The sequence below is a fragment of the Mustelus asterias genome, chromosome 3 (genome assembly GCF_964213995.1).
Source record: "Mustelus asterias chromosome 3, sMusAst1.hap1.1, whole genome shotgun sequence".
NCBI classification, from domain to species: Eukaryota; Metazoa; Chordata; class Chondrichthyes; order Carcharhiniformes; family Triakidae; genus Mustelus; species Mustelus asterias.
The window spans coordinates 130,600,252-130,672,340 of NC_135803.1; the positions used below are offsets into that span (position 1 = coordinate 130,600,252).

The following is a 72,089-nucleotide window of genomic DNA, read 5'->3' on the forward strand; positions in this document are numbered from 1 at the left end:
TACCCATTTCTCACTCATGGTATGATTATGCTCTAACACTCAATCTCCTTGTTGAAATGAGTGTTGCTTTGCCCTCACTTCTCCTCTAGCAACTTGAGATTGTTGTTGATGTTCTCCTATCTCTGAGATTTCTGGAAGTAATAACAAATCAAATGTAGTTCTCAACTTTCTCTTTAAGAGGAGTAATACAGGTGAACTTTGGGATGTCGCATATTTATTGTTTCTATAAAATGCCAAAAAAGCCATTTACACAATGTGATAAGGAATCTTGCTCTCGAAGCATTTAAAGAATGTTTCAAGGGTTGTACAAACCTTTCAGCCAATCCAATGATTGATGGATGATAAGGTATGGATTTTATATGTTGAATAACATTTATTTTGAGATAATCTTCAAACTCTGATGAAGTAAACTATCAACCATTATGACTAACAATTTCGTCTGGTTTACCCAATCTTATAAACATTTCATCAAGTTTTTCAATAGTTTGTTCAGTTGTTGTAGATCTCAAGCTAACAATTTCTGACCATTTTGAGTGTGCCTCAATTATGACTAAGAACATACAACCCTCAAATGGACCAGCAAAATCAATATTCAATCGTTGCCATGGCATTTTAGGCCTCCTAAGGGTGTAAAGGAGACAATGGCGGTGTATTTCTTATTCATGCACAGGATTGACACTGTCCCACTTTTTCTTCAATCTGAGCATTCAGACCCAGCCACGGGAAATAACTGTAAATCACACAATGGGCCTGATTTTACCATTGCATCATGCCCAAAAACTTGGTAAAGTCTGGCGTGAGGCGATTAGTGTGATCCACGCCCACGTCCGCGCAGATGTCCACTTTACCAAGGCCCAAAAATGGCCGCGATCCAAACCGCACCTGAAATGGGCGCAACGGCGATTTAAATGCATTTAAATTGAATTAATGGGCTGCCCACCCAACTTTACCAGCATTTCCCCCTTTACCATCGCCTTCGTGCATCCAGATTCGGCACAAAACAGACATCCTCGGCAAAGGTCTGTTTTGGGCGCTCCAGTTTCTGAAGAGATAAGTTCAGAGCTTCCAACGGCTCTCTGACTCAGATCGGTGGTGGGGGAGTAGGGGAGGAGGGAGGCGGGCCATATCATTCACTGTTGAGAGGGGGAGAGGAGGAGGTGGGTCAGATGTATCTCTGGTGGGGGGAGGGGAGAGGAGGGAGGCCCGATCATTCTCTGGTGGGGGGGGGGATGGAGGGTCAGATGTATCTCTGGTGGTGGGGGGGGGGGGGGCAGAGGGTCACGATCGGACTGGGTAGTGGGGGGGGTGGGTGGATAAGGGGGACAGTTATGTTGTGGGGGTGGGGCGATATCTGTGGGGGCAATCGCTCCCGCTTTTCACTCCCGGGCCCCTTTATCCGCTTTTTGCGGCCGGGAGTGATGTGACAGGGGTGTGTTTTTCAATGTTTTTTTCACCGTGCATATGCAGTTCAAAGCTCCAATCGGAGCTGCAGCATTTCGGGTGCGAAAAGCCCACAGCGCAATTCAGACCCGTGATTTTTTTTTCAGGTTTAGTGCGTATGGGGGCACCTGAGAACAGATTTCCAAGTTGGATCTAAATTGCGCCCAGATTCAGCACTTAGAATGAAAATGGTAAAATCGGATCCAATGTCTTCAATATCGTATCTAAGTTAGGAACAAATTTGTCATAATAATTTACTAATCCTAGAAAGGACCTCAATTGTAATATATTCGTTGGATGTGGTGCTTCTAAAATAGCTTCCATTTTTTAGATGCTTTATGTAGGCCTTTACTTTCAATAATATGACCCAAATATTTGAATAACATCTGGAAAAAGTCACATTTTTCTTTCTTGATGCACAGATCATGTTCTTGAAGACATTCCAATGTTGCTTCTAAATTATTCAAGTGTTCCTGTTCACTGGACCCTGTAATTAGAATATCATCCAGGTAACATTGCATGTCACACTTAAAAGCTGATCCATTGATCTTTGGAGTAGAATAATGGATCCTTGGGCTGGTGTAAATGTTATTCCAAAAGGCAATCTTTTATAATGAAAAAGACCTTTATGAGTAACAATGGTAAGCAATGGCTGAGATTCAGCGGCGACATTCATCTGTGAATCTATTTGTGAAAGATCAATCTTGCTGAACTTCTGTCCACCTGATAACCCAGCAAATAAATCTTCAATTAAAGGAAGCAGATATTGATCAGTATACAGCACTGGATTTACAGTTGTTCTAAAATCACCACAAATACAAACGGAACCATCTGGTTTCATTACTTGTAGTATGGATTCCTGATCGGTAAGAGAATTAGGGGTTATAGGGATCAGGCGGGTAAGTGGAACTGATCCACTTCAGATCAGCCATAATCTTATTGAATGGCGGGGCAGGCTCGAGGGGCTAGATGGCCTACTCCTGCTCCTATTTCTTATGTTCTTATAGGCATAGCCCAGTTGCTCATTGGAACCAGCTCTAACACACCAGTGTTAACAAGTCATACTAATTCTTCTTCAAACTTGGGATGAATTGCATATGGCACGCTCTTGCTTTGAGACTTTTTGGTTGACTATAAGGCTTTATCTCAAGTTTCACTTGAACTCCCTTCATTGAGCCCAGTGTCTCTTTGAATATACTCGTGTATTTATCCAGAAAATGCCTTAGGTCTGTTTTGACATCGAACAGTCTGTTGACAGCACTCCAGTTAAGCTTTATCTTTTCCAACCATGAAGTCCCAAATAGAGCTGGAAAATTGCCATAGACCACATGGAGAATCAACTCCGCTGTTCATAGAATCATAGAAACCCTACAGTACAGAAAGAGGCCATTCGGCACATCGAGTCTGCACCAACCACAATCCCACCCAGGCCCTACCCCCATATCCCTACATATTTTACCCACTAATCCCTCTAACCTACACATCTCAGGACACTAAGGGGCAATTTAAGCATGGCCAATCAACCTAACCTGCACATCTTTGGAATGTGGGAGGAAACTGGAGCATCTGGAGGAAACCCACGCAGACACGAGGAGAATTTGCAAACTCCACACAGACAGTGACCTAAGCTGGGAATCGAACCCAGGTCCCTGGAGTTGTGAAGCAGCAGTGCTAACCACTGTGCTACCGTTCATCCACCTGTTTTTATATTGTTCATATTGTTCATCCACTCAACTTTATATTGTGCCGTTAGAAGGTTACACCATGGTCAATTTCTTCCATGTATCTCCTTAAAATCACATCAGCGGGTATTAAAGGAAGATGTTTCAGCTTTTGTTGGTGTGTAGTGTTGGAAATTAAAGATATAGCAGCACCAGTCCATTTAACTTTGGAATCACCCAGAATCTATGTGACCCACCCTGTATGGATAAGACATTCAGTTGGAGTTCTTGATCATATTTTTGGACATTCTCTTCTTCACAGTTGTATTTCTTTTCTTCCATTTTGTAAATTCTTTTTGCAGAATGCAACTTGTACTTTTTCTTGTAGGGACCCAGATTCTTCTTCTGCATATTCTTCTCAGGCAAAGCTGGTCTAGCCCAAAACTTTTGCAATGTGACCCATTTTGCCACAATTCTTGCATTTGACTATGCTTGCTTCAGCATTCACTCAGTGAATGGCCCATTTCGGCACATCTAGGACATGTGTGTTGCTGCTCTGACTTCTCATGGGCAGTTTCTAACTTGTGAATTTTCATTCCTGCACCAAATTGTGAAGCCTCTTTAGCAACCAGTTCCATCAACACGGCAATTTCAACTGCTGCCTTTAAAGTCGAAGAATGTTACTTGAGCAATCTTCTTTGGGAAACCCCATTTTGGATACGACAAATGAGATGATCTCAAAGAGCATCTTTTAATGGTGCTCCAAACTCACAATGTTGTTCCAGCCTTTATAATGTTGCCACAAACTGAGCAATGCTTTCGCCTTCCACTTGATTCCTTCGGTGGAATCTGAACCGTTCCACGGTGACCAATGGTTTTGGAGATTATTGTTCTTCAAGGATCTTTGTCAAGTCATCATAAGTTTTGGTTCCTGGCTTTGCTAGATGAACCAAGTTCTGGAGCAAATTGAAGGTTTTACTTCCTGTTGTACTGACAAACGCTGGTACGAGTAACTCGTTTGTACAAAAAACTGAAAATGCTCTGCATAGGAACTCCAGCATTCATTTTCTTCATTGAAAGGACCCATGGATCCTAATTAATCTGCCATTTCTCTTGCAGGCACTAGCCACTCAAGACTAGTCAGTATATTTTTTTTTAAATGGCCCCAGCTTACAGCAAAGCATTCCTTCTTTTTAAATATGCCATATACTACCTAGAATCTCACCCTGCTCTGATCAGAAAAAAACCCTCTTTTAAAATCACACAGAGAGCTTCCACTCTTTTTTTTCTTATTTGGCCTTCCTTCACTGGCAGTTCAATCTTTAATCCTGTTGTTGAGTTTCCCCAGCCTTTGAATATTTGAAGTGTGAAGAACAACAATGTTTTTATCTCCTACTTAGGATCTTTTCTCAACGTTCTCGATTAAACAAAATCCTGACTCATCGCCAATTTTATTTTGATAATGCCCTAACTATGTTAGGGGTTGTGGGCTTAAACAAAGATAAAAGATGTCATTTGCACACATAGATTCAAAGTAACACACAACAGGTTTATTCTAAGAGCTCTTGCCTGTACGGAGAAGAAATTGAAACTAAAAGCAGGTGCCTCTGAAACACCCCATATGTCATCACCATCAAATCATGTGATCTCCTTTTAAGGCAATCATGCAACCAGTTAAGTATATAACGTCCACTTTTGACTTTATGATGGAAGGAAAGGTCATTGATAGAGGAGGTGAACAAGGTTGGGTCTGGAGGAGCTCCTTCAGCAATGTCTTGGGGATGAGATAATTGGCCTCCAACAATCAGAACCATTTCCCTTTGTTTCGGTATTGTAGAAAAAAATTGTTTTAGTAATTATTTTACTGTTAGTTTGTAGTTTAGTTATGTATAATGATTATATAATTGAAGTTTTTTTTAACCCAATATGATATTCTACTTAAAGCTGTAGAAGGGTCATTTAGATCTGAAACGTGAACTGTGTTTCTCTCCACAGGTGCTGCCAGACCTGCTGAGTTTATCCAGCATTTTCTGTTTTCGTTTCATAATATTCTGCTTAATTTTAATCAATGCAGAACACTGATACTTAGAACCATCGAAAGTCTATGGAGCAGAAAGAGGCCATCAGTCCATCATGTCTGCACCAGTCAAAAAAAAAAAGAAAAACAGAAACTAGTCGCTCATTTTAATCCCACTTTCCAGGTCTTAATTAGAAGCCACATTCACATTTGACAAGTGAGAAACATTGCATGGCCCTAAGGCAGTGCTGCAAGAATGTCAAAGTTGAGCAGTCTTGGCCTGGGACCATCATACCCGCCGCCCCCCCCCCCCCCCCGGCAATTAAAATGTATCAATGGTACTCATACCTATGACTCAGAGGGGTGTTAGGACATAAAGTTGAATATTTAACACTTGTTTTCTTTACACAATGGACTTTTCTAAGTTAGTGTCGTTTTAATTGGAATGTTTTAAGTGAAGGGACAGTCACTTTCTTTCACAATTTGTATGGTTCGATAAAGCTTAGAGTTAAATTCTGTAATAAATTTCTGTAACTATGTATAGAGGCAAGCTCAGCAGGTCTTCCAGCATCCATCAAGACAGAAACACAATTAACGTTTTGAGTCATGGAACTGAAAGAAGGGCAAATTTGAGTAAAACAATAGCATCTTTAAGAACAAACAACAGATGATCAGGTGTGATAGGGGGAGGGGGTGTTTTGCAGAGGCAATTCATGTATGGGATATTTTTTTTAAAGGGTTTAAGATGGAAGAGAAAGGTCAAAATCTAAAGTTACCAAACTCAACATTGAGTCCCGAGGGCCGCAATGTGCCCAACTGGAAGATGAGATGCTGCTCCTGCAGTTCACGCCAGGCTTCACTGGAGCATTGCAGCAGGCCAAGGACAGACAGACATGTAGGCATGACAGCACGGTACTGAATTAAAATGGCAAGCAACAGGAAAGTTGGGTCATGCTAGCAAACTGAGCGAAGGTGTTCAGCAAAATGGTTGCTCAGTCTGTGTTTAGTCTCCCCAGTGTGGAGGAGACCACAGTGGGAGCAGCCAATATAATAAACCAAATTGAAATTTAGTAGTAAAACACTACTTAACCTGAAAGGCGTATTTGGGGCCTCGAACGGTGAGGAGGGAGGAGGTAAAGGGGCAGGTGTTATACCTTCTGCCATTGCAAGGGATGGTGCTGTAGGAAGGGGATGGGGAGTTGGGCACAATGGACCAGGGTGACACAGAGGGAGCAGTCCCTGTAGAATGCTAATGGGGCGGGGGGATATGTTTAGTAGTGGCATCATGCTGGAGGTGTCAGAAATGGTGGAGGATGATCCTTTGAATGTGGAAGCTTGTGGCGTGAAAAGTGAGGACAAGGGGGACCCTAACCTGGTTCTGGGAGGGAGGGGGAAGGGATGAGGACAGAGATGCGGAAAATGGGTCAAACCCACTTGTGCCCGGTTAACCACAGATGGAAGAGAAACCTTGGTTTAAAAAAAAAACAGGCACATCAAATCCTCAGAACAGATGCAACAGAAGTGGAGAAACTAGGAGAATGGGATGGAGTCTTTACAGGGAGTGGGGTGTGAGGGGTTGTAGTCGAGGTAGCTATGGAAATCAGTGATTCTGTAATAAAAATTGGTGGTCAGTTTATCATCGGAAATGGAGACAGAGAGATAAAGAAAGGGAAGTGAAGTGTTGGAGATGGACCATGTGAAGGTGAGGGGGTGGAAATTGGAAGCAAAATCAATGAATTTATCCGGGTCCAGATGAGAACATGAAGCAGCACCGAAACAGTCATCAGTGTAATGGAAAAAGAGTGTAGATTTCAGAATGAGGCGAGAACAGCAGTCTGAGCAGTACTGTGTATCCCAGAAATACCTGTAATCCTGAGAAGATTCAAAACATGAGGGATGGAACTGGAGTTGGAATCCACGTGGAGTGAACCTTAATTCAGCACCTTTCTTTTATGCCCACATGTCTGTCCTTGGCTTGCTGCAGTGCTCCAGTGAAGCTTGGCACAAGCTGAGAATCAGCATCTCATCTTTCGGTTGGGTACATTTCAGCCCTCAGGGCTCAACAATGAGTTGGACAACTTTAAATTTTGACTTTTTTGCTCCATCTTAAACCCCCTTCCCCTTTCCTTTTTAAAAAAATATCCCATACATGTATTGTCTCAATGCAAAATACCCCTCTCACAACAGGCTTTCTGTCGTTTGTTCCTAAAGTTCTTACTTTTTGTTGCAGTTTCTTTTGCTCCAACATTCGCCTTTCTTTCGGTTCCAATGAAGAGTCCATGACATGAAACCTTATCTGTGTTTCTCTTCTGATCAATGCTGGCAAACCTGCTGCGTTTTCCCAGCTTCCTCGGTTCTTGTTTAAGATTCCAGCACCCACAATATTTTGCTTATTTTTGTAACTATGTAGTTCTTTTGACTAATATGTCTTATTAACATATAATGTATCATAATATATCTTGTATGTGTACCCTATCACTTCAGTTTTAACACATCAGTCTCCCTATGCACTTGTTTTCTATGTATTCCATATAGATTTTAGGTAATTTCTGTAACTTGGTAATTTCTGCAACTCTGTGCTCTTTTAGTATTTTTAATTAACTTGTACCAAGAACTGGCAGATACTACAAAAACATATAATAGCAAAGGCGTTCTCTCAACCAAAACACACTGATAAGCACCTGTTTTACTGAGACTCCTGCAGGATGTACAATTTTGATACCTATACATTAATTAGGAATTGAGACAATGAGTCAAATCATTGAGTACTATTGACATCATACCCTCTCTTATCTCAAACAAACAGACATCAAAACTACCTTAAGGCCCCCATTATCTCAGTAGAAAGTCATAAAATTTAATGAAAGAACAGAAAAAGCTATAACAGGAGGGACAATCCCATGAATAATTAACACATTAGAGGGCCAAGCTGGAGTCAACAGGAAATAACATCAATAGAATACCATTGGCCTCGAGAAACCAATCAGAAACTGATCATGCACCATCTAAACCAATCATAGATTGATTATGCGCTGCCTGAGCCAATCAGAATTCAAAACCGTGATTGACCATGCAAATGATTTGGAAAGCGATAAATAAAACACCATGTTTGAGCTGAATTTTAAACTCAAGATGAGTCAGCTTTCCAAGTGGGAGCAGAAGACCCCAGAATTGATAGAGAAAAACAGAAGGCCACATGTCCCCTCATTCCCTTGGCTGAATCAGGAAGCAAGAATCGCTGAGCCAGTAATGTCGCTATCTAGCCTGCTAAGTATCTCTTTTGTTGCTTAATAAATGTTTCCTGAGTTACATCACTAGATTACCTCCTATTACTTGAATGGTCAAAGTCTCAAATGAACAAATTAATATTGAATGGATACAGATTTGTAAATTTGGAGGTTAAACTTCCCCAAAAAATCTTAGTGTGACTCCAACTGATTCCCATTAACTTGAATTCTGGTAGAGGTGCTTAATGCAACACCTGGATGGGATTTTCCGGCCGCACTCGTCCCAAAACCAGAAAATCCTGCCTGAGGTCAATGAACCTATACAAGGTATCTCTCCCTGCCCCTTGCCAGTGGGCTGGATGAGAAAATTCCCCCCTTGTTGTCAAGGGCAATAACACTCCCATCACCTCTGGACTTCAGTTCTTTTTTGATTCCAGGTTTGAATGAAGGCTGTAGTAATGTGGCCTTGGCAGAATTCAAACTGAGCATCAGTGACTGTGTTGTTGCTGAATAAGTGCTGCTTGATAGCACTGCCATCAATGCCTTTCAACAATTTGCTGATGGTTAAGAGTAGACTAATGGATTAATAATTGACCAGATTCAATTTGTCCTGCTTTCTGTGGACTGGACACACCTGGACAATTTTCCATATTGTTGGATAGATGCCAGTATTGTAATTGTATTGTGATAACTTGGCTAGGGGCATGCTGGTTTTAGGGCAAAAGTCTATATATATATATTATATATATTTTGGGGATGGTGGCACAGTGGCTAGCACTGCTGCCTCACAACGCCAGGGACAGGGGTTTGAGTCACTGTCTGTGCGGAGTCTGCACGTTCTCCCCATGTCTGCGTGGGTTACCTCCCACAGTCTGAAAGACATCCTGGTTATGTTCATTGGCTATGCTAAAATTCTCCCTCAGTGTATCCAAACAGATACAGACTGTGGTGATTAAGGGATTTTCACAGTAACTTCATTGCAGTGTTGATGTAAGCCTACTTGCGACACCAATAAATAAACTTAAAAGGAAGGTTGAACAGGTTATATTCCTTTTTTTCAAGATGGCACCAGAGTGTGGCAACTTCTTACAAGCTGTGCCCAGCATACCCTCTAATTCTAACTTTTACAGTCGTTCTATGCTTTTAAAAGTTTATTCTGACTCTTTTATCTATGTCCTATTAAGTTGATCTTTCTTTACATGACTGTAACACTACATTCTGCACCCTCTCCTTTCCTTCTGTGTACGGTATGCTTTGTCTGGCGAGAAACAATAATTTTCACTATATTAATACATGTGACAATAAATCAAATATTTGGTCTTGAAACGAGAAGTCTGCAGGGGGATGGGGTGACATAAGTTAAGAGTTCGCTATTTAACAGGTCCTGTCCAGCAAGACTAACTGTCGAGGATCCATCGATTGGAGGAAGGAATGGTTTCCGTGGGCTTTTCCTTTCCTTGTCCCTACTCTGGACAGTTCAGTGGGAGCTTGAGCCTTCAACGGAACCGGAACTGACGCTATCCAACATGGCGGTTGTGAACCCGCTCTATTCCCCACCCCGTGACCGGAAGGAACCGGCCGGAAACGGAAATAAATCGGTGCAAAATGGTGTACGTGTCTAATGGTGAGCGAGTGGCGACGCTGTGTTTCGGGTCGAGGGGGGGGGGAAGAGGGGCTGAATGTCTGTGAGTGAGGGTTATAGTAAGTGACTCTGTTGACGCTGACCGGGTGGTTTCGCTCTTTGGGCGGGATTGTCCAGTAGCGCTCGCCCCAAGGCCGGAAAATCCCGTCCGAGGCCAAGCGGACCGTTGCCTAGTTTCCCTCGTACCGCTGCCATTTCCGTGGCGGACGGGACGGGAGAATTCCCCCCTCCCCCAGCCTCAGGGTATTAACCTGCTGTCATTCCGGTGCATCACTTGCTTCCTCACCACCGAGAGACTGACTAACCGGCGGGATGTGGGTAAAATAACGTGTGGAATGGGCGCTGGACAGTGTCTCATACGCAATAAAGCCCGGCCAGTTCAAAGCGGGCGACGCTCCAGCGGCAGAGTGAGGCTGCCGACAGCCAGTTGTTTGGGTTGAATCTGTCGCCAGTCGACACCCACAGCCAGTATCCGTGTGGGGGTTTTATTTTTGTTCAGGGTGAATTGTTGGCCAAGATATAGTATCATGAGATTCTCAGACCCGGGGTCTTTCATTATTTGTTCTGAGAAATAGTGGCCCTCGATTTTGGTCAGGTCTTGGTTGGGTATTGGTTCCTTGGTTAGTGTACACTAAACGTCCATGTCGAAGTTCGCAGAGGTTTTAACTCCTGGCCTGTTAAATATCCAGGCTTGGATGCTGCCAAAGCTTGATAGTCATCACTTGCCTCTATCATGCGCGTGGGGTGTAGACCCCTGCCACGATCTTATGGAAATGATACTTGGTTCTCGGGTCAGTGGTAAAGGAGAAGTCTAGAGATGATCAGGGGGTGAGGGTTCACTTTTTTGTGTGGAGCCCAGATGAGCTTTGGTCTGTGTCTAAAGGGAAACTTAAAAAATCAACTAAAACTTGCCTCGCTGACTTTGTTTCTTATTCCAGCCCCATGAAAATATTTTGCAATTTAATGCCAGATGGGAGGTTAAAATCTAAATGAGTTGTGTCCTTTTCTCTTGGTGCTGTACTTCAAACACAACCATAGATTTTTTCAGGGGTTGTCCACTAACTTCAGTACAAGAGCTGCAAGTACCCTAGAAAACACTTATGCCGATATCCCTGCAGCTTTCACAGCTGCAAACTTGTGATGGAGAATTGGAAGACCCCTCGCTCGAATTCATCCTCTTGGGTCATGTGCAATGCCTGGAGTGGAGCTTGAGTCCACGTTTTCCAGTTCCAGTGGTGGTATTGATAAACTTGTGCCAAATGCAGCCAAGCTGAGATGTCCAGCTACTTGGACTAGTTTCTGTCTCTGAAGAAACATACACTTTCCTGTTGGACTTAATCTGCTATTCTTTTCATCAGCTGATTCCTCTCTTTTAACCACCTTCTCGAGGGCAATTTAGGATGGCCAATGAATGCTGGCCTCGCCAGTGAAGCCCACATCCCATGAATGAATAAAAATAAACTAATTATTTGTTAGGTAAAAGTCAGAAATCAGTGCTTGCTGTTTTGCTTTATATTTTCATTTTCCAATAAGCTCCATATAACTGTTAGATATTTAATTCCCTTATTAATCTTAGTGCACAGGTTTGGCACTCAAATTCACCACCATTTCACTCAGCATGTTTTGTTTTGGACTTTGAACAGGTTGGGAAATATTCAGCTTATTTCCCTGATGCAACTGAAGAATTAATGTTCAGTGACTGAGTAACGGAAAACTGTTTATTACTTGGTGGTCCAGGATCTTTGTCAGTGCATTTCAGCGTCTTGTGCAAATAATGCACCGGTCTGCCTCATGTTAATTTGTACTGTTTGAGTTTTATAAACCGCGATTAGGATTATGAGGTTTATCCATGCTAATCTTCAAAAAGTTTCAATTATCCTATGCATAGAAAACTTGTGGTATCAAGGAATCTTGGATTTAAACTTTACCATTTGTGCTTTATTGATTGAACCATTTACACTTGGGTTATGGGGAGAAAAAATGACAGGAATGTTCTCATTTACATTACTATAAATATTAAACCTGTGTTTCTGCATGTTTTTTAAAGGGAGGTTTTATTGCAATTGTTGGTGAGGCCTCGCCTGGAATACTGTATACAGTTTTGGTCCCCTTGCCTGAAAAAGGATATAATATTTTATACAGTCCAAAGGAGATTCACCAGGCTAATTCCTGGGATCAGATTGTTGTTCCATCAGGAGAGACTAAATAGTTTGGGTCTATATTACGTGGAGTTTAGAAGAGTGAGGGATGACACACAAGATCCTGCGGGGGCTTGACAGGGTAGATGGTGAGATATTTTCACTACTGGGAGAGCCTCCAACAAGGGGACAAGTTAAAGGGCCGGTCATTTAAAACTTGAGGTGCGTAGAAATTTCTTCTCGGGGTGGTGAATCTATGGAATTCTCTGTTTCAAAGGGTGATGGAGACTGGATCGTTAGAAGTATTCAAAGTGGAGGTGGATAAATATTTGATTGAGGAATAGGGCACTATGGGGAAAATGGCACAGAAAAGGAGTTGAGACCAGCATTGATCAGCCATGATTGTATTGAATGGTGGGGCAGGATTGAAGGACCTGGTGGCCTACTCCTATTTCCTGTGTTCAGTGCAGTAGATGTATAAATGTTAAAACCAATATCGAATTAATGCAGTGGTAGGCAGCTTAACCTCTGGTACCACATTCAATTGAATTGTAATTAGATCATGGGTGTCCTTCAATTTTGGATTGTCACTGAGAAGGGTGTTTTTAAATAAATATATATGATACATTCATTTCCCCAAATATTCATACATGGGTAAAATACATCCATTGCTTTAAGCGTCATGGTACCAGTATGCTAAACGTAAATTTAGGTTCACGAGAATGATCCCAGGAATGAAAAGCTTGATGTATGAGGAGCATCTGAGGACTCTGGGTCTGTACTCAATGGAGTTTTGAAGGATGAGGGGGGGGTCTCATTAAAACTTACAGATTACTGAAATGCCTGGATAGAGTGAACGTGGGGAAGAGGTTTCCATTAGTAGGCGAGACTAGGATCTGAGGGCACAGCGTCAGAATAAAAGGACAACCCTTTAGAACTGAGATGAGGAGGAATTTCCTGCCAGAGGCGATGAATCTATGGAATTCATTGCCACAGAAGACTTTGGAGGCCAGATCATTGAGTATATTTAAGACCGAGAGAGAGAGAGGTTCTTGATTGATAAGGGGATCAAAGGTTATGGGGAAAAGATGGGAGAATGGGATTGAGAAACGTCAGCCATGATTGAATGGTGGAGGAGACTCGATGGACTGAATTATGGTCTAAATATGTCTCTGGTGAAAGTAAATTATTGTGATGCTAACACCTGAAATGCATCCAATTTTTTTTTCCTTTTTATGTATTTAATTTTTCTCTCTCATTTGCCTTCAAATCTTTGCCTGGAGCAGGGGCAAGTCCAGCATCCTGCTTCCAATAATTGCCAATATTCTCTGCAGCTATTTACTGGCTGGGATTGACATATGTTTACAAATTTTTCTCATTTGATGATCTAATGCACAATGGATCATCGAATAGAAATGATATTCTTAAAAAATATATAAAATTGATCTTTTAAGCAGTATTTTTCTCTAGAGTTTAATCTTTTAGAGAGGAACTTTCAAAATTGTGGTCAGCAGACCCTCCCTGAATGGAGTACAGAGTCTTTCCTATCCTATTGGAAGATTATTTGTATTAGTTCATGTAGACAGGTTGTCTAGGCAACGGCTAGCTATATTTCTTCAGGATATCATCAGTACTTTACAACAATGTTGAAAGGCTATACAAAAGAAGCTTATGGGTGATTTTGATCATTGGAGCTTTGTAACGGTTAACTGTAAAATGGACAAAGCTTTGCCTGTTCACGTAGTGAAACTACATTCTAGGATTTGAATTGATCATTGTAAACTATGGGGGCTAAGGAGGAACAGAGCGTTTAAATGTTCATTCTATGATGCACTGTTGTGTACTGAGTAAAATACGTAAACAGTATATACTGTAATTTTCTTTTTCAGGGCAAGTTGTGGATAGCAGGAGTCAGGCACCATGGAGTTTATCATCAATAATTCAGTTTTTCTGGGGAATAGTGGAGTTTATTTCCTTTTTGTAAGTTTCAATCTGCATTTATGATCAGTCTTAAATATACATAATCTACTAATGAAAGCACGATTGGTTCTGATGAATAATCAACAATTGTGTTCCACATTTAGCTTTCGGACATTGATCAACCCAGCTGGAGCTGAATATAAAAGAACTGGAAGTCAGTCGTCCTGGGGTAGACCTGACGATGGAAGAGGGTAATTCGATGTTAAATGCATGCGGGGGGTTATTTCGATGAAATTCCTTTTTCATTGTTCTTTTCAAAGGTTCTCGTTCACGTGTTTTCCTCCAATTTCTGTCTCCGTACACCTGCTGTGCGGCAAATGGAAGTCCAGCCAAGTGGTCATTTGTTACATGTCAATCATTTGATGGTGGAGGGGAATCATCACAGCTCAATCCAACCTGTCATTTGAATTAACCATATAGCACAAGGAGGTATTAGAGAGAGGTTTGCCCGTGGTCTCGTAAAACAAAAAAAAACCTTTCATGTGCGTTAACCATAATGCTATGGTAAATAGAACAAATAATCTTGGGCTTTTTAGGATTTAATTTTAAGTTTCAAATAATCTCTATTGCCTATGCCCATAATGATACAAAAAAAAATTAAAGAGCCTCTGTTGTGTTCAGTGTCAAAAACAAATGGATTTACACCTTTGTTTAAAAGACATTTCGTATATCCACATCTGCCACTCAAATGTAAATACTAGCTCTTTTGATGAAAAATAATTTAAAATACTTTTTTACTGACGGTCATTTGTAATGTTCACTCTTTTTCGTCCTGCATACGAATTGGCTCAATTTGTGGATGCTAATCTTGGAATACATCTAAAATGTTAAAATACATAGTGTCAGCTTTGATACATGTACATAAAATTCCTTTGTGTGAAACTAATAATGCAATTCTTAAAACGTGATTTCAAGTTGTGTATAAAGTACCAATATTTGTGCATCCCTCCATTATTGTACAGTACTTCGACGCATTCTTCATAGAATCCCTGCAGTGCAGGAGAAGGCTATTTGGCCCATCGAGCCTGCACCGTCAAAACTCCTACCCATGCCCTAACCCCGTAATCCCACAATTTACCCTACTAGTTCCCCTAGAGGCACTTTAGCATGGCCAATCCACCTCACCTGCACACCTTGGGCAAACTGAAATTCTGTAGAATTACTCTTTTTTCTTTCCATAAATAAAATCCATATTGGACAAATGTTACATTCATACAATTGAATGCACAGGCAGAAAATAGTAAATATGAACGATGTATAGCCACAAAACATTTTGGTCATGTGCTGGGTATGTACCGCGACTGCTTCAATTGTGAAGTTGGGTGGATAAACAAATATATCCAGAGTCCAGTACTAAACATGTGAGAAAGTGTTTGGGAGGAAAAAAAAGAGAACTTCTACTGAACAAGCTATAGATATAATTGAAAGTGTTAAAAGTATTGAGTCATTTAAAATCTTGAATGTGGGAAGATAAAATGACAACTTTAGCACTTTCAAGAATTATACTTATTTCCAAATGTGACTTGTGATTTTTTTTTTCTACTGGCACTGTTATGTGGGCAAAACCTGACTGGCGAAGGAATAATTTCTAAGTGATCGGTTGGCATGTTTTCATTAAATTTTTGAGGAAATTTTTTAAATGTTGCTTTTGTTTGTCTCGAATGATCAATAGCCAGGCAAGAAATAAAATGGGATGCTTATTATTTGACCAATGTCACCTGTAGTGTAGACCTCTTGCTGCTATTGAGAGAATCTTTTAAACTAGTGAGAAGACTGTCCACTTGTTTTTCCTGAATGCAATCACTCTTAATGGGGATGAGTAAATGTGCTTCTGCAGTGGCACTGTCGTAGCATCCAGAGAAACTATGAGCTCTTTAATTGTCAATACTCTGTTACGATCCCAGCTGATACTACCTGGCAAGTCAGATCCCAGAGTGGAACCCAGCCTCGTAGATTCTAATTTTTTTTTTTGAATAGGGAGCTGATGGAACAAGTCACAGAAAGTTGAAGAACCTTTTAACAATGTCTCTTGGTCTGTACCTTGTAGCTCCTTTAACTGGGAGCCTCTCTCTGCCCCCTAACTTCAGTAACACTACCTTGTTCAGATTCCAGTTCTCTCTTCCTTTTGACCACAGTCTCCCTAGGACTTTCTTCCCTTTCATTCGCTGGCTTCTGGGTCTTTTGGTTCTTGGCTTTCTGTCCCTGTACATCGTCCTGCCTGTTCGAGCAGTTTTTGTGGAATGTTTCTTGCCTGAGTTATCTGGTTCCAAACTGAAACTCAAATGTTTCTACTTTTGTGTAGACCTCTTGTTGCTAAGCAACAGCTTAGTATTTTTTAACGCTGTAATTGATTTTGCCTTCATTACAATGCAGGCAAAATGTAAAGTGAAATTAAGCCTACAGACTTGCAAGCACCTTTATTTCACATGAAGCTAAAGTGAAGTTTTAACTGTAGGTTAGCACGCAACTACAGAAACACAAATTAAACTTGTACCTTATACTTAGCACACAATACAAATATAAACTATTTAAATTATCTCTATTTCCTAACAATGTGAACTGGTCAGAATGTTGTGCCCAATCAATGCACATGCTTCCCCTTTTGTCACTGGACAATGGGGAGAAAAGTGGTGCAATTTAAAAGTAAATTCTAGAAAGCTGCAGACCGAGTCCCCCTCACTTGCTGAACAGTCTTAACGTCGATGGAGGTAGTTTCCCTGGGTTGGGAATCTAGAACATGGGTACAGTCTCAGGATAAAAGGCCAATCGTGAAGGGTTGTGATAGAGAGAAATTTCTTGACTCTGGATCATGAATCATTGTAATTGTCTATCCCAGAGGTTTGTGGATGCTCCATAATCGAATGTATTTCATAGAACCCTACAGTGCAGAAAGAGGCCATTCGGCCCAACGGGTCTGCACTGACCACAATCCCACTCAGGCCCTACCCCCATATCCCTACGTATTTTACCTGCTAATCCCTCTAACCTACGCATCTCGGGACACTAAGGGGCAATTTTAGGATGGCCAATTAACCTAACCCGCACATCTTTGGACTGTGGGAGGAAACCGGAGGAAACCCACGCAGACACGAGGAGAATGTGCAAACTCCACACAGACAGTGACCCAAGCCGGGAATCGAACCCAGGTCCCTGGAGCTGTGAAGCAGCAGTGCTAACCACTGTGCTACTATGCTGTCCATCATATTTAAGGATGAGATGGACAGATATTTGGTCCCGGGGAATCAAAGGGTATGGAGAGCAGGTAGGAATGTGGAATTGAGGCAGGAGATCAACCATGATCGTATTTAATGGTGGAGCAGGCAATGTATGGTCATTTCCTATCTCTATATTCTCATATTCAGTCTTGGCTCTTATGAATATTGGGGGGGTTGCTTCTACAGTATTTGCGTTCAGCCTGGATTATTTGCTGCAATAGGAGTTAGCTGTCTATATGAATCCTATTATAGTAATCTTTATTTAAATTCTTTGCATAAGTGGATTTATTTTTTTTTTGCAGCCCGCCAGGAGCTCCACGGAGAAAAATGGGTCGAATAAACCATGGTGGCGGAGGGCCTGCACCACCCCCAATGTCAGGGGGATGAGGAAGGTAAGGTGTCTGTTTCTAAACAACAATGTGTTTACAATTAACATTATGACGTTTGGTATGTGAAGTGATTATTTGCTGACGACTTCAGTTTGAATTCTGGCCAATTGTTTTAAATATGTTTCCCCTTCATTGCAAATCAATAATTTATGACAGGCGTAAGTGTAACTCCACAAAACACTTCTTTTTTTCTCGTAAACAAATAGTTAAGCAAGTCAGCTAATTTTTTTTTTCACTGCAAGGGAATTTGACTTCGTTGGCTGTTCTTCTTTGATGGATCTTTAGATTTTTATTTGTGCATCGCTGATGAGGCCAGAAGTTGTTGCTCATCTTTAATTACCCTTGACGGTTGTGGTGAGCCACCTTCTTGAACCACTCCGGTCCTTGATGTATAGGTACACCGTGTTGTTCGGGAGGGATATCCATGATTTTAACCCAGCTACAGGTGAAGGAAAGGCAATATAGTCAGCATTGTGTGTAACATGGGAGGTAGTGTTCCAATATGTCAACTGCTCTTGTTCTTTTAGGTGGTAGATGTCATGGAAGGTACTAAGGAGCCTTTGGCAAGTTGCTGCAGTAAATCATGGTGATGGTAAAAAAAAATGCTAGCACTAGTGATAAAGGGAGTAAATGTGTTAAGTTTGTGGATGGGTTGTCACTCAATTGGGCTGCTTTGTCCTGGATGGTATTGAACTCGTTGGAGCTGCTCAATGGAGTATACCATCACTCTCTTGATTTGTGCCTTGTAGATGATGGGGAGTCAGGAAGTGAGTTACTTGCCACTGAATTCCCAGCCTTGGGCCTGTTCTTGTAGCCACAGTATTTATATGATTCAGTTTCTAGTCAATGGCAACTCCCAGGATGTTGATGGTGGATAATCCAGCAATGGATTAAATGCCATTGAATGTCAAGCGGACATCGCTTTTTTTTTGTTGATGAAGATGGCCTGACGTTTATGTGGCTCTAATGTTACTTGCCACTTAACCCAGCCTGAATGTTGTCCACCTCTCAGTTTCCTTTACCTGAGGAGCTATGACAAAGAGGTTGAACATTGTGCAAACATCCTGACTGCTGACCTTTATTATGGAAGAACAGTCACCGAATTTCATACTGCAGTGGCCCATTTTTCAATCAATCAAACCTGTGCTCTTTGGCCAACAGTCTCTGGTTTGTCAGCATGATCAGTAATGCACTTATTGTTGCAGACTGCACTAAACATTTCTCCAATTGACTGGAGAATTCCAACTGCAAAACCATACTTTACTATTCTTTCTCCCCACACTATAGTGAGGTTTTTTTTTCTGGAACAAGTACCTAGCCTGACATCAGAGGCTTGTACTTGAGGGGCGGCATTCCACACCAAGCATGGAGTCTCTCCCACTCTTACCACCTGACATTGGTGTGTTGGAAGGATTTTGCAAACTGATATTTAAACTGTCGGCTGAGTTATGAATGCATCTTCCTTGGCCACCAAGTCCAAGGGTGGAACTCAAATCTGGAACTTCTGGCTCAGGCAGGGATGCTACTGACTGCACCACAAGACATCTTATTATTCTATGGCAGTGTTTTATACAAACTTAATTAAAATTGAATTTGATGTGCAATTATTACACTTAGATTTTGGATTGATTACTGGGAGGAAAACATGAGTAACGGGTATATTTTGTGTAACTTCTTTACAGGTAAATGCCTGCTTTCCAAAGCAGGCATTTGGACGTGCGTTCACAAGGAGATGTGGAAGAACATACAAGAAGATGGGAAAATCGGAAAGACCAGGTGTTTCTGATGTGAATGTAATTGTCCACCCAGAAGTGTTGCTCAGTGTTAAATACACTGATTAATGATGTTGCGCTGGGAATACCTGAATTTAAAGGCACTGGCACAATGGAAAGGCAACCGTGCAATATCTTGTGTTTAATAAAATTGACTTTTCAAGCATTCCTCTCAAAACTTATGTTGAATAATCCTATATTGAACTTGGCTTTTGTTCTTCAGGTCTAGGCATTAGTAAATTATTTTAATGTTTTGCTTTGTAGACTAAAAATGCTCAGTTCGAGTGGTGAAGCAGAGAAACACCTGATATCACACCAATACTTTTGTTAGTAATATGTCGAATGTGTGTAACCTGCTTAATGGTCTCCCAAGTCAAGCTATTGAGAAAATCACAAGTAATATCTTTTTTCTTGGGCACACATTAACAAGAAGTAAGTCGTTAAAAACCTTTTTCTTTATATAGAAATGCTACTGAAATTACTCTGAAAATGCAATACATCTTACTAGTACAAAGCACTGAAGTTTCCTGCCAGGATTCCTTGATGCCCAATGAGAATAGTCACCAGCTGTTTTTTTTAAGTAACTTGCGAACATTTATTTGAATCTTCTCATGGCAGAGAAAAGATAAGTGAATCTGCTTCTTAAAGAGCATGGTGAGCTGCACAACTCATAAATTATTAGGTGTATCATTCCATTTGTAGGATTGTGGATAAGACACACCATTCCCAGTTTCACACTCGCCCTACCAGTTTGTCATGCAGAAATTCAGAGGTAACTGTCTCCCTGTAACCCAGTCTAGGAAATCATTACGTACATGCATTTCCTGACAGTCTTCCCACACCTGATGTCACAAGCCTCCAGTTTCCTCACCCGCTATATAATATTTGTCAAGAAAGTAGGATGGACCTTAAGACAGCTTGTGACAAACCAGCCACCTGTTCTAAACAGAAGTACAGTATTGCACACCCTAATAATGGGTACTTGGGTAGGGTTTTGCCAAGGGATATGCCTATTTCTTTAGGCAAAGAAATACGCCATTCAGCTCTGAAATAGGTTCCACTACTCTGATCAGGCCTAGTCCATTTACCTACCCTCCATATCATTTGATACCCTTCCCCCATCAAAAATCTATCACTGTCTTTCAATTAACCTATCGTCCATGGCCTCTTGGGGGTAGGAGTGAAGAAAAATGCTTCCTGATATCATGCCTAACTGGCTCAGTTTATGGTGTGAAGTTAATGGGATGATAAACATAAAATATCGATGTAGTGGTAGACTCTGCATGAACACCTTGTTTATATGGTTGTCATGTCATCATAGAATCTCTATTATAGTATAGAGGTCCATCGAGTCTGCACTGACTCTGTCAGAGTATCTTACCCAAGCCCACTCCTATGCCCTATCCCCATAACCCCACATTTCCCATGGCCAATCCATCAAACCTTGTACATCTTTGAACTGAGAGGGGAAACTGGAGCATCTGGAGGAAACCCATGCAGAGAATGTGCAAACTCCATACAGTCACACTAGGCCGGAATTGAATCTGTGAAGCAGCAGTGCTAGCCACTGCTGCCAAGACAGAGGTCCTTTTTATTTGTTCAGAGTTTTCCTGGATTTCTTACAGTTGTTCAAAATAAGCGTTGAACTCCCATCACGTAAAATTCCCACCAAGAGGCTGGAGGGAGAAGAGGGACAAATGTTTTTATTTGAAAGAAAAATGTTTTTTCATCCACCTCTGAGATTACCCTTGCTTTATTTTAACCCAGTAGCCAGGACTTCAACAATAGCTTCTTTTCCCCTCCTGTACCATTACCTTTGGACCTCGCAAGGGTCTATCCTTGGCCCTTTCCTCTTTCTCATCTACTCATTGTCCTTTATCAAAATTATTGGTAAAGTGAATAAGTTTCCACATATATTGTAATGGTACCCAGTTCTATCTCTCTCAACACCTCAGTTGCCTCTGAGCAGCAGTTTCCTCAAGTTGAACTTTGGGATAACCACATTGATTGTCTTTAAATCCGAATTTCATTTTCCCCCCTCAGCCACTGTCTCAAACCAGTGCTGGTATTATGACCTATTTCCTGAGCTGAGCCTTGACTCCCATATGCTCTTTATTTGAAAGACGGTTGATAGTGTTTTAAAGTAACTTAGACCATTTAAGTAGCCCAACGTGCTTTGCTTTCGCATTTTAGCCAGAGGTGAAATGTGGAGGAGAGAGAACCTTGAATTTTGCCTCAGTGTGTGAACAAAGACCGAATGATAAATTCTCAGGTCAAGAATAACCTATACAGAGATATAACAGCAATTGATCAGACACCATCTACTGTAGTAAAAGAGATATTGAGATACTGCTACAGAAAATGAGCAAAGCAATTTGGCCGACACATTTAAAGTACAATAATGATGTAGAAGAGGAGGAAGCCAAAAGATTAGAAGCATGATAAACACTTCAATTAACAGCCTCAGCAAATGTGCACCTATGTTGTGTGGGTGCAGCCTGAGGTAGCTGAATAATACAAGTTAGAGCACTCTTGAGACAGCTGGAAGTGCATTTGCCTTAATTGTGACTCATGGCAGTTACAAGTCTAATCTTCTTGAATGATACTTTGTGGATAAAACAGGTTGCATTAATTGCTCATCAGTTAAATGTAATACTGTAGAACAGTTGTACAAAATACTGTCAGTCAATGTATATTAAGTTTTTTAATCAGTCAAACCTATATCATGCAGAGGATATTGTTTCATGATAAACAACCCTTTGATTCAACCCTTTCACAAGAAATCCACAAACTATCTATTTCCATCTACGTAACATTGCTTGCCTCTATCCTTGCCTGAACTTATAACTTGCTACAACACTCACCCCTGAATGTGTCATCGATAGACTATTTCAATGCTTTCCTGGACAGTTGAATAAACTCAACCCACCATGAACTTCCGTTCAAGACATGCTCACCCAACATCTGGTCCTCAATTTAAAATGTCCATATGTAATTAATTCCTCATGGATTAAAGAGATCTTTACAGACTAAGAATCATTACTGTGTAACCACCTCCAATCCTACAATACTCCAAGAACTCTTCATTTCTCTGCTTCTGCCTGCTGTGCTTTTATTGTTTGCCCCAGCTTTGTTTGCAGCCACCAAGGAAATCTTCTTTAAAGAGCAGAGGGTGTATGATTTTAAATCCCACCTATTTGACTTACCTTTTGATCTCAGCATCCATTGTACCTCTCTGAAGAGCCCAGAATGTGTTGTTCTACACTTGAGGCACTATATATAGGTGTATGTTTTTGTTGTACTGTATATTAAATGTAAATAAATTGAACTCATTATTTTAGCCTGTATTGGTCTGCTTTAGTGTGATTCTCATTATTCAATAGACAGGACAATACAGGATTCTTTATAGTAATTTACCATGAGGCTTAATTGTCAGTCCATACTTCTATCAAAGGTAAAAAGTAAAGGTTGCAGTGGTAACCTTGTAAATGTACACTTATCAAAACCATTGTCAGGTTGTTTGAACATTAAAACATTGTTTTCAAAAGCTTGAGCTACAAAGTTTATGGCAAATTCTATTTAATTCATTATATCCACTAATTCTGACCAAATGTTGGAGTGTCTTGATCTCCCACTGAGATTATCTGGGACTGGTAAGCCCTTGCATACTTCACTTGCTCTGGAGAGAAGTCAAAAGCATGTATGCCATGGTGTGGGACTATTGCACACTTGGTGAGAACAAACTTCTCCCATTAAGTCCATAAGCCAATTATTGTAAATACAGTTTTTGTTAGAACTAATGTAGTTAAGTCATCTTGCTTTATTACTTTTCACTGACAATCAAAAATAAAACATTTACAACTCAGAAATGTTACTGACAAGAAAAAAGTTGAGACAAAATGTATAATATTTTTAACTATATTTTTGGTAGTGAATGGATGCACGGGTATACAGTGCACAAATAAAAATATACATTTGATTTATCATGTGTCTGCAATTCTGAACATAGATTTGCACCAGTAGAAGACAGCATCAACACACAGCAACAAAAGTCAAAGTTTATTTATTAGTCACAAGTAAGGCTTACATTAACACCAATGAAGTTACTGTGAAATTCCCCTAGTCGGCCTGGCGAAACGTGCCATTTACCAGTCCAGGCAGCGGGCGATCGAGGGGGCCGTCCATCCTGACTGTCTGCCCCTCTACCGCGGCTACGTTTGCTGGAGAGGGAGCATGCGGTGTCCATTGGCGCGGTTGACGCCTTCCGCACCCGTTGGGCACCGCAGGGGTTGGGGTGTGTTATTGACCCTGACAATCGCATTTTAATTTGATGTTTTTAAGTTTCCTTTGTACTTTGATTTTTGTTCGGACTGTTCCCCCCTCCTTTTGGAGAGCTGCCCCTTTTGCTTTGTCCTGACTTAATCTGAGTTTGTTTATTTGGTTTGACCTAAAAAGAGCCCACAGTCCGGTGCCTGTTCCGGTCAATGTACCTAACCAACACGTCTTTCAGAATGTGGGAGAAAACTAGAGCACCCAATGGACACCCATGCAGACATGGGTAGAACATACAAACTCCATACCGACCGTGACCCCAACCTGGAATCGAACCCAGGTCCCTGGCGCTGTGAGGCAGCAGTGCTAACCACTGTGCTGCACAGGCTCTTTAAAGACAGCAACACACACACGGAGAGCAGCACTGCCACAGGATCTCGAGACACACACAGCCGGGAGCAACACACACACAGCGCAGCACTGCCACAGGATCTACAGACACACACACAGGGGCAGCAGGACATCCAGATACACGGGAGAAGCATTGCCACGGGAGAGGGGCCGGTGTCCCGTCCACAGGTCGGTTAAATGACTCAAGTAGAACAAGACAACGGCAAAGAAAAGGAGAAAGAAAAGGAGAAGGAGCAGCGCGGGGTGAAGCGACCGATTGTGCCCGCCGGCATCCCGGAGTCTGTGCTGGAGGTGAGTGGCTCGGAGCAAAGAACAAGAGCCGGCAGGGGAACGGCCTGGAGCGGAGAGAGGCCGTCTTCACATCCCTATAACCCGGGCCCCAGCCTGGAGTCTGCGGCCTGGGCCTGGGGATCGGGGCCTGGGCTACAGCCGGGGATCGGGGCTGGAGGCCGGGGATCGCGGCCGGGGCCGGGGATCGGGGCTGAAGGCCGAGGATTGGGGCTGGAGGCCGGGGCCCGGGATTGGGGCTGAAGGCCGAGGATTGGGGCTGGAGGCCGGGGCCCGGGATTGGGGCTGAAGGCCGGGGATTGGGGCTGAAGGCCGAGGATTGGGGCTGGAGTCCGGGTCCTGGCTCTGATCCGGGGCCTGGCTCTCCTGCAGCTCCTCTCCATTGAGCTGGGCAGCACTGCACACGATTGGTTTGTGAGTGCAGCAATGTAAATTAAATATCTATGTACTGTAATTACAACATGAATAACTAAAATCCAAACAGAATGTGACTCCCAGCAATGGGGATCAAGAGTGAATGTTGAGAAATTTAATTTCCACAAAAAGCTGCTATAATTTATTCGTTATAATTACTTCCACAATGTTACAGCTATATTTTCTCCTAAATGTCTCTGACAAACTGTTTCCTTCAACTCTAGCTGTGACATTCATAGAATCCCTACGATACAGAAGGAGGCCATTCGGCCATTGAGTCTGTACTGACCACAATCCCACCCAGGCCCTATTCCCGTTACCCCACACATTTACCTTGCTAATCCCCCTGACATTAAGGGGCAATTTAGCACGGCCAAGCAATCTAACCCACTCATCTTTCGACTGTGGGTGGAAACTGGAGCACCCGGAGGAAACCCACGCAGATACGGGGAGAAAGTGCAAACTCCACACAGACAGTGACCCAAGGCCGGAATTGAATCTGGGTCTCCGGCGCTATGAGGCAGCAGTGCTAACCACTGTGCCACCCCGTGGTGGTGTGAGAGAAACAATTCTGGAATTTTGATTCAGTCACAATAAAGGAATTGCGGACAATTCATGTTGAGGTCAGGTTGTGTGTGACAGAGATCATGGTGTGCCTATCACATTATTGCCCCTAACTTCTTCAGTGCTAGAAATTACAGTCTGGGAGATGGCACTAAGATAAGGTTGTTCTATTGCTGCAGTGCATGGTACATACTACAGTCAGCAGCAGCAGCGATTGGGGGAGTTGATACTGAATCCAGTGGCAAGGGCCAATCAAATTGACTGCGATATTATGAATGAGATTGAGTTATGTGGCTTCAGCCACTGACTAATATAGATGAGTAACACTTATTTGATCACCCTCCTGACTTAAGCCTGTTAGATGGTGGAAAAGCTTTGAAATCAGGAGGTGAGCCATCATCATATTCCCACAACTTCTGCCTTATTCCTGTCACAGTGTCGTTGATACGGTAAATCCAGCCAGCTAAGCTTTTAGTTAGCGATTACCCCTTTAACTTCTCCAAGACGTTGATAAGGGATTTGTCTGTGATGGTGCCATTTTGAGCTTCTTAGTGATGATTGTTGCTTGTCATTTATAAGTACAGCTTTCATGTTCAGTTTCATTTGCTTCATTATCAGAGTAGCTGAGTACTGGAATTGTCAACAAACAGTTGACTGAGCTTGGGGTTGACGGAAACTTAGAAAAGTATATGTATTGGAGAGGATGTATAGGCAAGTGACATAAATAGTCACCAAATACATATGGGATGAGTTATGATTGAGGATAACACTTACCTACCACTTTCAACATAATGCAAGTTATCCAATTTAAGCTGTAAGGTCTAAAAGGAAGACAGAAAAGAGAGGTATGCTGAATTAATCACTTTCAGTTTGCCTTATTTAAGCCAGGAAAATAGGATCAGATGTTTTAAATTCAATTTAGTGAAAAATGAGTGAAACCGTTGGATAAAACTTTACCCAGTGATTAATACATGTTTGGAATGAAACCAGTAAGGATAGGATGCTAAAAGGTTGAATTTTAAATACTTTTTCTCATCCTTGACTTTTATTGTATATGTTCTGAAAATGGGTTATGAACTGAATCTTTTACTATTTAATTTTGAAGCCAATCCAGAGTAACTTCATTGTGGTTATTCATCCTGGTTCATCCACGCTAAGGATTGGTAGAGCTGCAGATACACTTCCTGTTGGTGTACCTCATGTCATCGCCCGAAGACATAAACAGCCAGGACAGATTAGATATGAAGATCCATGGTTACAAAGGGATGGTCTCAATGTAAGCTTGATCTTGTTTTTTGTTGTGTCCTTTTTTTTAGTGCCTATCAACATTCATGTTGTAGATATGGTGAAAAATTAATGGCCCCAGCTTTCTAGTCAGCAGCATAAACAAACACACTCAATGCTGATATCAAAGAAAGCTGCTCACAATGATGGAGTGAGCTCTGTGATGTGAATTTCCCCGTTTCCCAATGTTAGGTTCCGAGTCAAGGTATCACCTGGCTTGATGTCATCAAGCAGGGTAAGTAGCCAATCATATTGAAGTATTCCCACAGATTAGGAAGCTAGGAAAAACAAAGAACAGTACAGCACAGGAAACAGGCCCTTCGGCCCTCCAAGCCTGTGCCGCTCCTTGGTCCAACTAGACCAATCGTTTGTATCCCTCCATTCCCAGGCTGCTCATGTGACTATCCAGGTAAGTCTTAAACGATGTCAGCGTGTCTGCCTCCACCACCCTACTTGGCAGCGCATTCCAGGCCCCCACCACCCTCTGTGTAAAAAACATCCCTCTAATATCTGAGTTATACTTTGCCCCTCTCACCTTGAGCCTGTGACCCCGCGTGATCGTCATTTCTGATCTGGGAAAAAGCTTCCCACTGTTCACCCTATCTATCCCCTTCATAATCTTGTACACCTCTATTAGATCTCCCCTCATTCTCCGTCTTTCCAGGGAGAACAAGCCCAGTTTACCCAATCTCTCATAGCTAAGACCCTCCATACCAGGCAACATCCTGGTAAACCTTCTCTGCACTCTCTCTAACGCCTCCATGTCCTTCTGGTAGTGCGGCGACCAGAACTGGACGCAGTACTCCAAATGTGGCCTAACCAACGTTCTATATAGCTGCAACATCAGACTCCAGCTTTTATACTCTATACCCCGTCCTATAAAGGCAAGCGTACCATATGCCTTCTTCACCACCTTCTCCACCTGTGTTGCCACCTTCAAGGATTTGTGGATTTGCACACCTAGGTCCCTCTGTGTTTCTATACTCTTGATGGCTCTGCCATTTATTGTATAACTCCTCCCTACATTATTTCTTCCAAAATGGATCACTTCGCATTTATCTGGATTAAATTCCATCTGCCACCTCTCCGCCCAGTTTTCCAGCCTATCTATATCCTGCTGTATTGCCCGACAATGCTCATCGCTGTCCGCAAGTCCAGCCATCTTTGTGTCATCCGCAAACTTGCTCATAACGCCAGTTACACCTTCCAAATCATTTATATATATCACAAATAGCAGAGGTCCCAGTACAGAGCCCTGCGGAACACCACTGGTAAGAGTTTTAACAGCACCAGGTTAAAGTCCAACAGGTTTATTTGGTAGCAAATACCATGATGGTATTTGCTACCAAATAAACCTGTTGGACTTTAACCTGGTGTTGTTAAAACTCTTACTGTGTTCACCCCAGTCCAACGCCGGCATCTCCACATCATGAACACCACTGGTCACAGACCTCCAGCCGGAAAAAGACCCGTCGACCGCTACCCTCTGTCTCCTATGGCCAAGCCAGTTCTCCACCCATCTAGCCACTTCTCCTTTTATCCCATGAGCCTTAACCTTCTTAACCAACCTGCCATGTGGGACTTTATCAAATGCCTTACTGAAATCCATATAGACGGCATCCACGGCCCTTCCTTTGTCACTTCCTCAAAAACCTCCACCACATTTGTACAGCCCGACCTCCCTCTTACAAAACCATGCTGTCTGTCACTAATGAGATTGTTCCGTTCTAAGTGCACATACATCCTGTCTCTAAGAATCCTCTCCAACAACTTCCCTATCACGGACGTCAAGCTCACCGGCCTATAATTTCCCGGATTATCCCTGCTACCCTTCTTAAACAACGGGACCACATTCACTATCCTCCAATCCTCAGGGACCTCACCTGTGTCCAAAGAAGTGACAAAGATTTCCGTCAGAGGCCCAGCAATTTCATCTCTTGTCTCCCTGAGCAGTCTAGGATAGATGCCATCAGGCCCTGGGGCTTTGTCAGTTTTAATGTTCCCTAAAAAACCTAACACTTCCTCCCTTATAATGGAGATTTTCTCTAACGGGTCAACACCCCCTCTGAGACACTCCCGGGTAACACGTCCCTCTCCTTCGTGAATACCGATGCAAAGTATTCATTTAGGATCTCCCCTATTCCCTTGGGTTCTAAACATAATTCCCCTCCTTTGCCCCTGAGAAGTCCGATTTTCTCCCTGACAACTCTTTTGTTCCTAACGTATGAACAGAATGCCTTAGGATTCTCCTTAATCCTGCCTGCCAAGAACATCTCGTGACCTCTTTTTGCCCTTCTAACTCCTCATTTGAGTTCTTTCCTACTCTCTCTGTTTTCCTCCAGAGCTCCATCTGTAAAGTGAAAGTGTAAAGTAAAGTGCACTAATATTCCTTCACTTTTAATTCAATTTTAAAGTGAGGGAAATAGATGACTGAGACATACTTTAGTCTCTAATCTAATATTGTGTAACAATTTTTAAAAATAATTATTTTAAAAATGTGAAGTTTTAATCATAATTTAGAGATGTAACATTCCACAAATATACAATTACTTTTCAAGAGTTGGAGAGGTTTTCGGCAATAATTATGAACTTAGTATGCCATTAAAAACCCAGTCACACCTCATTCAACAAGGTTTAATTTTTCAAAGGTTTTTAAAGTGAGATTAATGAAAGGACAATTCCTGTCAGTTTAATGATTTGTACTTGATTGCAGTCTGGAGGCACATTAACCAGTGCACCCTGTGGAGAAGCTTTGAATCACTTTTTGATTTGCAACCTCTCAACTTCCATGTTTAATTGCACATATGTGGACTCCACAAGTTACTGTCTGTTTCAGAGAAACGTTGACAGGTTTGCTGCATTACGCCACAAGATCTGGGTCTATGTTTCGGATTAATTACTATCGGGCAATCTTTTGTCCAAGAAGGCAAATTTCATCTTCAGTTTCATTGAAGTAATGTGTTTGTTTTATTTAATGATTAACTTGCATTGCTAATCTACAATTGAAAATTGACAAAACTATGAATTTTTTTTAAAGAAACCAGAAAGTAATGAGCAAAGACAGAATGGCCTTAAAATGGTTGATCAAGCCATTTGGTCCAAAAAGATGTCTAATGGTGCAAGGCGAATACCAGCTCCTCCAGATCAGGTACAGTAATGCAGTTTTCTGGAGTAAGATTTCATCACAGCATCAATTTTACACATAGGAAATGATGGGGGAATCTCTTGCTCTTTAACACAAACATGGATAGGACTTACAATCTTCATTGCAACATAATTTTGGTACAATAAAGTTTGATCGACAATCAGAAGATCATATGTTATTGCTAAACTCTTTATTGTTGGACATTTTCCATAGAATTTGCGTTAAATTTTAGTGCATAGAAAGATTTATTTGAAATCTCATACAATTTTAAAAAACAGGTGGCAGAGCAAATGTTTCCTCAATACATAATTAATGAGAGCTTTATGACTAGTGGATGGCACATTATAACAGTTTTTATACTTTTCAGGTGAGGGCATATAACAAACAGATGAGATCTGCAGTCTTGGACACCAATTCTGGGGTCAGATGGACAAACACCTCGCATCAACCTGAGTTTCTTGTAGGAGAAGAGGTATTTGTTTTACTTGATAAGTAAACTTTGTGTTAATGTGATTATTCTTCGCAAGAAAAAATCTGCCACTGATATGAAATACTGCAGACTTCTAGAAATGACCTAGCATTCTATAATCTCAGATGTGGCTGTTTTTGATCAGAAACAAAATCAGAAGGGGAAGTATTTCTTAAAGTCTAACCTTTTGTGTATATGGGGAACAAAATAGCTGGGCATCAATGTGTCAAATAAAAATGCTTGGATATTACATCAACAGTCAAAACTTAATGCAATTCAAACCATGATTATTAAGCTGTCTGATTAGGTTCCCCCTAATTATTCCCCGGACTTTGTCACTAAAGGTCTTGATGACTTTTGATTTTGATTTGATTTATTATTGTCACATGTATTAACATACAGTGAAAAGTATTGTTTCTTGCGCGCTGTACAGACAAAACGTTCATAGAGAAGGAAATGAGAGAGTGCAGAATGTAGTGTTACAGCCATAGCTAGGATGTAGAGAAAGATCAACTTAATGCAAGGCAAGTCCATTCAAAAGTCTGACAGCAGCAGGGAAGAAGCTGTTCTTGAGTACGTGACTTCAGACGTTTGTATCTTTTTCCCAACGGAAGAAGTTGGAAAAGAGAATGTCCGAGGTGCGTGGGGTCCTTAATTATGCTGGCTGCTTTGCCGAGGCAGCAGGAAGTGTAGACAGAGTCAATGGATGGGAGGCTGGTTTGTGTGATGGATTGGGCTACATTCACAACTTTTTGTAGTTCCTTGCGGTCTTGGGCAGAGCAGGAGCCTTACCAAGCTGTGATACAACCAGAACGAATGCTTTCTATGATGCATCTGTAAAAGTTGGTGAGAATCGTAGCTGACATGCCAAATTTCCTTAGTCTTCTGAGAAAGTAGAGGCGTTTGCTGAACTGGCCTCTGATTGTTCATTTATTGGTGGTGATTTTAATTACCATCTTAACCCACTGATAAACTCCCTGTCCCTAGAAACCCTCCTATGCAGCAAGCTAGGGCGTTGGCCTTGGCTTGTGAAGAGGTGGGTTATTTGATGTGTGGAGAACTTTGCATTCCAAGGATAAAGAGTTCATTTCTTTTAGCCTCTCATTTATGTCACACCAGAATTGACTATTTTTTCATGCCAAAGGTGATCCTGCAGTCGGTTGCCTCTTGTACTATAGGTTGTATAGTTTGCAATCTATATAAATGATCTGCAAACAGGGACAAAGTGTAACGTAGCAAAATTTGCAGATGACACTAAAATATGCAGTGAAGAGGATATAAATATTCTACAGATGGATATAGATAGGCCAGGAGAATGTACCAAAATTTGGCAGATGGAGTTTAATGTGGATAAGTGCGAGGTTGTCCATTTTGGCAGAAAAATTAGAAAGGCAAATTATTACCTAAATGGGAAGGTAGAGGGATCTGAGTGTCTGTGATCATGAATCGCAGAAAGTCGGTATGCAGGTGCAGCACGTAATAAAAAAGGCAAATGTAATGTTGACATTTATCGCAAAAGGACTGAAATTTAAAAGTAGTGTTGTTGCAATTGTATAGGGTGTTGGGGAGATCACATCTGGAATATTGTGTCCAGTTTTGGTCTCCTTATTTGAGGAAGGATGTGGTGGCAATGGAGGCAATCCAGAGGTGGTTCACCAGATTGATTCCGGGGATGAAGGGGTTGACGTATGAGGAGAGATTAAACAGTTTGGGATTGAACTCGCTGGTGTTTAGAAAGATGAGAGGGGATCTGATTGAGATATATAACATTTTAAAAGGGATTGATAAAGTAAATGTAGACCAAATATTTCCTCTTATGGGGCAATCTAGAACAAGAGGTCACGGGTATATGTTGAGAGGCAGTAGATTTAAAACTAAGATGAGGAGGAACCAATTCTCACAGAGGGTGGAGAGGTGGATCTGTGATCGGGGAGAGATCAGCCATGATCTGATTGAATGGCAGAGCAGGCTCGAAGGGCTGAATTTGCCGACTTCTGCTCCTAATTCCTATGTTCCTATGTATTGTGATCTCTGACCACGCTCCAGTCTTTTTAGAATTTCTTTCTCAAGGGGGCCCCACCCTCAGCTCAGGTCCTGGAGATTTAATGCATCTTTACTTAAAAAATCACAATTTCATCTCGTACTTCAAGGCCGAATTTGATGCTTTTTATTCTCTGATGTGAGCCCCTCTATTCTGTGGGAGACCTGCAAGGCCTTTGCTAGAGAGTTGGTCATCTCATTCTTGGCTAGTAAGAGGCGCAGATTGATGGAGCAGCAACATCAATTGGAGGTTCAGCTACCAATTCAGTTAATCATTAGGCAATACTGATATTGTTTTTTCAAAGGTGGAAGGACTACAGCCTATCCCAACCACTGCAGCACCTGACTCACTAGTCTTCTAATCCATAATGGTGTTAATAATCTCTCTTTGGTTCTTGTCCTCGTTACTATTTTTACACCAAATTTGCAACAGAGAATCAGGCCACTTGCACCAAATTAGTCTGTGCCAGTGTTGTTAGAATTTGATCTGTCTAGTTTTTGAGTTAGTTTAGTAATGGTTGGAGCAACTACTTGGTGTCATAGAAGCTGAAATCATACAATCCAAAGTTAAGTTAATGAATAGTATTATCATCTCATTCTCTTCCAACAGGCATTATATGTAAATCCATCAGACTGCTACAATGTACACTGGCCAATTCGCAGAGGCCAGTTTAATCTCCACGCAGGACCTGGAGGCTCTCTCACTGCAGTGCTGGCTGATCTGGAAACTATATGGACATTCGCTATTCAGAAGTTCCTAGAAATTCCCTGTAAAGATTTAAAGGTTAATAACAAATTTCTTGGTGAAAACAGTAAAACTTTGAAATGGATAAAAGCAAATTACTGCGGATGCTGGAATTTGAAACCAAAAGAGAGAACGCTGGAAAATCTCAGCAGGTCTGGCAGCATCTGTAAGGAGAGAAAAGAGTTGACGTTTCGAGTCCAGATGACAAAGGGTCGTCTGGACTTGAAACATCAACTCTTTTCTCTCCTTACAGATGCTGCCAGACCTGCTGAGATTTTCCAAAACTTTGAAATGCTTTAGGTGTTATTCTTTAATGAAATAATTCACTTATTGGTTGTTTTGCTATAAATCATGTATAGTGCAAATATTTTGTGATACAACTGCATTTTAACTTTAAGAAATCAAGTAGATTGTAAGCCATTAACTTTTGTTTCATAATTCTCCAATTGAGTTATGCAACTAATTCCTGATGAGCCTTTACCAAAAATTCGTAAGAAGTTCAGTGAAACAACAGTTGAAATTCTTTAGAGTAAAATGTATACTTTTTTATTGTGACCTGTATTTTTACTGATGTGGAGATGCCAGTGTTAGACTGGGGTGGGCACAGTAAGAAGTCTCACAGCACCAGGTTAAAGTCCAACAGGTTTATTTGGGATCACGAGCTTTTAGAGTGGTGCTCCTTCCTCAGCGCTCCGAAATCTCGTGATTCCAAATAAACCTGTTGGACTTTAACCTGGTGTTGTGAGACTTCTTACTGTACTTTTACTAATTGTGTGCCATTTCTACTTTTAACCAGTAGACTCTCAGCAAACCCAAGGAACTAATACACTGAGAGGGTGGGACAGACACTAATGCAATTTCCAGGACTAAAATTAACACTGCATGAGAGAAATTTGATTCAGATTAAAAATAAATGCTGAGGGTGGGGAGGAGGTGAAATTAGCCTGTGCAGCAGCACAAAACAAGGTCACAACAAATCAACAACTGATTTTGCAGTTTATTCTCATTGACTTGCTAAATATGAGCAAGATTTTTAATTTGAACTCTAGTAAAAGCAACAGTGAGATTAGGAACTAGGTCTCCAAAAAGAGTTTAAACTATTATTCTGTGAACATGTGGTAAACAGATTAGGCCTGGTGAAGAATTGTTTGTCACTTAGATACAAATCCATTATGACCTTCCACCAAACACTAGTTTCACACCTTTGAACACTAATTCTTCCTCTTTCTCCTCCCTCTTTTAAAAAAAAATCTCATCCCTTTAATCTAACCTCATCTGTCTTTACAGTATTTATTTCCTCCTGATTTCCATCAGCCATTTTGTAGGTGTCATTGCAAGCCAGGACATTGTCTACAAAAAACAGGACGAATCCTGCCAAGCCAATTACTGCCCCATCAGTCTACACTCGACCATCAGCAGAATGATGGGAGGGATCATCAATTCAACCATCGAATGGCACTTCCTCATCAATAGCTTGCTCGATGACGCTGAGTTTGAGTTCTGCCAGGGTTGCTCAGCTCCTGACCTCATTACAGCCTTTGTCCAAAATTTGGACAAAAGAAATGAACTCCGGAGGTGAGATGAGAAGGACTGCCCTTGACATCAAGGTAACATTTGACTCAAGTGTGGTATCAAGGAGCCCAAACAAAACTGAGGTCAATGGAAATTGGGAGGCAGAATGTTGCGCCCAGTCAACATTTTTTGCATATAATAGATAACAAACACTTTTTTTTTGTATTGAACCTTTAAAAATATTTTTCTCATTGTGAGATTTATTTAATTGATTTGTTTTGACTACACCAGTATTACAGGTGTATTCTGCTAATCCCAGATATCTACAACAGACAACATGTTAAAGAACTGATAAACCTCCTTTTGAACAATATAGGATTTTCAGGTAAGCGTATAGAGTATATTTATTATTGCAGGGGACCTGGCTGCAAGGCTGTAATTTTAATGTGACCTGTAACAAAATATTCAGCAAAAGAGTGCTTTAAATCATTTTTATAAAAAGAAAGGGTAAAGTTATACAGCATAACATAAGAAATAGGTGCAGAGAAGACCATACAGCCCATGGAGCTGCTCCATCATTCATTATGATCATGGCTGATTTTGGGCTTCAACTCCTTTTCACACCAGTTCCCATATCTCTTGATTCTCTGAGAAACCATATCAGAACCATAAATATATGGCACGTTCACAACTCTCTGGGATAACAATACCTCCTCAGAATCTCAAATTTTAATTTTACTTTCCCTTACACATGCTGATGAATTTGCCGTGCATTTCCTGTTTTATTTCACAATTATGGTGTGGAATTCTCCCCCAAAAATTTGAAATGCCGAATTCGAGTCAAAACTGGAGTAAATCCTGCTGGCAATGCCCTCGGGGTACCCCCTCCCCTTACCTCCGACTTCCTTGGGGGACCTCCATGGCCCCCCCCCTTCACTCCTGTGGGGTCAGGCCGCCAGCTTCCCGTTCGTGGGAACTGTTGTAAATCCCGCTGGATACACGTGGAGGCCATGGCGCCCAGCGGGAAACCTGCTAACGCCCTCTGCTTGTGTCTCCCGGCAGCGCAGCGGGCTGGGAGAATCGCCCCCATAATTTTTTATCTAGAATAATTTTCCTATTAAAATTAATAGAGGTACAGTGTCTCAAAGCCGACAACCTTGCCCAGAGGCCTTGCCAGATTTTGGATCCTGTCAGACTTTGGGTTGGGCAGTTCAGACAATGACAGGTCAGGTGGAATCAAGGGTCACTTGCAGTGCAGGAATAGACCGGCGCGTAAGTGGCGAAGCAGGTAACTAGTTGAATGTCACGCCAATGCAGTGCATAGGTAAATTGTCCAGATAAGATTTATTTTTACTCAATTAAAATTGATGGATGGCACATTCTAAAAATGTCTGATTTTTGGACAGCCAGATTTGAGACACTGTACCTACAGTGTTAATAACTGCTCCTTTTTAAATGAGGTAACTAATGTTTGGTTAATCAAGAATATATAAGAAACTGTTTGCTGAATCATGTATATTTCTTCAATTTTAAATCCTTTTGATTATGTTCATCTTTGCCTTTATTCTTTCTATAATGTTTTCCAGGTGTTGTTGTCCATCAGGAATCAATCTGTGCTACATTTGGAAGTGGCTTAAGCAGTGCTTGTGTTATAGATGTCGGAGAACAGAAGACCAGTGTATGTTGTGTAGAGGATGGAGTGTCGCAGCGAAATACCAGGTCAGGCCGACGCTTCACTTTCAAAGGTGGATTAAAGATTTTTGATTCATAGGTCCAAACTCAATTAACAAAGTAACCAGTGGGGTATCCAAACTTGCTGTGCATTTTATCTGAGGAAGTGTTTGAACATGAGCGTTGATTTTTAATCAGTCACAGATTACAGAAAGGAAATATCTGCAATCCCGATATTTAAGGTCTCAATCATTTGGTGTACAACTCAACATATTAGTCTGATATGCTAACAGTTTAATGTATGCCACTTTCAATATGAAATACAGCTCCATATTCTTAAATAGTTTTGCAATCTGACTTGCCTTTTTGGTCATGAATTGTCCTAATGTTTTCCTGATATTAACAGCACTGCCACAACTTGCAGCTTTAAGTCACAGTGATGACAGTTGATAAAGAGTAGATGCTCCAGTGCTGCTGTAATGTCAAAAGAAAGTCTTGTTTTGAAATCTGCTACAGGTGGCACAGCAGCAAAAGTATTGGATAGTTGCTGAGGACTTACTTGTATTCCAGTGGTGACTGACATTTTCAGTTGGACTTCATTCAAAAGGTCATATTTACCAGTTTGGTCTGACACATTTGAGGATAAATATTATATGCCTTTTCACTCTTTGTGCAAGGAGTTTCCATGACTGGATTATTCTGACCATGTAACAAAGGTTGATGGTGCAGATTTGGGATGGGGCAACAAAGTGGGGTTGAAGTGCACACTGGCACCTCTGTACATGTGCACTAATATCCATGGAGATGTGCGTTCTTGGCTGTTCTTCAACTTGTTTTAATTTTTAAAAACTTATTTGGCTTTATTGAGCTAGGCACTAATGCAGGAATTCTTAAAGGGCGGCACGGTAGCACAGTGGTTAGCACTGCTGCTTCACAGCTTCAGGAACCTGGGTTCGATTCCCGGCTTGGGTCACTGTCTGTGTGGAGTTTGCACATTCTCCTCGTGTCTGCGTGGGTTTCCTCCGAGTGCTCCGGTTTCCTCCCACAGTCCAAAGGTGTGCGGGTTAGGTTGATTGGCCATGCCCAAATTGCCGTTAGTGTCCTGGGATGCGTAGGTTAGAGGGATTAGCGGGTAAATATGTAGGGATATGGGGGTAGGGCCTGGGTGGGATTGTGGTCGGTGCAGACTCGATGGGCTGAATGGCCTCTTTCTGTGCTGTAGGGTTTCTAAGATTCTAAGAATATTTTTGTAATTTGTTTTTTATTTGTTCATGGGATGTGAGCATCACTAACAAGCATTTGGTGTCTGTCCCTAATTACCCTTACGATGGTGGTGGTGAGCTGCCTTCTTGAACTGCTGCAGCCTATGTGGTATGGGCTGTTAGGGAGGGAGTTCCAGGATTTTGACTCAGTGACAGTGAAGAAGGAGTGATATGTTTCCAAGCCAAGATGCTGTTTGACTTGGAGAGGACTTGAATGTGGCGGCATTCCCGGGCATCTAATATCCTTGTCTTTCTGCGGTAGAAGTTCCAGGTTTGAACAATGCTGTTGAAGGGGCCTTGGTGAGTTGATGTGTTGCATCTTGTAGAGGGTACACTGATGCCAATGTGTGCCAGCGGTGGGAGAATGAATACTTTAGGTGGTGGAAGGGCACTGATCAAGCGGGCTTCAGGGAGAGTTTTCTTCAAAATCAGTTTGATTAGATTTCTACATTTTTAATATTGTGTCACTTATAAACATGGATACCGGACGGTATTGTTGACTGATTTCTCTATGTCTGGCAGGTTGCGTTTGGCATATGGAGGATCTGATGTGACCAGATGTTTCTTCTGGCTTATGCAGCGGTCTGGCTTCCCTTATAGAACTTGCCAACTATTCAATCGAATGGACTGTCTTCTTCTTCAGCAGCTTAAAGAGACATTTTGCCATCTAGACCAGGTCAGACTTGGCTCCAATAAAAGTTCAAATAGGTAAAAAGTAAGTTTTAAAAGTTTACCTCGGTCATCCGGAGACCCACGAAAATCTCCCTTTGTGTCCAATATTCTGCTCTCAGATAAATGCAGGGCTGGACGAAAAGACTGCTTTCATTCCAACGTATGGGTATGCCATTGGAATAATGTTATATAAATGACACCTTGTCAAGCATGGCTTGAGTCTTCGTAGAATAACAACAACTTGCATTTATATGGCCCTTTTAACTTGGTATGATGATCCATATGTTATCAAGCAACATATGGCGTGGAGCCCCAAAAGGAGATGCAAGAGAGATAGAGAAGTGGAGAGGTTTAGGGATGAAATTCCTTAATTTGGGGTCTTGGCTGCACAGCTCCTGATGGTAGAGTGATTAAAATCAGGGATGCTCACGAGACCAGAATTGGAAGAGCACAGAGATCCCAGTGATTGTAGAACTGGAGGAAATTACGGAGATCGGAAGAGGTGAATCCATGGAGGAATTTGAAACTGAGGATGAGAATTTTAAATCAGGTTTTTGAGGGCCAGTATAGGTTAGCGAAAGCAGGAGTTGTGGGTAAACAGAACTAGGTGAGTTTACAGAGAATAGTACTGCTGTGCTGTACTTTTCTTTGTTCTTACCAGCCATGTTCAATGGAATAGTCAAGAATAACCTTTTAAAATACTTAATTTCACCTTGCATGTTTTTCCAAACCCCATATTAAAAAACATTTTTTATTAATCAGGATACAAGATTGTGAACCGGATTAAAGTGGGAGTTTCTCAGGTCCAATTTCACCCATTATGGCATCTTGCCCCCCCACACCCAACTCTCAGCCTCCCAAAATTTTAAGGGAGATGATTTGATGACAACATTTGAATGCTGATGTTAAATTGGAAGTTTTATAAAGGTGTGGAGTAAAACTTTGCTCTTGTCCCATTTCACTAAACAGGATATCTCTGGCATTCAAGATCATGAATTCAAAGTCCGCCAACCAGATTCTCCCGCATTATTATTCCAGTTGCGACAAGGAGATGAAAAGCTGCAGGTGACCGAAACGTGTATTTTAAAGATACTTCCTTTGAGTAACTTTATCATTTGTTATGAAAGAAGAATTGCAGTCTGTCTCCTAAAGAAGAATTTCAAGTTCAGTCTGAGCTCATTTGGTCAAAATTGAGGACTCAATTTCTTTGTCCGAAAGACGTGCTGGTTAGGTGCATTGGCCATGCTAAATTCTCCCTCCATGTACCCGAACAGGCGCCGGAGTGTGGCAACTAGGGGATTTTCACAATAACTCCATTGCAGTGTTAATGTAAGCCTACTTGTGACACTAAAAAAATAAACTTTAAAAACTTCTTTGATGGGCGCTTGGGGATTTTGGCTTGTAACCTTCCATTCAGCTGCTAATTCAGAACCAGATAAGACAAACAATTTTGAGCTATGAATGCCAGTTAATAAATGTAATATTCACACACAATAGGCACCAATGGCACTGTTTTATCCAGCTATGTTTGGAATTGTGGGACAGAAGATAACCTCATTGCAACACAGGTCTCATGGTGATTCAGAAGACCCACATGATGAACATTACTTAGTGGCAACACAGAGTAAACAGGAGCAGGTGAGGATTATTAATTTAGTAATACTTAACAGAAAAGTTTGTTTAAATTGACAGATATGCAGTAAAATATAGGAGGGACAAGTAGATCCTTTTTTATTGCAAAATAATATATTAGTTTGCTAAAGAACCTGCAGAGACAATAATGGTTTTGTACTTGTAAAACCTTTGAACTAGTTACACATTTTATACCAAGCCATTTAATGTGTTACTACTGCTACTGCCTTAGGCTGCCAAAGCTATTGCCGAGAAGAAAGCTTTAGCTAAGTATGCTGGATTTGAAGGAGAATCAGGTGCTCAGAATACCGACAGTGCAGAGAAGAGTCATTCTCATGAATTAGAACTTGGAACCTCTCAGCATGATTGCCTGTTGGGCGGAAATGATTCTGAGGATCTCCCAGCAGCTCTGTTGGCCAGAAAAACAACTGTATCACAATTTGAAGGAAAGGCTTTGGGGCTCGATAAATCAATACTGCATAGTATTGATTGCTGTGGTAAGAATAACTATGAAAGTTTTATAAAAATAAACAATAGACATTAAGTTGAAAACTGATTTCAATCCTTGTAACATTTACAGGACGGTATGCTTTAAAGCAAAAAGTAAATAGCATTTTGGGTCATCAAACACAAGGATAATGATTACTGTGCCGTTTTGGACATCTCATAGGAAAAACATTAAAGCTATAGAGATTTTCCAGCATTCACTAGATAATTCCTGAAATGGGCAACTAGAATTAAACTTGAGATGTTTTGAATGTTTTCAATGCAGCAGAGAAGCGAGGAGGAGATTTAAGAAGAGTTTTGCTTCAACATTATGAAGGATTTTTTTGAGTGGTTGGGGAAATATCATTTCCTCTGGCTCGGATGTCAATGACGAGGGATCATCAGTTTAAAATGATCACAGAATGAGGGCAGATGTTACAAAAAATTCTTAATGTGGGGCATTGGTGGCCTACAGAATACTTTGTCACAGATAATGGTTAAGCAAAGACCCTAGCACTTCTGAGGGAAAAGTTGTATAAATATTTGAATAACAATTACTGGATGAGCAGAAATTTCTTCCAATTAAATATTATAACATTGAAGCATTGTTTCTGGTCCCCGCTCTATGCGCCATTCCCGAACTAATAACTCCATCCCTCTCGCTGGCAACAGCCTGAGATTATGCCCGTCTATTTGCAACCTTGATTCGGGGGTGAAATTCTGGCCTCATTATTGTGCCCATCACTATGACCAATTCCGCTCATTTCCATCTCTATAGCATCACCTAACTGCACCTCCCTCAACCCTCCATCTCGGCTCAGGTGCTGCTGCAACCCTCCGGTCTAGTTTACCTCTAAACTCAGCTATGCCAAAGCACTCCTGGCTGATCTCCTAATTCTATCCTCCATAAACTTGAAGTAATCCAAAATGCTACTGCTTATATCTTGACTCGCATCAAGTCCTGTTCACCACGACCCCTGTGCTCACGAATCTACATTGACTACTGATCAAACAACATGTTGATTTTTATAATTCTCATCGTCTTTTCAAAACCTCGCTCATCCCTTTGTAATATCCCCCAACCCTACAATGCTGCAAGATATCTGTGCTCCTCTAATTCTGGTCCCTTGTGCAAATTGCTCCACCATTGGCCATGCTTTCAGTTGCCTAGGCCCCCATTAATCAAATGGCCTCCTCCTGTGCTGGGTGGTTCTATGATTCTAAACTTCAACAAAGAGCTATTTGAGTCATTTATATGTGATTTATAAGCATACGGTTAGAAATATGTTTAAGTTGACTTATAGCAATTAAGTGACACATTGTACTTGTAAATGCTATCTCATGGAGCAATCAAGCTCAGGTTTCTGTCTGACGTCCCAAACTTATAGAGTTATTTTTGTGAAATTACAATAATCAAATAATTAAACTTGCCATGAATCTGATTGTTGAACTAAGTTTGATTATGTAACTCTTAATGGATTCATTCACTAAAATTGTTTTGAACAAAAGCTCCTTATACAATTCGAGAAATAAACATTCTCTTGGTATTGGACATCACATAAGAAAAAAATGTACATTTTCAGGCTCTGATGAAACAAAAAAGAAAATGTACAGTTCCATTTTGGTGGTTGGAGGAGGCCTAATGTTCCACGGGGCTCAAGAATTTTTACAACACAGAATTCTCAACAAGATGCCACCATCATTCCGCAGAATAGTAGAGAATGTTGAAGTTATCACAAGACCCAAGGTGAGAAAAATATATATAATGTTGTACCAAAGTGTTACATAGTATAGTTATTAAAAGGTCTGTTTAAATCTCCGTCTGATCAAGATTGCTGACAGATTAGAAGGCCATCAAAGACGCATGGTTTTACATAGTTTTTATTTATTCTTTCATGAGATGTGTGTCACTGGCAAGGTCAACATTTCCATAGAATCGCAATAGTACAGAAGGAGCCCATGCGGCCCATCGAGTCTAACCCCACGCATTTACCCTGCTAATCTCCCTGACATTAGGGTCAATTTAGCATGGCCAATCAACCTAACCCGCACATCTTTGGACTATGGGAGGAAACTGGAGCACCCGGAGGAAACCCACGCATACACGGGAAGAATATGCAAACTCCACACAGACAGTGACCTGACACCGGAATTGAGCCCAGGCCCTGGCGCTGTGAGGCAGCAGTGCTAACCACTGTGCCAGGTTTTATAAGGTTGTTACCCATCCTAATTACCCTTGAGCTGAGTGGCTTGCCACACCACTTCAGATGTTAGTTCAGAGTTGACCACAGTGCTATGGATCTGGAGTCTCATGTAAGCCAGACTAGGTCAGGTCAGCAAGTTTCCTTTCCTAAAAGACATTAGTGAAACAGATGGGTTTTTATGACAATCAACAATGGTTTCATGGTCAACATTATGAAAGATGAGGGGGTAAAATTGGAGGAAAAGAAAATTGCTGCAATCCAGCTGACTTTTCAGCCCCTTCACTTAATTGCAACCCAATGATGTTACAAGACAGCAGCAATATTTTCTTCTGTTTTTCTTGTGAAACATTATGTGCCGAGTATTTATTTCTTAGTAATTTTCTCCACACCTGGGATTTATTTTGTAGTGGCAATGTAAAATAGTGTAGTAAAGGATAATGGCTTGTGTTTTTTGATTTATTTTTAATATTGATTGTTTTAGTTTTGAAGATTTTTTTGAGCTTTGCAAGTCTTGAGTGGATCTCACTAGTGGAAGTGTATTCTGTGCTTTCTGCCAAGAAGAAGAAGAAGCGGCCACCATATCATTCTCTGGGCAAAATATGTTAGTCTTTAGGAATTAAGTTGCATATCCCAAATAGAATTGTTGGAAAATCTCTATTTCTGTTCACTCTTATTTTTATTCTAATTTGACATTCAACCAAGCTTTAAAATTACGCAACAGTGTTTCGAGAAAATGCAAAGCAATTACAGCACAGTTTTAACTTGCCTTTCACCAATCTGATGAATCTCTGCTGGAGAGATTCTTAGTCTGATTCTGTTTGACTTGATATCTTTTTATAATTAGGACATGGATCCACGCTTGATAGCATGGAAGGGTGGTGCTGTTCTGGCTTGTCTGGATACGACACAGGAACTGTGGATACACCAGCGTGAGTGGCAGCGGTTTGGGGTGCGCATGCTACGGGAGAGGGCACCATTCGTATGGTGAAAAGTCCACCACAAAGACTCTTGCAAAATAAACGTGACTGATTTGTCTCAGAGCTTGGGCATGTATCAATATTGACATTTTTAATAAGCTGTTTGTCCCTTTTTTATTTTGAGAACATTATACAATTGTAAAATTATTACGGAAATTATTAAAAGGTCTACTGCTATATGTGTACAGTATTTTGGAAAAAAACTAAGAGGAATTCATGTCTGCTGCAAAACCATTTTCCAGATGATGCTGTTACTGTGCAAATATTTTGTATCACATAAAAGAGAGATGCTGTCTAAGCTATTCGTCTTTCACTCAGGGCAGAATTGCAAGAATATCAAATTTCAAAAGGTACAACAGATTTATACTGCATGAGAAAAGGGTGCTTTAGTGATGGGCAAGTGGACTCTGGTCAAGGCGATGCCTTTGATAATGCACCAAGGAATGGTTATCCCCCCAAGCTTTGGTTTAGTTGAAAGAGGCACGATGCCAGGACATGTTCCTTTTGTTTGCAGCGCACTGGGTCCTCTGTATGAATATATGTAGCTTCTAGCAAGCTATATTTGTATATTTTGTATTCATTATAAATAAAGTTTTTCTGAACTAATTTGTCCTAGATTTTAAGCATATCTGCCAAATTATTTACAAATTATCTTTTAAATTTAAAATTAATGTGTGGAAGATATGAAATGCTGATTCCTTGTTTCGGACACCATTTAAAAGAATTTCAATCAAAACGTTTTTATATTTCCTTGACACTCAAGGGATATCTTGCAATGAAGTATCTTAGCAGCTGCATGATGTTTTTGCTTCTCCCAGTCCACTTCAAGTTACAAATAAAACATTATTCTCACCTTCATTTTGAAGACAACTAGCTGGAAATGTACTTGTCAACATGCAGCAGCATTATAGAAAGCTTTGTGCTGGTGTGAGAGAAATAAAGTCCACAGAACTACATACATAGGTAGGCTATTCATCTAGCTGAGCCTGCTTCGCCATTCAGTCATGGCTGATCACCCACTTCAGTGTGTATATCCCCCACACTATCCATATATCACTTTATCATTGGTAGTTGGAAATCTGTCAATCTCCACTTTAAATATACTCAATGACAGCTTCCACAGTCCTCTGGGGTAGAGAATTCCAAAGATTCACAACCCTTTGTGTAAAAACATTTCTCCTCATCTCGGTCCGAAGTGGCTTCCCCCTCATTTTGAAACTGTGTCCCCTGGTTCTACACTCTCCAACCAGGGTAAACATTGTGGACGGAACTTTACGGCCTCACTCATCTCGAAACCGTAAATCCCGCCCAAGGTCAATGGGCCTTTCCATTGTCTGCCCCTCGCCTGCACTGATTCCTGTGGCAGGCGGGCTGGTAAAATTCCAGCCTGTACCTCCATCCACCCTGTCTATTCCTTTACTTATTTGGTAGGTTTTAATGAGATCACCTCTCACTCTTTGAAACTAGAGAATACAGGCCCAGTTTCCCCAATGTTTCTTCGTAGGATAGTCCTGCCATCCTGGGAACGTTCGTTGCACTCCCTCTCTGGCAACAATATTCTTACTGCACACAGTATTCAAGGTGGACACTAGCCAATGTTGTATATAATTGAAGCAAGACTTTACTACTCTTGCACACAAATCCTGTTGCAATTAAAGGTTAACATAAGTTTAAGTTTATTTTTATCAGAAGTAGGCTTAACACTCCAATGAAGTTACAAGAAAATCCCCCAATTGCCACACTCCGGTGCTTGTTCGGGTACACTGAGGGAGAATTTAGCATAGACAATGCACCTTACCAGCATGTCTTTCGGACTGTGGGATGAAACCGGAGCACCCAGAGGAAACGCATGCAAACAGGGGGAGAATGTGCAGACTCCACACAGACAGTGACCCAAGCCGGGATTCGCACCCGGGTCGCTGGCGCTGTGAGGCAGCAGTGCTAACCACTGCACCTCTTCCTGATTGCTCACAGCACTTGCATATTAGCTTTCAGTAACTTATTGTTGAGTACACTCAGGTCCCTTTGTGCACCTACACTTTCTAATCTCTTATTATTGATGAAATGCACTGCACTTCTGTTCCTCCGACCAAATTTTTCCACATTTTTCATCTACCATGTTGCCCACTCACTAAGTCTGCCCAAATCCTCCCGCAGCCCCAGCCTGACATGACTAACACCAACCACCCAGCTATCTCCTGACCCCATCCAACTCTCCCCTAACCCCCAAATCCCCCCAAACACAACCTGACTATCCCTATCACCTGACTCCCCCGACTAATGTGACTGACCTCATCAACTAACTCCCCTTAGACCCCCCCCCCAAGCTCTCCTGAACTGACGACTTCCCGACCTACTTTGCCACCTCACTACCATGTCACCCTACCTGCCTACCACCCTACCTACCTGCCATCCTACCCATTTATCCACCTACCTCACCCACCCTACCCACTTACACAATATATGTTCACACGTTCACTAAATGTTATCTCACAACTCAAAATAATTAATGATTTTGCATCAGGATTTACCAGAGAGAGAACAAGAACTAGGATTGCAATGGGATCTTGATCAATTGGGCCAGTGGGCCGATGAATGGCAGATAGAGTTTAATTTAGATAAATATGAGGTGATGCATTTTGGGAGATCGAATCGGGGCAGCCCTACTTAGTTAATGGTAGGACATTGAGGAGAGTACAGGTTCATAGCTCCTTGAAAGTGGAGTTACAGGTGGTGAAGAAGGCATTCAGCATGCTTGGTTTCATTGGTCAGAACATTGAAAACAGGAGTTGGGATGTCTTGTTGAAGTTGTACAAGACATTAGTAAGACCACACCTGGAATCCTGTGTACAGTTTTGGTCACCCTATTATAGAAAGGATATTATTAAACTAGAAAGAGTGCAGAAAAGATTTACTAGGATGCTACCGGGACTTGATAATTTGAGTTATAAGGAGAGGCTGGATAGACTGGGACATTTTTCCCTCGAGCTTAGGAGGGTTAAGGGTGACCTTATAGAGATCTATGAAATAATGATTTTTAAAAATAAAATAATTAATACCTTAATAGTTAAGGTCGATATTCAACATCTTTTCTCAAAGATAGGGGAGTCTAAAACTAGAGGGCATAGGTTTAAGGTGAGAGGGGAGAGATACAAAATGGTCCGGAGGGGCAATTTTTTCACACAGAGAGTGGTGAGTATCGAATGATCTGCCAGAGGCAGTAGGAGAGGAGGCTACAATTTTGTCTTTTAAAAAGCATTTAGATAGTTACATGGGTAAGATGGATATAGAGAGATATGGGCCAAATGCGGGCAATTGGGATTAGCTTAGTGGTAAAAACTGGGCAGCATGGACAAGTTGGGTCAAAGTAGAGACAGCATTGAACCATGAGTTGAGTAATAATACAAGTGCACTTGCTTATGCTACTTTTTACATTGTGTGTTAATGAGATATGCAACAAACCTAACTTTTGGTATTGGTTATCAATTAAACCATCACAGAATATTTCAGGCCTCGATGTTTAAGTGATTATTCTACGATTAAGTTGAAGAGAGATGAACTCTGATAATTGGCAAGAAAGGATTATTTAATTTACTCTCAGTAATTTGTGCACATCCTAATGGGAGATTCGTAGTGTAAGTCCTAATATAATCCTTGCTTGTTGATATTGGCCAGTTCAGCACGCTGGTTATATGAACAGACTTGGTTATAAACCACTGAGAATTCCTTGACCATGAGTTCTGGGTTAGTATGGTGCATATGATATTCTTGGTGGGATATTAATTCTAGTTTTTTTACAAGGGACATCTTAAAATACCAGTTTACAACGACACTTAGCACACTGTAATGCTGGTTGTACTTTTTTTCCATTCCTTTCCTCACTAATTTTGTTTAGGATTATTATAACCTCTTATACCACTAGAGGGGGCCATTGTATGGTTAGTTAGAAACGTCACTACTGTAACTTTGGCACCATCCCTTTTAGTTATGCAATATTCTAGCAATAGTCCTGAAGACTATCCCAGCACAGCTACAACACTGGCATCTACCCGGCAATGTGGAAAATTGGCCAGGTGTGTCCTGTACACAAGACACAGAACAAATTAAACCCGGCCAATTACCATCTTCAGCTGCTTCATCAATGATCTTCCTTCCATCATAAGGTCAGAAATGGGGATGTTCACAGATGACTGCACAATGTTCAGCACCATTTGCAACTCTTCAAATACAGAAGTAGTCCATTTCCAAATGTAGCAGAGCCTGGATAATATCCAGGCTTGGGCTGACAAGTGGATAGTAGCATTCTTGCCACACAAGTGCCAGGCAATGACCATCTCCAACAATAGGACCTAACCATCGCTCCTTGACATTCAATGGCATTACCATCACTGAATCCTCCACTATCAACTTCCTGAGGGTTACCATTGACCAGAATGTTTGTGGATTTCTCCTTACAATTCCTTGTGATGTCCTGCAGATGCGATGAATGACCTCCAACCACCACAACCGTCTTCCTTGGTGCCAGGTAGGACTTGTTCCTGATTGACATGAAGCGGAGATGCCGGCGTTGGACTGGGGTAAACACAGTAAGAGTTTTAACAACACCAGGTTAAAGTCCAACAGGTTTATTTGGTAGCAAATACCATTAGCTTTCGGAGCGCTGCTGTTTGAGAGCAGATTTCCACTTCATCTGACAAAATAAACCTGTTGGACTTTAACCTGTTGTTCCTGATTGCCATTGACTCCAGTTTTGCTAGGATTCCTTGAAGACATGCTTGGTCTAATGTTGCCTTGGTCTCAAGAGTAGTGACTCTCACCTCAGCTCTGACATTCAACTCTTTTGTCTCTGTTTGAATCAAGGCTGTAATGAAGTCAGGAATTGAGTGACCCTGGCGAAACCCAAACTGGGCGTCACTGAGCAGGTTATTGCTGAGAAAGTGCCGCTTGATAGTACTGTGGATAGTATACCATGAAGCATTCCTGTTTTTGGTTAATTAAACTATTAGTGCTAAAAATTAATTGTTTTGGAATGGGGATTATGACATACTAACACACGATGCATGAGGTGAGAATTTTTAATTCTTTTTTTTTATTCAACAGGTCAGGGCAATAAACAATACTTGGAAATGCTAATATTTGACCAGGCATATTGCAATTGATGCAAATGAGGGAAGATAAAACATTTGCCCCAATTGATCTATTGCAGAGAAACCACAATTGTATTTTAACTACAGTAATACATATGGCAGATCCTGTATTTCACTCTATCAGGAATGTTTTGCATATTGGTTTGTTTGCACTAGTAAATTGTCAACTTATTTGTTCTGCCCACGCTTCAAGGGAAAGAAACACACAGAAGAGGCAGATTCATCCTTTGTAAACAATCAGCTGTTCATGTGGACTTGTGCTTCCAGTTTCCTATATTGATCAGAACCTATTTAAATACAAATTTTAGAATGTTCTGAGTTATTTCACATGCTTTGGTGAGGAATTTGCATTCAGTACAGTGTCTAATTCTGTTCTTGAGAAGTCTCAAAGCATTTTATAATTAATTAGTTAATTTCTAAGTGCAGTCACCATTGTTATGTTGGCAACCATGGCAACGACTTCTCAACAAGGTCCCACAAACTACAAATGAATGGAAGGCTAGACAGTTTCCCTATCCCAGGCTCATAAGATCATAAGAAATAGGAGCAGGAGTCAGGCCATTCAACCCAATGAGCCTGCTCCACTATTCGGTAAAATAGGATTGATATGATTGAGGCCTTAACTCCATTTTCTTGCCTGTCCTCATATAACCCTTGATGTAACATGGGAGACCAATGGAATTTTTACCCACCTGCTGTATCATTCCATCAGGTGAAGTTGTCATTAAACCAGTGAGGCCACTGAAAACAATTTTGAAAAGAACCTTTTGGAGGGGACTGATGGTGCAAAAGTCCAGGTCTCTGCTCATGCTGGTTAGGTGCATTGACCATGTTAAATTCTCCCTCAATGTACCCGAACAGACGCCGGAGTGTGGCGACCAGGGGATTTTCACAGTAACTTCATTGCAGTGTTAATATAAGTTTACTTGTGACTAATAAATAAACTTTTAACTTTTAATAAATAAATAACAAACTTTACTGTCAAGATATTTGAGGCAAATGAAGATTTAGGAATTAAGTAAAATAAAGGTTTAAAAATGTTTGGGTAAAATAAAGTTTGAAGAATGGGATGAAAGAGGAATTGATAAGAGTGCATAGGTTTGAAGGGTTTTTGATATGTGAATGAGCTTAACAGCAGGAAAACAAGTGTTTGCCTAAGTGACTGGGGGGTGAACAATGAAATATTTAAGTAGGTGTTAGAACCGTGGAAGAGGTGAGTTCAATGTGGAGAGGTAAGAATACAATTTATACCTATACGCTAAAAGCGTAGTCGAAGGAGTTATTTAGATAGAATAACATCAAAGGGAAAAAGCAGTATTTCCGTACAGCAAGAGGCAAAGAAGAGAGTAAAACAGCTGACAAGTGGTCAAGAATTATCCTAGGAGCACCACATTTCTGCATATTGCTTCTGCGTACATTGTTAATCAGTACATAAAGTATGCTAGCACTTAGCAATTAAGTTTCATTTATGGTTTAGAAAGCACAAAAGACAAGTTGTACAACACTACAAAATGGGTTGCTGTGGGAAAGTGGTAGTTATTTCTCACTTATGCACAGATTAATAAAACAAAATCACATAAGTTCTCCTTCAAGTTACATGAGTGGGGTTGGAACGTACAGGAACTTTGCAATAGACTGATTTAATTTGATACATTTTTGATCTTATCTCAGATTTTGTAGGTTATGGTTTAGTCTGCGACCCAAATTACATGAGTAATGCATGAGGTTGGAACATACTGAAACTCATAATAAACTGACTAACAGGTTATGCTTTAGCATTCTACCCACTCAGGGAAATAACTTTGCCATGAACATGTTTGTATGTGTAATGTTCTTAGATTTCAGTCCCAGTGCCAGGAAACTGAGCTAAAAGGTAAGAGCTTCTTAAAAGCAAGTTATTAAGAATGGTTTCTTACATTACTATGCCTATGGTAGCAAAATACAACAAACTAAAAAGTATTTTAAAAAATCTAACACCAAATGTATGTAGAAATATTTCATAAGTGCCAACTTGTTGCTATGTAACAACGGTCACCTGAGTGTAAAATTGCATTTGAACTGATTCTTTTGGATATCGCTTGCTAGCATAGAACTTGAGGGCTGCTTAAAAGAGAGAAATGCTGTTGAAGCTTCTCAGCTCGCACTCATCAGGACAGATAACAAGAATACCAAATTTCAAAGGGAACAACAATTCATGCTACATGAGAAGAGGGTGCTGATTGGTCGGCAAGTGGATTCTGATTTGTAGAGGCATTGCCTTGGAGAATGTACTAGGGAACAGTTACCTGCCAAACTTTGTTTAAATCTGTTTAAATTCAGTTTGAATCTGATTCTGGGGTAGATAGTGGTGCAGTGGTAATATCACTGGGCTGGTAATCCAGAGGCCCAGGCTCATGCTCTGGGGATATGGGTTCAAATCCTACCACAGTAGCTGGTGGAACTTAAATTCAATTAAATAAATCTGGAATATAAAGCTCATCTCAGATCATAAAACAATCGCCGATTCCCTTATAAACATATCTGATTCACTAATATACTTTAGGGACGGAAATCTGGCATCCTTTCCTGGTCTGGCCAACATGTGACGCCAGATCCACAGCAACATGATTCACTCTTAACCATCCTCTGAAATGGTCTTACAGGCCACTCAGTTCAAGGGTAAAATGGAGCAGGGAAGCAAATGCTGGACTTGCCAACGATGCCCATATCCCATGAAGAATAAATGAAAAGAAAAAATGGTGAAGACAGTGCCAGAGGGAATGAAGCAGGGAATGGCTGCCCCCAACCACCCCCAAGCTTTTGTTTAGTTGAAAAAGGTGCAACGCATGGGCATGTTCTTTATTTCTGCAAGGGACAGGGCCCACTGTGTGAATATCTGTAGCTTCTAGCAAAGAGAGCCCAACTGATAATCTTAAATTGGTTGTTAGTGTAACATTAGGCACTGTGTTCTGAATTTTGCAAGCACAGGCTGGTTGGGTGTAATCAGCACTTTCCCTGTAATGAACAACCGAAGAGTGCTGTTTGATAAATCGCAATCATCAATGGATCATATGACCTATATACCTGGCCTCTCAACAGCACTGAAATTCATTTACCACATGACTCACTTGTGGTTGACAGAATATCCTTTTGGCTTGACAGCAGCATCCTGTGAGTGGAAAATTCATAGTAACAGCTAGTTTCAAATGTTGAGACTCCTGACCCTTCCAGAGTAATCTGAGTGGACAGCGCACTTTTCAGGACGGATATGGGCATCGTTGGCAAGTCCAGCATTTGGCCTTAGGCCTGTTCATAAGTTTGTGTGGCGTACTGGGAACAGTGATCCAATTGGGGTAGACATTATCCCACAGGATAACTTGGATGCATTAAGCATCATTTCGGGATCAAGCTTGCATAGTGTGCAAATGGCTCAGGCCCTATTTATGAGGATGCTAAAAGGCCCAATCTTACAGTGCATGGAACGGTGCAATTTCCAAAGCATATATTGGCCAGTGAAGGTTGGCTTGCAGTTGAAAACTGCAGAGAATCCACTGGCAGATTTCTCAACTAGCATGTCAAGTAAAGGGAGCTAATTTCACTGCTCTATTTCAAATCTGAATCTGAGCACAGGATGGAGCTCATTGAGGTGTGTAAATAAATTCTTACATGCAGCTGCAAATTCAAATATAGCAAACGTATCATCTATGTATTTTGGAAATTTGTCAGGGGGGTATTAGGAGGCTAGGGATCATTCAATCAAAAATGTATTCCTGGTGGAAACCAACAAAAGGTTTTAGCGAGAGCTGGGCCTAGAGGGGATCCCGTGGTAACACCATCTATTTGGGCATACATGTTGTTGTTAAAACTGAATTCAACTGCACAAGGTGCTGAATTCATAAGCAATCCAGAGTAAAAATAATTAACCGGTGAGAGTCAACTTCAACGGTGCAAGTAAAGAGCTGGGCTGCTTAGACTGGGAAGAAAAGTTGGTGGGAAAAAACTGTAGCTGAACATTGGGTTACCTTCAAAACAGAAATGGTCCGGACACTGTCAAGGTATATTCCTTTAAAAGCAAAAGGTAGGACAAATAAACCTAGACTCCCTGGAAGAAAAAGGAATTTGAAATTAAGAAAAGGAAGAGAAAAAGTGTGCTTGTGACAGGTGTCAAGTGGAAAACACATTTGAGAATCTAGAAGCACTCCAAAGGTAAAGAGGGGAGGTAAAAAAGCACATTAGAGAAGCGAATGGATATTTTTCAGGCTGGAGGAAGGTTTGTAGTGGTGTTCCCCAAGTGTCTGTACTGGGACCATTTCTTTTCCTGATATATCTTAATGATCTAGATCATGGTGTGCAGGGGACAATTTCAAAGTTTGAGGAGGACGCAAAAGTCGGAAGTACTGTAAACTGTGAAGACAGTGCAGAAAAGGACATCGACAAGTTGATGAAGTGGGCAGATAGAAGGCAGATGAAATTCAATTTGGAGAAACGTGAGGTGATCCATTTTTGTAGGAAGATCATGGAGGGACAAAATCAAAGTGAATGAATAGATTTAATAAAAGTGGAGATAGATCTAACACCCCGCATTAGAGTAAAAAGAACACATGCTTGTTAAATGTTTATACCCAGTGAACTTCACACCCACCAAGGACTTGAGATCATCAGCAAGATTGTTTACTTAATAGAAGAACAGATAAGTCTCTAGCTAGGAGGAGATAACAGTCCTGCTTTTGGGTGAAAAGTTTTTAAAGTTTATTTATTAGTGTCACAAGTAGGCTTACATTAACACTGCAATGAAGTTACTGTGAAAATCCCATAATCACCACACTCTGGCACCTGTTCAGGTGTCCTGAGGGAGAATTTAGCATGGCCAATACATCTAACCAGCACGCCTTTCAGACTGTGGGAGGAAACCCAAGCACCCGGAGGAAACCCATGCAGACACAGGGGGAAGTGTAGACTCCACACAGATAATGACCCACGCCGAGAATCTAACCCGGGTCCCTGTTGCTATGAGGCAGCAGTGCTAACCACTGTGCCACCTAGGTTGACCAATAAGCCATGCTGTAGACAAGATCAGAATTTTAAATAATATCCTCCATATTGACTGTCAGGCCCTTCCCTCCACTCTACCACCGTAACCCATGCATTTATCATGGCCAATCCACCTAACCTGCACATCTTGGGACACTAAAGGGTAATTTAGCATGGCCAATCCACTCAACCTGCATATCATTAGACTGTGGGTGGAAACCGGAGCACCTGTTGGAAACCCACACAGACATAGGGATGTTAATGCTTCTATTCCCCTGTAAATCTACTAATACAGAAACACAATTTTAACTATTTATACTTACCTAATGAACCTGTAGGGATGTCTTTATCCACTTATGCTGGCCAGGCATGGAGAGAGATTTCATCAAGCTTAAAGCTTGAGGTTCCTTTCTTCTGTTCTGTGGTTCTTCTCTTCTGATTCTGCTTTTTATAAAACTCCAATATTTATTCCTTCGAGACTGGTTAAAGCACATGCAGTTCCACATGTATGCGCTAACCATAGGCATATCATCCAAATTGGTTTATTGTAGCCATTTGCCACAGGTAAACAAAGATCATTTCTTCTCGCAGCCACACACTGTCAGCCTGGAGATTAAAATCTCTTATCCTGAAGGTAGCTGTATTTCTCATCAGGCCAAAATAGTGTCCTTTTCTTCACTCGGCCATTTTTGTATTACGACAACGGCTTGCTGGCTACAGGGAGAACGTGCAACCTCCACATAGATACTCACCAAAGGCCAAAATCGAACCTGGGTCCCTGGCGCTGTGAGGCAGCAGTGCTAACCATCTGTTGAACAAAGCTCCAGGACATATATTCACTCTGACAACCTGCGTGATTCATTAAGGATAAAGGTGCCATCCTTGGTGTGCTGATAGCCTGCAAAACACTGTGTTTTCCATGCTACTTCATCGTCTTCCTCTGTACAAATCTGCAGTTAAAACAGGTTCAGTTCTTTGAGACTCCCTTCACTTAGTGGAACCCTAAGTTCCAGACACGTCTCTTGCCCTCTTTGAGCCCAGTCCAATGCCTCAGTGAGCTTAAGTAAGTTTCAGCTCAGCATGGTGGCAGACTCCATCTGTTTCCCCACACCCAGTAGTTCCCCAGATGTGTCTGTTTATACTCTTTTGGAGGTTGAGCTAATGATGATCTTGTCTTTAGCAATGTAATTGGCTTAACAATGTAATGTAGTTGCCTAAGAATCATAGAATTCGTACAGTGCAGAAGGAGGCCATTTGGCCCATCGAGCCTGCACCAACACCAAGCCCACCCAGGCCCTATCCCCATAACCCCACGTATTTACCCTGCTAATCCCCCTGACACTAAGGGGCAATTTGGCGTGGCCAATCCAGCTAATCCACACATCATTGGACTGAGGGAGGAAACCGGAGCATCCAGAGGAAACCCATGCAGACACGGGGAGAATGTGCAAACTCCACACAGACAGTGACTCGAGGGCAGAATTGAACCCAGGTCCCTGATGCTGTGAGGCAGCAGGGCTAACCATTGGATCACCCTAAGCATGCAATTACTGATACATTGGCAGATACCCCTCCCTTTCTTTTACGTTAAAGCTATAGAAAAATATTCAAGAACACATTTTTAAAACAAACAGAAGCAATGTCATGGGGGACAATTTTCCCAAAAAACCTAAGTGCCCAACGGGCAGGAAAACGGGTGATTTTCCCACCCATTTGTTGGGTGTATTTAGTCAGGTGAATTTCCCATACTCTGTACATCACACAGTTCACCAGGAAATTCACACTGGTAAGGGTGGGGGGGTCTAATCTCGCCCAAGAGGCTGGCATGAGCACACTGAGTGGACCACCGCACATGGAACTAATCTGTTAGTAGGGTGATCAGCACATGTGCACTGGTCCCCCCCATCGTCGGCTTCCCAATGTCTTCCCCTCCCCCTTCCCCACTTCCCCCACGGGCCAACCTCAATCACCACACCACCCCACTGGGCCAGCCCCAACCCTCCCCCCCAGGCCAGCCCTCAACCCCCCCTCCCCATGGCTAGGCCAGATTGCCCCCCCTCCCAATCCCACCGACCCCTAATGGAGAGTACGCAGTGGTTCCCCCCGACCACCATCAATTGCCGCCCCCCCCGCCCCCCCACCCACCTTGAAGGCCCCGCTCCCTCAGGCCTTGCACCCTTGGCATTGCCCGGTGCCCAGTAGGAAGTGCCAGGGTGCCTGTTGATGGGGACCAGCTTGAATCCCCGCAATGGGAACCTCTTCCAAAGGCGGTGGGTGGGGGGCGGTGGAAACATTACTGAGCTCGGAATATACCATCCCAGGCTCATTAATGGCATTGAAAGAACAATTCAAATAGTGTAATCAACCTCACACTGTTTTCTGGTGCGAGGCTGATTACACTATTAAAAATGGCCCAGGAAAGTCACGATCAGCTGGATGCCAGTTGCGAATCCTGCTGCAGCCTCCCCGCTGACAGTTCCTGGCCTGCTGCATTACTGCGTTACATGTGCTTTAACATTATAGATCCCACATTCCATTTACCACATTTATAGATAAACATAATTGCAAAGCAAAAAAAGTAACTTTTCATAATAACATAAGATGCCCCTCTTTCAATACATTTAGCAATTTCTTGGGACAGCCTGATTTGTGTCAACCCATTGTGCCTTAGAGATCTCCCTTCTCTCTAACATTTATTTTACGTGAGCCAGATTTATTCTTTGACTTTTTTTAGCGACACTTTTCAATGAGTGGACATCATTCCACAGGAATTGGTTATCAACAAAGCATTCCATGGGCAGATTTTGATCACTTTTCCTTTTGTTTAGTATGTCTGTCGGTATATCGGATAAGTAGATCCTCACATCTATTACTTCTTTTAATGCCAGTGCTTCAGCAGCTAAGGTGCTTTTCAAAACCCTTTAAATTTTCTTGGCTTCCCAAGACATTTATCATTCTTTCCCACCAAGAATATGATAAACCCCGCTGTGCTAGAACATCCATCTGGCATGCGAAAATGACCAACCTCATATCAACTGGTTCACTCAAGGCTGGAAACTTGAGTATGCATTTCTCTAAATTTAATTTCTTTAATGTCTTGTTTGCTCTCAGAACTCCCTCTACTGTAGCATGCTTCATCACAGCACTCAGCTCCAACACATCATAAGACCATAAGATATAGGAGCAGAATTAGGCCATTCAGCCCATTATGTCTGCTCTACCATTCAATTATGGCTAATAAGTTTCTCAACCCCATTCTCCTGCCTTTTCCCCATAACCTTTGATCCCCTTACCAATCAAGAACCTATGTATCTCTGTCTTAAATATACTCAATGACCTGGCCTCCACAGCTTTCTGTGGCAATGAATTCCATAGATTCACCACCCTCAACTATGAGTAGCATCAGGTCTAGTCTGAGTGAACAACCAGTTCAACTATCCAACCAAACTTCTCAATTGATCTCTTTCCTCCTTGGACACTGAATCCTCTTCTTGTGAGAATCTGACCCAATTTATTGGAATACGCATAACATTTTCTAGATAAGATGGTTAATACAATGTCACTCCTGACTTGTTTTGCTTAATGTCTAAACTTATGTAAAATAAAGGTCCCTGAAGCCTGGCTTCCAAAATCAGAATATAGGAACTGGAATGGCCCATTCAGCCCATCGAGCTTGCTCTGCCCCTCATGCAATCATGGCTGATTAGACACTTCAATGCCTTTTACACCCACTACATCATCATACCCTTTACATTATTATTGATCAGAAATCTTCAATCTCTATCTTAAACATACTCAGTGAATGAGCTTCCACAGCCCTCTGGGGTATAGAGTTCCAAAGATTCACAACCCACTGTCTAAAGAAGTTTCTCTTCATCTCACTCCAAAGTGACTTCACCCATTATTTTGAGATTGAGTCACTGCAGTTCTGGACTCCACATCCAAAGGAAGAATCTTACCTGCATCAATCCTGTCAATTCCTTTAAGTATTTTGTAGGTTTTAATCTGACCACCTCTCATTTTTGAAAGTCTAGGGAATACAGGACTAGTTTGCCCAATCTCTCTTCATAAGACAGTCCCGCCATCCCTGGAAAAAGTTTGGCGAACATTTGTAGCATTCTCTCTATGGCAATAACATCCTTTCTGAGGTTATGGGACCAAAATTGCACACAGTACTGCGGTCTAACCAAGCTTCTATACATTTGAAGCAAGACCTCACTAGAACCTTGGATTCCTTCTTGTTTTTAATCAATCACCCATTGCTCAAATTTGGCAGAACTCACCACAGGAATTCATCAACATGATAATGATTCTTGTTAGTTTCTACTTGTGTTGCCAATAGAAAATTGTAGGGTTTGCCTTTAACTGGAACCGGGTGTTTTCAATAGACCAACTTTACGGGAAATTACCATACTCTGACACATCATTTAATCCATAAATACACTTGTTTAACTTCCACAATTTTCCTTCTGTATCACAGCCTTCTTTAGGTGGTTTCAAAAATATTTCCCTTTGAAATTTCTCATCCTACAAAAACTTGGTAAAGTTGGGTGTGAGGCGAGTAGCGCAATCCATGCCTGCCTCCATGCCGGTTCCCCCTTTGCCAGGGCCCGAAAATGGCCGCAATTGTGACCGCGCCCGAAACGTCATTTAAATTGACTCAATGGGACGCACGCCCAACTTTACCAGCACTTACCCCTTTACCACTGCGTTTGTCCATCCAGAATCGACCCGAAACAGACATGCTCCTTTTAAGTCCGATTCGGGTGCTCCAGTTAGTGAGGAGGTAAGTGCCGAGATCGTGGCGGGGAGGGGGGATGGAGGAGGTAAGTCTGCCGACTCTGTGCTTGAGATCGGTGGAGGGGGAAGGGGGGGTCCGCTGCCACTCTGCCTGAGATCAGTGGAGGTGAAAGGGGGTCCGCTGCTGCTCTGCCTGAGATCAATGGGGGGGTGAAAGGGGGCAAGGGACCCACGATCAGTCTGGGTGGCTGGGGGGGGGGGGTGAGGGAATAAGGGGGTCAGTAATGTTGTGGGGGTGAGGCAATGTCTGTGGGGGCCAGGGGGATGCATTATCTGGCCCGGGAACGATGTGGCAGGGGAGCAGCATTCTATCGTTTTTTTTCTGCGCATGCGCGGTTGGAGGCGCTGATCGGAGCTGCAGGGTTTCGGGCATGTTAAGCCCCGCCCACAGGCTTGTGCAGCGTGATTCGGACTCGCTGATATTTTTGTCGGCAGTGTGTGTAAGGGGGCGCTTGAGAACGAGTCTAAAAGTCGGATCTGAAACACTCCCAGTTTCAAGTCCACCCCAGCACTTAGAATCAAAATGGTAAAATAGGGCCCTCTTTGTCTTTTTGCAAAACTGTAAAGGTATAGTCAGTGCCAATTAGTCTTGAAGAATGAACCCGAATAGTTTGGTTCCTACAATTGCTACTTTTCCTCCACTGCCTATCACTCTACCAGGACCTTTCTACTCTTTCTGTCTTTCTATTCTGTAATACACTCGGTATCCCCTGTTTAAACTATATTCCCAATGGCCTTGTGCGGTGCCGCAAGGCTCGTTGAATTTACTCTGAAACCTTTGCATTAATGAAAGCTTTTCTACTTACTTGCAAAGCATTCAGATGTGAAGAAAGCAGAGCTATTGCTAATCCCTTCTAGTGCAGGGGAGCATCTGATAGGACTGAAAGCAGTTTCAGATTCCTGCCTTACACAATTGGTAAGGACTGTACGCCCGACCATAATTCTTTGCATGTACTGCCCATGCCAGCGCCATTTGTAACTTACAATCCAGTTGATCAGCCAATATTTTATGTAACATGCCATCTATTACTACATGGTTTCACTTGCACAGACCATTACTGAATGGGCTCCCAGCTGTAGTGCACATAAATATGATGTTCAAATCTTCACACATCTTGAAATTCCTCATTGGCAAATTCCCCAACATTATCTGTCAGAAATGTCATTGGTGTTCCTAATCTTGTTCACACTCATTTCTCCATGACCTGATCAACAATGGTCCATTTGTTCCTACCATCTATTACAGTGGGCACGCTAAATCTGGTCACCATAGCTACACAGCATACATGAAAATACCCTTATCTTTGTCACATACTGCACCGTTTAATTCCCTGGCTAGTGGTAAGCCCACAACCAAACGTGGTGTCTTTCTATATATTATACAAGTTTCACACCAAGCCATGACTTGCTCAATTCTTTATCAAGCACTCAAGCAAAATGATTCTTGGAATCACACTGATAACATTGATCAACCATTTCCTATGCATTTCTCAGAGTTAAGCATCTGCAATCACCATCCCAGACAACTTTCTGTCTCGACACTCAAATTGGTTAAAAGTATAGTCACCTTCAGACTGCCTGTCAATAACCTCAACTATGCACTGAGATCAGTTTTTAATGTTTTGTCGATCTTGAAACTCAGCCACCATCAAATCCTCCATTCTTAGCTTTATCACAGTCGCTGGATTCAATAGGAAAGTACCAGGAAATGATAATCTTCCGAGAAATTTTTTGGACAACAATCATTTGAACAGGAATTCTCCCCAAAAATTCCAAGGCCCCAATTCGCATGAAAACTGGAGTAACTCCCACTGGTTCTTTTAGTGGGATTTTCAGATTGTATCTCTGACACTCTGAGCACTGCAGAGTGCCTCAGTGGGATTCCTCGAAAATCAGCGGACAAGGCTTATTCCCGCCTGAGAGGCCAGCAGCATTGTATTCTCAGCAATACTCCTTGTGCCACGTGACAGTGAGGCAAGAAATAGGAAGATAGTGCAGCTTAATAAGTGGCTTGAGAGTCAGTGCAGGAGGGAGAGCTTCAGATTTTTAGACCACTGGAATCTCTTCCACAGCAGATGGGACCTGTACAAAAAGGGCTGATTGCATCTTAACTGGAAGGGCACCAACATCCTAGCAGGGAGATTTGATCGTGCAGTTCGGGTAGATTTAAACAAATAAGGCAGAGGGGTGGGGGATCCACAACAGAAGGTCAGGGAGTACAGACTCTTTGGAGAACTCAGTGAATGGGTCCACATAAAAATAAAACACAGGGAGAGTGTACAAAACATGACAGGACAGATGGTCTGAGGTGTGTTTGCTTTAACACAATGAGTATGACAGGGATCTTGGGTTCATGTCACACTATCTATAACCCCCACAGCTTGCCTGGACTTGCAGAATCTCACTGGCTGTCCTGTCTGGAGACAATACACATCTCTTTCACCTGTGCTTAATGCTCTCTCCACTCACATTGTTTGTACCTTTAAGACTTGATTATCTGTAAAGACTGCATTCCAATCGTTATTCTGTAAATTGAGTTTGTGTCTCTGTATGCCCTGTTTGTGAGCATTTCTCCACTCCACCTGACGAAGGGGCAGCGCTCTGAAAGCTAGTGGCATCTGCTACCAAATAAATTCATTGGACTTTAGCCTGGTGTTGTTAAACTTCTTAAGGTGTAAAAATAACATGTGATGGGCAATTTTAACTTCCCCAACATAGACTGAGATTCCTTTAGTGCCGGGGCTTGGATGGGGCAGTTTGTTCAGAATGCTTCTTGAGGCAATATGTTGATAGTCCAGCTCGGGAAGGGGCTATCTTAGACCTGGTTTTGGAAAACGAGCCCTTACAGGTGATTGATGTCTTGGTGGGGGACCATTTTGGGAACAGTGATCACAATTCCATAAGTTTCAAGATACTTGTAGAAAAGGATAGAAGTAGTCCCAGTACTAAACTGGGGGAAGGCTAACTATGACAGTATTAGGCAGGAGCTAGGGAAGATAGACTGGGGACGGCTGTTTGAGGGTAAATCCACATCCGATAAGTGGGAATTTTTAAAAAAGTCAGTTGCTAATAATTCAGGACAAGTACGTCCCTGTAAAAATGAAGGATAAGGATGGCAAGATTCGGGAACCCTGGATGACAAGAGAGATTGTGAGCTTAGTGAAAAAGAAGAAGGAGGCATACATAAATTTCAGGAAATTAAAAACAGATAAGGCTCCTGAGGAATACAAAGATAGCAGGAAAGAGCTTAAACAGGGACTTACAAGGGCAAAAAGGGGCCATGAAATGTCCTTGGCAGGCAGGATTAAGGAGAATCCTAGGCTTTTTATGTGTATATAAGGAGGAAGAGGGTAGCTAAGGAAAGAGTAGGTCCACTCAAGGACAATGGAGGGAATTTGTGTGTGGAGCCAGATGAAGTGGGTGAGGTCCTTAATGAGTACTTTGCATCAGTATTCACAAAGGAAAAGGGTGTGGTGGATGGTAAGTGTAGAAAGGAGGATGCTGACATTCTAGGACATGCTGAGATAAAAAGGGAGGAGGTATTGGAGGTTTTGAAAAACATTAATGTGGACAAGTCTCCAGGGCCAGATAGGGTCTCTCCCAGAATACTAAGAGAGGTGAGGGAAGAAATTGTTGAGGCCTTGGCCAAAATCGCTGTATCCTCTTTAGTCACGGGCGAAGTACCAGAGGATTGGAGAGTAGCTAACATTGTTCCTCTGTTTAAGAAAGTCAGAAGAGACAATCCGGGAAATTACAGACTTGTGAGCCTTACATCAGTGGTGGGAAATTATTGGAGAAGATTCTTAGGGACAGGATGTACTCAAATCTGGAAGAGAATAAGCTTATTAGCAATAGGCAGCATGGTTTTGTGAAGGGGAGGCCGTGCCTCATAACTTGATTGAGAAATAACAAAAATAATTGATCAGGGCAGGGCAGTGGATATTGTATACATGGACCTTAGTAAAGCCTTCGATAAGATTCCTCATGGCAGGCTGATACAGAAGGTGAAGTCATATGGATTCGAGCCGAGCTGGTAAAATGGATACAAAACTGGCTTGGGCATAGAAAGCAGAGAGGAGTAGTGGAAGGGTACTTTATTAACTGGAGGTCTGTGACAAGCGGAGTTCCAAAGGATCAATGCTGGAGCCTCTGTTGTTTGTAGTACATATAAATGATTTGGAGGAAAGTGTAGATAGTCTGATTAATAAATTTACAGACAATACAAAAATTGGGGGAGTAGCAGATGGCAAGGAAGATTGTCAGAGGATACAGCAGGGTATAAATCAGCTGGAGACCTGGGCCGAAAGATGGCATTTGGAATTTAACCTGGACAAATGTGAGATGATGCAATTTGGAACGTCTACTGCAGAAGGAAAGTATACAGTAAATGGTAGAGCCTGAGAAATATTAGCATACAGAGGGATCTATGCATGCAGATCCACAGTTCCCTGAATGTGGCAACTCAGGTAGACAAGGTGGTCAAGAAGGCATATGGCATGCTGGCCTTCATCGGTTGGGGTGTTGAGTATAGGAATTGGAAAATCATGTTTCAGCTGGAAAAGACTTTGGTTAGGCTGCATTTGGAGTATTGCATACAATTCTGGTCGCCACACTACCGAAGTATGTTTATACATTGGATAAGGGTGCAGAAGAGATCTATCAGGATGTTGCCTGGTTTGGAGCATATGGACTATGAAGAAAGGTTGAACAAACTTAGATTGTTTTCATTGGAGCGTCGGAGGATGAGGGGGGACCTGATAGAGGTATACAAGATTATGACAGGCTTGGATTGTGTGGATATTCAGAGTCATTATGACAGGCTTGGATTGTGTGGATATTCAGAGTCTTTTTCCCAGGGTCAATTATTTGGGGGCATAGGTTGAAAGTGAGAGGGTGAATGTTTAAAAGAGATGTAAGGGGCAAGTTTTTCACACAGAGGGTGGTGAATGCCTGGAATGTGCTGTTGAAGGAGGTGGTGCAAGCAAATTCTATAACAATGTTCAAAAAGCATCTGGATAGATACATGAATGGGCAGGGAATAGAAGGATATTGTCCACTAAACACAAGAAAATATTAGATTAGAGTGGCATCTGTGTTGGCACAGACTTGGTGGGCCGAAGGGCTTGTTCCTGCGCTGTACTGTTTTTTGACCTTTATTCTTTGAGCGGGCCACTGCACATGCGCCAATCTATCAGCGCCGAGATCGGTTTATGCGCAGTGGCCTCCCGATTGCTGGCCAACCCACAACCCCCCATCACTGGCCTTCTGATCCCACCACCCCCCACCTGCATCCTCCCCCCCCCCCCCCCCCCCCCACCCCCACCGACCACTAGCCTCCCGGATCTCCCTGGGCAAATCCCGATGTGCCCCCCTTGGGCATTGCCAGTTTGCCCCTTGGGCAGAGCCAGGGTGCCAGGCTAGCACTGCCAGGCTGGCACTACCCAAGGAATACCCCCCTTACCCCCAACATCCTGGGGAGGCCTCAATGGCCTCTGTTCCCTCCAGCGGGGTCGGCCTGTTCCCCACTAGTGGGGATCAGTTGTAAACCCCACTGGGTGTGAACCAGACACTAGCAGGCCTGGAGACATCAGTCCCGGGCCTTCTAATGGGATGCAAATGTTAATTAAATATTGAAATCAGCTCCGCGCCTGGAAAAATCTGGAGCCAGAGCCGCGAGGAGGCCATGGCGCCCAGCGGGAAGCCCGCGAAATGGCCTTCGCTGATGTCTCCTGGCCCGTTGCATTGCTGGAGCAGTGCAGCAGGCTGGGAGAATCGCCCCCATGGTCTGCAAAAAGAGTCTTTTCTGCAGAATTGAACCCCTGTCAATACTAAAAGTCTGTCAAATGAGAAATGTGTGCATAATCAATAACTTAAATGCAAATACCAACTCCAGGATGTCAAGTTCAAACCTCTTCAGTCTCTTATACCATCTATCAAATTCCATGATATATTCCTCCATGGACTGATCACCTGTTTTCCTCAATCTATCAAAGTCTGAGCAGGCTACCAATCAGTCATCCGTTTTATAGAATTCATCCAAAATGTCCAATCCCTCTTTATTATCAAAATCATTCGCATTCCATTCTGAAAACACTTTACTCCCAATTTTACTTTTTTTGCAGGTAATGATAAAACTAGAGCCATACCTTGCTTCTTTTTGGGTCATGAACTAACTTGTGACAATATTGCAACTTCAGGTTTCCATTGAAAATATGGTTCCACCGAGAGGAAATTGGTGGATAATCAAATCAAATTTTGCATCGCCTTCTGCCATCCTGTAACTTACATTTGTCAGCAACAGTATACTCCTTTATCCTTCAGAGCGTAGAGACAAAACCCTTCTTTTACAGCAACCAATCACCAAAGTTTAACATTAATCCTCTGCTACCATAGAACCATAGAATAGAAGAACCATAGAATCCCTACAGTGCAGAAGGAGGCCATTCGGTCCATCGAGTCTGCACCGACAACAATCCCACCCAGGCCCTATCCCCATGAATTTAACCCGCTATTCCCTCTAACCTATGCATCCAGGGACACTAAGGGGCAATTTAGCATGGACAATGCATCTAACCTGCACATCTCTGGACTGTGGGAGGAAACCAGAGCACCCGGAGAAAACACACGCAGACACGGGGAGAACGTACAAACTCCACACAGACAGTGACCCAAGCCAGGAATCGAACCCGGGTCCCTGGAGCTGTGAGGCAGCAGTGCTAACCACTGTGCCACTGTGCCGCCCTGTTAATTCTAATATTAGTACATGGTGAAGGAATAAGCCTGAAGATCATATTTTACCTTAAACAAGTTTATTCTTAGCACAGCTCAGCATAGTAACAGTCTCAGTCTGCTTCCTCCTCACCCAACTCTTCCAGTAGTGTCCATTAATACTCTTTTGGACATTGAGCCAATAATCATCACCTGTTTTTAAAAATTCAATTGTCTTAACAATGTAATTTCCAAAGGATACATTGTCGCTGCTGTGCCACACCTGATGATGGACAATGAAGTCCCCCACCCAGACATTCTGTTCCCTTGCCACCCTCAGCACACAAGTTTTTGGAGCAACTTGCAGAAGAAACCTCAGCTTGGGCAGAATCTTCAGCAAGCAAGAAGGAAAATATGTTCACAAATTTCAGCATGGAATGTCCTCAATGAGAGGCAAGTTGCCAATATACATGCAACCACGCTTCTATTGTGCAATGTATTCTTGTATTACTGTAGGGAGTGGCGGTAACTAGGAGACAGATAAAGCCATACCTTTGAGTTATTGGCAGCTCATCTCATTAATGCCACACCCATAGGTCAGAATTTTACATGATAAAAGTAAATGCATCTCCAACACGAACTTACATGAGTGTAAATAGACAAAGGTATGCACCTTGATGTCGTTACGCACGTATGTAAGATTATGGCTGGTGAACACATGTGGGATTTGGAACTATGCCTGCTGACAATTAATGAGTCAGTTAAGGCCATTAAACACCCTATTTCAAGTGAGTATATGCAGCTCATGCGATTTTGTAATTATCGCACAGTCAACGTGGGAAGATGACCAAAACATTTTCATCAATTCCTCATCCAAGTGAAGGATAAGAGGCCACGGGACCATAGACACTGTTGGTTTCGGTGAGAGATTGGTGCTGTTTATGAGATATCAACTTTTATTTTGGACTAAACTCCCTTCACAACTTTGTGAGAGGATTCCAGCAGAGCTCACTGCTGTACCCCACCCCTAATCACCCACCCCCAAACCAACCCCTCACAGTGCTTTGTGCGTTTCTGCGAACGGGGATTGCACACTCAGCTGGTGGGACCCCCCCACTGAAAAGGAAGGGAGAAGAAGGGGAGAGGAGGTCAGGTGAGCGCAAGCAGTGTCCTGGGGAGTGATCTATGGCAGGAGAGTTGCAGGAACAGGGGATGCAGGACCAGTAGGGAGTGTAAGGCAGAAGGGTCTGCAGATGATACCATGACCCTGCAACCAGAGTGTGCAGGCAGCACTCAATCCACCTCAACATTTCTGAGGTCCAGTGCCATAGGAGGCTTCACTTCTCTTGGGACACAGCCACCACCATAAGCCAGATGATGGGGCTGGAGATCATCTCTAACTCCCTATTGCCATTGGGTTTGAAACTCACAGTGGCTTTCAGCTTCTATATCTCCGGTTTATTCCAGTGGTCAGTAGGGGATCTGTGTGGTGTGTCGCAATCTGCTGTTCACATTTGCGTCAAGCTCATTACTCTCACTCTCTTCGGGTCATGACATTCCTCATTACTGCACTGGCAAGGTCAGCCAGGCTGAGGGAGTCAGAAACTTTGCAGGCTTCCCCCACATCCAGCATGCCATCAATTACACTCATGGGGCCATCGAGGCACCAGCAGGTGAGCTGAGAGCCTTTGTGAACTGAAAGGGGTTCCACTCAATGAATGTTCAGATTATCTGTGACTATAAGATTCAGATTCTGCAAGTCTGTGCCCGCTACCCTGGCAGCTCACGTGATGCCTACATCCTGCGACACTCACAGGTACCAAGGCTGTTCATCGCTCCAGATCGTTTGGACAGATGGCTCCTGGGTGACAAGAACTATCCCTTGAAAAGATGGCCCCACTCTGGCACACAAGGACAGAAGCGAAGGAAAGGTACAATAGGAGTCATGTCTCCACAAGGGCAGAGGTAGAGAGGGCTGATGAAGATGACGTCCAATTAGGCGAAGCAATGCAAAATCCTCCAGAGCACGTGTTGCTTATAGTCATCGTGGGCTGCACTCCACACACTTTGGCTCTAGCAAGGGGGGACTCACCAGAGGATCAAGATAGTGAGGCAGCTCCACATGCCATGGAGGATGACTCTACTGAGGAAGGTACAGAGTGAGGACATGGAGGCAGAGGTGAGGAATCTCCAGGGAGGCCTTGATATTGGGAACTTCAGCTAGACTGCCATGGCATCGAAGCTACCTCATGCCAAGGGCAATGTCTCCTTCCCAGGCATTTATGAAGAGCAAACCACAAGGTCCATTCATAGCCTATGCATTGCAATTACAAGCCCCTGCTGTACCCTGCACCTATCAAGCATATAGAGGCCATTAGAACAAAATCAATCTTCATCTCATATGCAAAATAACAAAAAACAAACAACGGTTTTTGGTGTTAACCACCACTATAAAGAAAGTTCACAACGACGTGTCACCCGTGAGAAGTCCCTGTGGTTCTCAAGGTGCCTTAGCCTTACATTTGCGGTTGTTATGTCTTGCTGCCTCACCCTCACCCTCACTGGCAGGAGCATTGGAGGCAGCCCACTGACTCTGCTGTCATGACAGCTCTGATGACCTTGGTGGTCATCCTCTGGCTAGCAGATCCTGGGCGGGCTGTGCATGGGAGGGAGCATCCAACGCCACGGCTGGGTACTTCTCAGTCATCAAACTTCATCAGGTGTGACAGACACTGGCAGAAGGGTGAAGGAGCTGCTGCCCTCGTCCAGAGCGCCCTGAGAGGAACCCACAGGGATGACAGACAGCTTGTCTGCCAGCATGACAAACGCTTCAATCTCCCTGCTCACCAATGATGGATGGGCATTTAACAGAGGGATGAGATGCCTCATTCATTTCTCACAATGGCAGTGTCATCCCGAGGTCTTTGTGAGTAAACTATGGGCGGCACAGTAGCACAGTGGTTAACACTGCTGCCTCACCGTGCCAGGGACCCGGGTTCAATTCCGGCCTCGGGTCACTGTCTGTGAGGAGTTTGCACATTCTCCCCGTGTCTGCGTGGGTTTCCTCCGGGTGCTCCGGTTTCCTCCACAGTCCAAAGATGTGTGGGTTAGGTGGATTGGCCATGCTAAATTGACCGTAGTGTCAGGGGATTAACAGGGTAAATATGTGGGGTTATGGGAATAGGACATGGGTGGGATCGTGGTCGGTGCAGACTCGATGGGCCCAGTTGGCACTGTAGGGATTCAATGATCTAAACTCCAGGATAGTATGTCTATTCTTTAGGAAATGCTGATTTAGAGTCCATTTTTCAACTTTGATGTATAATGGTACTATTTGTGTCTCTTTTTGTTACAGACTTTCTGCAATACAATTGAACTTGGAAAGGGTAAAAGTTGTCCTCATATCTTTTCTAGGAACTTTCATTCACAGTTTTGGTTTCTGCTACATGTACTATGCCCCATTAGTAAAATAGTCCATCCAGAGATTGTTCCGTTTACTTTGACACCTGATGCTACCAGATATTTCTCATTAGTTCCTAGCAGGCATGAGCCAGGAGAATTCACTTGCTCTATTGGCAACATCTGCCCAAGCAGAGTTTTATTTCTCTTTCTTTGGGTGTGGCCTCCTTTTCAAATACTGTAGGTAAATTCAGCTGTCAATTATCAAAGCTTTTTTGTCCTTCTCCTGAGATAAACTTACCGTTCAGTAAGTGAAACATGTTCATTTTTTGATGTTGGAATGATTCCATATTTTTGCATGAATATTCCTGCACTTACCTATTTAAATACGATGCAAAGGTATGTAATTTAATAGAAACACTGGGATTTTGGGGGAATAACATCTTCTTCATGTTGAACTTTGCTTATATGGCTCCTAGTGTCAAGTAGTCATGATGTAATGCAGACCTCTGATTGATGACTCTAAATCCCTATTGAGGCAGGTCGGAATTATATCCATACATGATTGTGAAACCATCCACCTTTCTTCCCAAGATAAAGGCAAAATACTGCAAATGCTGGAGTCTGAAACAAAAACAGAAAATGCTGGAAAATCTCAGCAGGTCTGACAGCATCTGTGGAGAGAGAATAGAGCCAACATTTCGAGTCTGGATGACCCTTCATCAGAGCCTCTGTGCAGAGAGAATAGATGTGGAGATGCCAGCGTTGGACTGGGGTGAACACAGTAAGAGTTTTAACAACACCAGGTTAAAGTCCAACAGGTTTATTTGGTAGCAAATACCATTCGCTTTCGGAGCGCTGCTCCTTCGTCAGATGGAGTGGAAATGTGCTCTCAAACAGTGCACAGAGACACAAAATCAAGTTACAGAATACTGATTAGAATGCGAATCCCTACAACCAACCAGATCTTAAAGATACAGATAATGTGGGTGGGGGGAGCATTAAGCACAGGTTAAAGAGATGTGTATTGTCTCCTGACAGGACAGGCTGCAAGTCCAGGAGGCAAGCTGTGGGGGTTACTGATAATGTGACATAAATCCAACATCCCAGTTTAGGCCGTCCTCATGTGTGCGGAACTTGGTTATCAGTTTTTGCTCAGCGACTCTGCGCTGTCGGGATGTTGGATTTATGTCACACTATCAGTAACCCCCACAGCTTGCCTCCTGGACTTGCAGGCTGTCCTGTCTGGAGACAATACACATCTCTTTAACCTGTGCTTAATGCTCCCTCCACCCACATTGTCTGTATCTTTAAGATCTGGTTGGTTATAGGGATTCGCATTCTAATCAGTATTCTGTAACTTGATTCTGTGTCTCTGTGCACTGTTTGAGAGCAGATTTCCACTCCATCTGACGAAGGAGCAGCGCTCCGAAAGCTAATGGCATTTGCTACCAAATAAACCTGTTGGACTTTAACCTGGTGTTGTTAAAACTCTTACAGAGAGAATAGAGCCAACGTTTCGCATCTGGGAGACTCGAAACATTAGCTCTATTCTCTCTCCACAGATGCTGTCAGACCTGCTGAGATTTTCCAGCATTTTCTATTTTTGTTTCCGTTTTCTTCCTATGATGTATCAGAAGTTAGATTACCAATCTGATTTCTGAGTTACATTTAGCCTTTTGTGTTTCTGCACAAGTAGATTCAAGCAAAAGCTGTTACCTTCTAGATTCTTTATTGAAGTCATTTTTTTGAAAATAGATCAAACATTAACGTAAGCTGAAAATATTAGCATTTTGAAAATATAGTTATATTTAAAGATTTCTAAGATCATACAATTATATCTTAGCCAAGAGATTGTCATTACTACAGACATTTAAACATCATGCCTTCAGCATTTATGGAGGCACATTAAGTCACATTTATCAGTGGTTGCTGACTGAGGGCAACCAGAGGAGGTATCTTTTCTCTAACATTTCTTAATGTAATCTTCTTTCTCCTCCTGAAGGCATTGACTCAGGCTGTGGGGTGTGATTCTCGAGACAACAGCTTATTCAAATGGCAACAGATTGTCTTGATTCCAAATTTCCATTAACAGGGATGTCATCTTCATCCCACCTTGGTCCCAAAGCCCCTTCTTACTTCCCTAAAGAAGGGCACAGTAAGAAATCTCACAACACCAGGTTAATGTCCATCAGGTTTATTCGGAATCACGAGCCTTCGGAGCGCTGGTACCCCTCCGAAAGCTCATGATTCCAAATAAACCTGTTGGGCTTTAACCTGGTGTTGTGAGACTCCTTACTGTGCCCATCCCAGTCCAATGCCGGCATCTCCACATCATGGCTTCCCTAAAGAAGGATGGTCAATAGTTTGCTGTTGGCAAACTGGAGGCACAGATTATGTGATATCAGGAAATCCTCATGAATGGTATATTGAGCAGGACCATTCACGATAAAACAAATTACTGCAATGGCAATACCTTCCTGACCACAGCATGGAAACACCCATCAATATCTCATCGAAAAGTGGTTTCGCCAATTGGAGGTGCAAAGTACTGCTTGTTTCTTTGTAATGCAATCCTGATAAGCATCAGGTCATGGATCTATGAGCGCACGTTCTCAGCTCCTGGTTCCAAATAATGTCTCTTCAGTCTCAAAATTCCTTCATTAACTACAGACAGGACACCTCCAAAAGAGTGGAAGGGCCTAGAGCTGGCTACCTTCAGCTGGCTACCATCACTCAAACCAGCCTCCCATCCATTGGCACTGTCTACAATTCCCGCTGCCTCAGAAAAGCAGCTACCATAATCAAGGACCCACACACCCAGATAATACTCTCTTCCATCTTCTTCCATCGGGAAAAAGATACAAAAGGCTGAGGACACATACCAACCAACTCCAAAACAACTTCTTTCCTGCCGCCATGAAACTTTTGAATGGACCTGCCTCGCATTAAGTTAATCTTTCTCTACACTCTAGCCATGACTGTCATACTTCATTCTGCACTCTCTCCTTTCTTTCCTCTATAGCGTGCAAGAAGCAATACTTTTCACTTTTTACTAATACATGTGGCAATAATAATGAAATCAAATCAAATCCTTAGTATTCAGTGCGGACTAGACTAACTCATTGTCAAATGCTAATCTAGGTCAACACGAAAAAAACCTTTGGCAAAAAGCAATGCTTACCAGGTTGATGTTCTACCTTGAGTTTTGAATGATAGTTACAACCTCCCCTACATGTAGATATTTTTACATTTTGCCACAAATCCCCCTCACAGCTTGGTCTTGGATCTTGCACATGGACTGGACAAAGTCATTTTTGCAACATGCTTAGGAATTCAAAACCATAAGGAAAAACTGCTTGAATTCATGCCTTGTACCCTGAATTAAGACATTGTTCTCATTGAAGAAAGATTAAAGTATCCTTCACACTTTTGGGAAGGCAGGAGGTTGGTCAGATGGCTCTCTGGTGGGGGGGAAGGGGGGTTCGCTGCCACT

The 72,089-nt window shown here is 42.2% G+C and overlaps 2 protein-coding genes across 5 annotated transcripts; both read left to right on the forward strand.

Annotated features, from left to right (window-relative positions):
* The first annotated feature begins 9,925 nt into the window (after positions 1-9,925).
* Positions 9,926-22,821, forward strand: selenok (selenoprotein K). Of its 3 annotated transcripts, none has more exons than XM_078209618.1 (5): positions 9,926-9,969; positions 14,015-14,105; positions 14,210-14,296; positions 17,623-17,712; positions 19,392-22,821. In XM_078209618.1, exons 1-5 carry the CDS (start codon positions 9,951-9,953, stop codon positions 19,393-19,395), a joined length of 291 nt encoding a protein of 96 aa, XP_078065744.1. In that variant the 5' UTR covers positions 9,926-9,950; the 3' UTR covers positions 19,396-22,821. The 3 variants fall into 3 exon arrangements, with proteins under 3 accessions (XP_078065744.1, XP_078065746.1, XP_078065743.1); XM_078209617.1 differs by having other exon boundaries at positions 9,960-10,046; XM_078209620.1 differs by lacking the exon at positions 19,392-22,821 and having other exon boundaries at positions 17,623-17,707.
* Positions 22,822-24,099: 1,278 nt separating this feature from the next.
* Positions 24,100-44,135, forward strand: actr8 (actin related protein 8). Of its 2 annotated transcripts, XM_078209621.1 has the most exons (13): positions 24,100-24,455; positions 26,536-26,706; positions 29,752-29,862; positions 30,227-30,331; positions 32,979-33,152; positions 34,917-35,010; positions 36,212-36,344; positions 38,081-38,234; positions 39,200-39,295; positions 39,728-39,868; positions 40,095-40,359; positions 41,932-42,095; positions 43,397-44,135. In XM_078209621.1, exons 1-13 carry the CDS (start codon positions 24,342-24,344, stop codon positions 43,538-43,540), a joined length of 1,866 nt encoding a protein of 621 aa, XP_078065747.1. In that variant the 5' UTR covers positions 24,100-24,341; the 3' UTR covers positions 43,541-44,135. The 2 variants fall into 2 exon arrangements, with proteins under 2 accessions (XP_078065747.1, XP_078065748.1); XM_078209622.1 differs by lacking the exon at positions 41,932-42,095.
* Positions 44,136-72,089: the final 27,954 nt, after the last annotated feature.

Bases quoted from the DNA above. Each gene is read 5' to 3' on its own strand.
- selenok (XM_078209620.1), top strand. The intron at 14,106-14,209 runs GTAAGTTTCAAT...TTCCACATTTAG, and splicing joins GTGGAGTTTATTTCCTTTTT to CTTTCGGACATTGATCAACC. The intron at 14,297-17,622 runs GTAATTCGATGT...TTTTTTTTGCAG, and splicing joins AGACCTGACGATGGAAGAGG to CCCGCCAGGAGCTCCACGGA.
- actr8 (XM_078209621.1), top strand. From the start codon at position 24,342: ATGACTCAAGTAGAACAAGACAACGGCAAAGAAAAGGAGAAAGAAAAG. The intron at 33,153-34,916 runs GTTAATAACAAA...TGACTACACCAG, and splicing joins TTCCCTGTAAAGATTTAAAG to TATTACAGGTGTATTCTGCT. The intron at 35,011-36,211 runs GTAAGCGTATAG...AATGTTTTCCAG, and splicing joins GAACAATATAGGATTTTCAG to GTGTTGTTGTCCATCAGGAA.